The sequence below is a fragment of the Hippoglossus stenolepis genome, chromosome 1, assembly GCF_022539355.2.
Source record: "Hippoglossus stenolepis isolate QCI-W04-F060 chromosome 1, HSTE1.2, whole genome shotgun sequence".
In the NCBI taxonomy this organism is placed as follows: domain Eukaryota; kingdom Metazoa; phylum Chordata; class Actinopteri; order Pleuronectiformes; family Pleuronectidae; genus Hippoglossus; species Hippoglossus stenolepis.
In genome coordinates, this window is record NC_061483.1 from 21,614,113 (window position 1) to 21,686,028 (window position 71,916).

General features: G+C 42.0%; 1 protein-coding gene across 3 annotated transcripts; it reads left to right on the forward strand.

Moving 5' to 3' along the window:
* The first annotated feature begins 7,277 nt into the window (after nt 1-7,277).
* Nucleotides 7,278-55,553, forward strand: insyn1 (inhibitory synaptic factor 1). Of its 3 annotated transcripts, XM_035163879.2 has the most exons (4): nt 7,278-7,948; nt 8,439-9,147; nt 9,675-10,050; nt 53,653-55,553. In XM_035163879.2, exons 3-4 carry the CDS (start codon nt 9,907-9,909, stop codon nt 54,475-54,477), a joined length of 969 nt encoding a protein of 322 aa, XP_035019770.1. In that variant the 5' UTR covers nt 7,278-7,948; nt 8,439-9,147; nt 9,675-9,906; the 3' UTR covers nt 54,478-55,553. The 3 variants fall into 3 exon arrangements, with proteins under 3 accessions (XP_035019770.1, XP_035019761.1, XP_035019769.1); XM_035163870.2 differs by having other exon boundaries at nt 8,439-10,050; XM_035163878.2 differs by lacking the exon at nt 7,278-7,948 and adding an exon at nt 7,972-8,249 and having other exon boundaries at nt 8,439-10,050.
* The last annotated feature ends 16,363 nt before the right edge of the window (nt 55,554-71,916 follow it).

The window sequence follows — 71,916 nt, forward strand, 5'->3', positions numbered from 1 at the left end:
AACGTCGTACGTCACAAAATTTGGTTTAGCGGAATACATCGAGAGACCTCGTCTCTAAAGTAAACAATGGTCCGTTCGTTCTGATGTTCGATGAAAGCATGAACCAGATGACCAAAACCAAGCAGCTGGACCTGCATGTACGTTTCTGGGACGTCTATGGCCGTGAAATAGGTCTTAAATTATATTCAAAGTCGTCTTAGAAAGGTCTTAAAAAGTCTTAAATTTAACTTGTTGAAACCTGCAGGAACCCTGTAAGAAGAGACTCAATATTCATCATTTATGCAGGCAACCGGGTCATATTCTGAAATTAACCCTGTAAAATAACACATAGCCTACAATTACGACTTTATTCTTAGAATATTACATATTATATTATATTTAATACAACTTTATTCTCATAAAATCTTTCTGACTTTTCTGAGATGTTGGGAATAAAGTCGTAATATTGCCAGAATAAAGCTTTATTCTTGAAACCTCTTTCTTCAACATGGCCCTAATACAGACCGCAGATGCAAATAATTTTTGCATGTTAATGTCTAGTGAGTGGCAGCTTTTACACTGACCCTTAGCAAAGTCCATTAGCTGCTGCTCGTAACTGACATTTACATCATGCACTCTGTACAGTCGCTCTGTAAAAGTTAAAACAGCCAGACTTCATCTTAAGACTAATCAATAAAAAAATCATGACATGCAGGAGACATACTGTCCATGTCATTTCATTTCAGCTTGCTTGATGTTGTCAACACTGAGACAACAGTTTGTTTGTCAGCAGTGCATTGCTGTTCTGAAGTGAACATACTAAACTCCAAGAGGAAAAACAAATCAAACTGATTTTGACACAAGTAAGATGGCAGCAGCTCTGAAAAACCTTGCTTTTAAATTGCTTTTATACAAAATATCCCTCTTTAGAGTGCTGCTGTAATTAAGCTCTGGCTTGTCCAGGTGACAAACACATTAGTGATGATTTCCCTCTGCTTTTTAGTGAGGCAGTCTTGCAGGAAGGAGAAAAAAGTATCTACTCAAGTCTTGAAGACAGTTGAAACAAATAGTACTTGTCAAACAGGCAAACAGATGCAAAATAAAGTATGTTGAGAAAAAGGGGGATAAGGAGGGGCAATGGGGGAGATGTAGAGGCGGCAGAGATGACCCACATTGGTGCGACTCGCTATGAATTTGCAATGATGCTGCCGGGGTTGTTAGCACACGGCTGGGGAGCCAGGGGTGATGGGAGATGCACAATTGGCTATCTCAGCTAACCCCTCTGCAATTCTATTACACTTGTTTATAGCTCTTGGCAAACAGCACACCAAAGATACTTTAGCTTCAGAGAGAAGGGCAGGGTTAAAGGGGGACGGCTACTTAGCATTTCACAAGGAGACGGAGAGGGCACCCTGAGCAACATGGACATACGAGGGAAGTGCGGACAGAACAGATGCAGATAAAACCGGGCGCTGACTGTTAAAGCCCTGTTATATGGTAATGCGACTAAAAAACACTATGGGATTAAAATGCTGTTGTGGATTAGCTTTCTTTTCTAATCTTTCTGTGAATTTGAACCTTTATGTCCGATCCCTCGCACAATTTGAGAGGATTTGTAAAAATCTCCCGAGTCCGCGCGAATACTGATGAGTGACAGCCCGTCATCATGTTTCAAACGCTGCGCCAGTTTGAGAGACGCCAACTGTCACAGCTCGTGTACAAGTAAGAGTGGGTTACTCTGCTTTTTTGCTCAGCGGCGTGCGGGATGAAAGTTGCACCTGATAATTAACAACTCGTCTCAAACAAACACACACAAACAGCGTTTATCCTTGTGTGTATGCGTGTGAGAGAAAGAGACGCTGATGATGATGTAACCCGAGCTGCTCAGCACTCTTACATGATTGGTTTTGGTGTTTTAAAATGACAGGACCCATTCAGCTCCCCCCCCCCCCCTTGCCCGCACATTGTCACTGACCTACATGTGTGTTTAAAGGTTTTCTTACAATATGAATGAACAAATAAACACATTGTTATTTCTGTAAATACTGTAACCTGCGAATCTGCAATGGAGAAAAATGAAACTAAGCATGTTGCTCACCGCGAAGCAACAACAAAGCTCGCACGGTCTAATGTTTCATTCAGCTGCTGAATTATTTACACAAATATAGGTTGCGTAACCTTGTGTTGAGGATATTTTGTTTGACCCAGAGCTTTGAATTCCTCTGCTATAGCCTCATCCCTTTATCTGCCTGATCAAAGCCTGGGTTACGCTTTGACATGATGTACATTTGATGATGTACATTTTTCTTCCAACTTCTTTCACGCCGCAAGATCAAGCCATTTTCCACCGCCGCTATGAATCCCACATTTCCTCGCAGCTCATGCGGAACTGTAATCAGGGCAAATGCGCTATCAAACCTAATCCTCTAGCCCCCCTATGGTTGACAGTTTCTATCACGGTAAGGAGAGGTGTCTGTTTCCTAAATTGTTGTTTTAACATGACTGACAAGAAGCCAGCGCAAAATGCACGAGCGCGATCTGCATCACAGAAACAGTGATTAATAAATTAACAGGTAATACATCAACCGGTGGCTGTTATTGATGGAATAACGTTTATGCATTCAGGGTTCTCACTCCACATGGAGTTCTATCCTTAAGGCAGTGAAAAGGCATACATAATGGAAGCTGCATCATGTCTTGGCTGGGCTCATTTCTATGGAAGCCACATCCTCACAGCAGGAGATAACCACACTGACCCACAATAAACAGGGTCAAACCACGACGGGCCACATCCTCAACTGTGCTGTGTCAACATCATGTTTACTTTGACGTGTGTGCTCAAGCTGTTAGCGCTGACTTAGTCATTGAGGTTATTAGCACACTCCTGACTCATTGTTTAATTAACGTCTACTCTACATTTTCTATACTTCTTTCACTGTCGGAGAAGTTTTAAATGTTCTGGGCAGGAGATGCAGCAAACACACTTCTCACAATCTGCAATGGAGCAGTAGCCGACCGACATTAACCTGTAGCCCTGATCAGACCTGGTATTAAAAACAAGTCCTGAGGGATCAGATCCCAAAGTGGTCTGGGTTAAGTTTGTGTGTTCACAATGTGTCCTGCATGCGTCTCCTGTGACAACTTGTGATCGTATTTCACTTCGGGCTGTATACAAATAAACACGTACTTCCTTTGTTTGTGTGTGTGTGTGTGTGTGTGTGTATTCGCACAAGCGAGCAAGTTGAATCAGGAGGGACTGAATGAATAATTAAATGATATGAAGACATGCAGATATGAAGGATTTTTACCAGTTTAAGAAAAACCATTAGTCGTTATGTGTTGACCAGTGTTGATATTGATCGGGGTTGATATTGAGTAGTAGTGATTCAATTGTAGCATTAACTCTTGACACACACACACTGCCTCTCTCTCCCTCTCTCTGCTCTCCCATCACGTCACACTCTAAAATCCCGAGGTTTTGCATTGATCCCAAATAAGCAGACAGAGGACTGACTGTTGAGAAATTTCAGCCGAAACCATGTTCTAAATATGATACAGGGCCACTCTTCAGAATGAGGCCACCGGCCCTCTCTCACTCAGCGGGGCCCTGGCACAGTGCACGGTGCATATTTCCACCACTGGTGAGGAAAGTAAATGAGAAATCAATCAAACACTTGAGCGTCATTTCATTGTGTAAGAGCACTGATCCATCACAGAGTGTTATGGTCTGAGACAGCCTCTGCTCTTCTGCATGCTGCACGACTGCTGGAAAAAAAAATAATAAACACACACACACACACACAGGGCACAGACTGAAATATCAAAAGGTCAGTCGACAGGCAGGAGGAGAGACTGGTGTTGCTGTAAGACAGACTGTGGTCTCTGAGGTCTCTGTCCCTTGCTGTTTGTCTGTGCGTGAAATCAAGGGCACAACTGGAAATCGTAAACACGGCACAGTGTCTGGCCGTGCATGTTTGTCGATGCCAGATGTGCCCTCAGATTCCTCAGGTTCACAAATCGTCATTCACTCTCAGTCGTCATGAAACCAATAATTCAGCTACAGGAATATGAAGCCAGGGTTTATATGAGGAAAACAAAATTAACGCCTCTTTGTGAGTGTTTATTTTATCAGTGGAAATAATTTGACTATACTTACTTTTAAATAAATGATGCCCGACACGAACCGACTGCCAAGTATCTCCTATTATTTATTCATGGATATGTGTTGAGTGTGCATTAAAAAGTGCAATTAATCCCCCTTTGATGCTGCACCATGTTACCATGTGATTTCTTCACACAGTAGCCTTCCCTTGTAACACTAAATATTTCAGTGTCTCAGTCAAACAGCAGCACCGTGTAACTTTTCTCCGTCTGTCCATCCACCATTTTAAATCTGAGGCAGAGCAGAGAAACAAGCAATATGTCACAACTACACCACAGTGCCACACAATGGCCAGGAGAGGAAGAGCATAATGGATGCAGATTAACTAAAGGCTTAATACCACAAATGAAGGCTTATCTGTCTGTTTAATTGAGAAATATCTCAAAATATTACAAAGAAATTAGTTTGACATTTGAAGAAAGTAAACATCTTGAAACAAGACATTGTGGAAATTCAACCATTATATTGTATTGGCTGCCTGCATAACTTGAGGTGCAACTCTTACACTACAGCGAAAGAGGCATTTGGATTGTTGGTCAGCTGATGGACATGGTTTTGTTTTAAGCATGAAAGAACCAAAGTAGAAGACAGGATATTTCTGTGTATGTGTGTGTGTGTGATTACAGCTGCTGAGAGAATTATTCAAATGGTCAAAGAGCTTTTTTTTATGGCTAAACAGAATTTGAGATGTTTTGTGCACAGTAGCTGCACTCACAATCTTTCCCTGAATCATAGTTACTCTTTTCTATCGTTCTATCTCTCTCATTTTAGGAATTTTGGAGATTATGAGAAAATATTAATTTATATACACATGCAACAGAACGGTATCAATCTTATCATCCAACTATTGTCAAGACTCAATTTTAACCTCATTTCCCCAAATGCCTGACTTTTCTTTTAAGCTAACTGTTTTAAGCATTTAAATGTTAAATGTTGTTTTGGGACCCCCTTGAAAATGAGATACATCTCAATGGGTTTATTTTTAAGAAATGATATTACAAAAATAAGTTTACCAAGACATTGTAGATTGATTTCAATCAATTCTATAAGTTTGGCAACTCCGGTCATGTAAGAAAGAACTTCACCTTTATAAATGTCTAAAAAAACCAATATAGGTGATCTCCCTGTTGGATATAAGAGATAATGTATTTTATATCTATTATATCATATACTTTGATATATTGTTACTAACTACAGCTCAGGCTTTTCTATTATTCTTTAAATTGGCACATGAGTGAGCCAGCTCATAAATAAGCCAACATGCTCTGCAGCTCAGCACTGATGTAATCATATATACTGTATGGATGCTGTATGGACACGGGGAGAACACAGAGCCTGCGTATTGATCGCTGTTGCTCTCCTCTCTTCACTTTATTATAAAAAATAAATCCTGAGTACATCCTGTATGAACCCAGAAACTATGGGGAACGTAGCCAAAAAAGAACAATAATAAAAAGAGACTCCTGATCCTCGCTGTATCAGATAAGTGGGAGTATGATAGCTTATTGGGAGGTAAACCATGCAAGCCGAATGAAACCTCTCCCAGGCTTTATTCTTATGGTACCAAATTACCGATATATTTTCCTCTGGATCGAAATGCCCTGCCTGCTGTTTATGCATGTGTACTTGTTGTGTCTTTTGTGTGTGTGTGTGTGTGTGTGCATTTGTGCATTTGTGTGTTTATGCATCTATGGGCTTGTTTGTGAGCCTGTGCCCAACTAGGGGGGAAAAAAAACATTACGTTCTATAAAATGTCTCCATAAATGGCATGGCACAATAAATCCAAGGCAGAAATATTAAGTGGAACCAATATTTTGCTGGACCCACTCCAGACGCCTAGTAAAACTCACGAGTCGAGATGACCTTAGCGTTAAAAAAATATATTTTACAGGGGAAAATAATCCAATTCCCTACCAATGAAGGCATCACTGACATGGAGCTATCTATGCGGAGCACCTGGGCCTTTTTCTCTGAGAGGTCATTTAGTATACCTTCTCTCTTTTAGGGACAGCTCTATTAAATGTGCCATGAATATCCAAGCGAAAAAGGGTATTTTTTGCAATGTCAAGAAAAAATAGAAAATGATAGGAGGGTGGGGGGGGTGCTGCAAACTGTTGCTGTGTTCTAACATGGGAGAGAGAGACTGCACAGAGACTGAAGGAAAGTGAAGCTACAAAGGAAACATGCTCAAGGACACCTGTTTCTTGCAGCGAGCAGTGTGTGAGAGGCAACTTGTCGGTGTAGTGCTGCAGCAGCCGTGTGGAAACGCACGGAATAGGCACAGGATCCCATTGCAGTTGTCAACCTCCATAAAGAGCCACAGAGTACTTCAGGATGTGACACATCAAGAAATTGATGCAGCGCTAAGATAACTCAGTGTGACTGTGTACTTAGAGAAGGATAACATGGAATATGAAGCGTCTCTTTATTATTTTTTCTTTTTAAGAAGCCAAACTCGTTCATTTATTAATCAAAGAAAACATGCAAAAGAGAATTTATTATACAGCAGAATATTCCCCCAATTAGCCTTACAGCATCAGCATAACATCTGTGATCCTGGTAGCAGAAACCACAGAGGACCCCAGAACCAATTCAAATTGCCTAACTGGAATGCACTCTGCATTTTTTCTTTACAATTATGCTAAGGAATGCATGGAGCCTTTGGCTGCTCACTACACTTATCAGCCAAAAACCCTCTGGAAACTGGAGTACATCGCTCAAGAAGTTGTCATTATGAATTTGCTTAACTGTTACATTATCTCCTTCAGAAAACTTATTTGATATGAGGGTAATCGCCTCTGATGGTGGGCTTCTGCAGGGCTGTTTCTTGTAGTGAAAAAAAAAAAAATAAAACCTGATGAAGAGGACGGAGGAGAGAAAAAGTCATGCTGGCCCTCCCTCCCTATTTCTGTCTCTCAGTCAGATGAGGTCATCAAGCACCAACCTGCTTTGTATATTAATGATGTAACAGCCGAGGAAATTTTGGACACCTCGTCCCGAGAGACCGCTTGCCTGGCGGCAGAGGAAGACTTCATCCTGATTTAAGAGAGAGATAACACCCTCGATAGAACTGTGACAAAGGCGAGATAGGCAGTGTGAGGGGAGATAGTGAGGGAGTGTAGGCGCCGGCAGAGAGGAGACGGGGAGAGGAGCGAGGCAGAGGAGGGACTGTGCGTTTCACTGTGCCTTTAAAGCGCCAAGCCCCTCCTCCGCAGAGCTGAGCAGAGCAGTCGAGTGGTGCTGGCAGGAACCTGAGCCCCACGATAAACTCTGGCATCAGCTTCCCTTCATCCGGCAGTCAGCGAGGACACAGCGAGGGCGCAGGGGCAGGGAGACAGGGACGGAGGAAGAGAGAAACAGAGAGAGTGACAGAGAAGGGGGGGTAGAGAGAGAGAGAGACAAAAAGAGGCAGATAGGCAGAGAGAGAGAGGCTGTCATTGGAATCACACAGCTCCTTCCTCACAGCAGCAACAGCAGCTCTGTCTGTTGCCTCCTGATGCAGGCGACCGCTGACTGGGATGACGGGTGGCTCGTTTTCGGCAGCACAGTGATCTGAGTGATGGTAGCGGCCGCGTCGGCATCACAGTCCGAGGCAGGAGCTCTCCTCACCGCTCTGGCTCTTAGTCATCCTCAGCCTCCTCTCTGCCTTCTCAGAGTGCCATCAGGGCCATTCATCGCTCCCATCTCATGCCTCCTGCCTTCTCCTCTTCCTCCTCCTCCTCCTCCTAATTCTACTCCTCCTCTGATGAGCCACAGCCTCAGAGTGAAATCACCCTGCTGATAGAAGCTTCTCCCTCTGTCAAGACAGTAAGTAGGGGAGGGACAGACAGAAGCTTGTGTGTGAGTGTGTGGGTGACAGTGAGAGAAAGGAAGAGTGAGAGTGTGTGTGTGTGTGTGTGTATGTGTCAAAGAGAGAAACTGTGAGAGAGAGATAGAGACAAGAGAGAAAGAGAGGACAGCAAGGTGGTGAGAAGCGAAGATGTCAGTGTGTGTGTGTGTGTGTGAGGGACTGCTAAAGAACCAGCAGGTTGTGTGTAGCATGGATGATCCCGCTGTGCGTGGACAGTGAGCTCTGGGCATAGCAACAGCCAAATGATGCACAGGAAAGGTGAGTAGGTGTGTGCAAGTGTGAATCTGTGTGTGTGGATGTGTCAACGCAGTTCATTGCTGTCCATCTCCGAGTCTCCCTCACTCTTTTCATGCAGCTATGAAGTAGAGAAAGAGGGAGGAATGAGCAAAAAGAGAGGAGGATGAGACATGACAGAATAAGTGATTGCTTTCCTTCCCATCTGTCCAGGTGCCATGTGTGATTGGCCAGCGCGCCCCGTGGCAGTGGCATCGCCCTGGATTTGGCGAGAAGATCTCCCCCCCGCTTGTTCTCTGGGGCTCCTCTGGGAAGCTTTCATGGGATTTATTTGGTCCTGCTGGATGGCACGGAGCTCGCTGCCTCTCTGAAAAGAGTCCAGGGAGAAAACACACACTACACGGATAAGAAGTAAAATAATTATCCAATCACAGCACAAGGAGGCAGAGCGGGTTCCCTTAGCAACAACTGAAGGAGAGAAGAGAATCCCTTTTTCCCCTCTTTCTGCTCCCTTGGCTTTTGGGCACACCCCTGTGGACTGCTGGGGGTCAGTGTTTTTGCGAGAGGACTTGGCACGTGCTGTTGCATAAGACGAGCTGCCACCCAAATTCCAGAGGAAGGTGCTTGTTCGCCTTCCAGCCCCCCTTTTTGTAACTGTGTCTCTTCGACACCATGATTGTTTTGTTATCCCTCCACAAATTCTCATCACAAGTCACGTTCCGCTGGCTTAGAAATCAATTCATTCTGATCCCACGCCACCTGGAATAAGCCCTGCTTTGGGGAGATATTGGACGCTCAGTGCAACAAAAAAAAAAAAGTCCACACCTACCTTTCTCGCTTTCATGGGCGAGGAAATGAAGGACAAAATGATTAAGTCGTAATTTGCAAAGAAAAATGGATGTGAAGCAAAGTTTATTTTGAAGTGAGTTTCTACTGAGAATCATTTTTAAATTTTTCCCGAGGAGGAAACGTCAACCTGCACAGAGGAATATCTCCTTTTTCCCAAAAAAAGGATCTGTCCTTTCTCTCTTTAAAGACAGTAGCCCTCACTGAGGGACTATATTAAGACGGCAAATCGTGTCCCCGCTGGCCACCAATAATGTAGAACAGGATAATTTGGAAAATTGAGCCACTGCTGGGAGTTCTATTTTTTCTATCTATGCTGGATAGCTTGTTAGCCTGCCATTATGTTACTGCGTTTCATGAGTAAAAAAGATTGTGCAGGACAAGTGGCAGAGGGAAGAAGTCTCCTCTCTGTATAGACGTTTTTAAATAGCTCCTCCTCGAGAACAATTTCAAACGTACACAATGACACATGAGATGAGTTGGCTCAATGTGATTATGTAAGAGTTTCATACCAGCTTTAGCCCATGTATTTTGCCTCTTCCTTTTCCATGGATTTACAGCGTTGGACTTTTCCCATGCTTTTTTTCTCCTCTTTTCTGGAAGCGTCGACCAGAGGGCATGGATGTCAGTGCGTGACCCTGCGCCGAGTGTGCGGGCGAGGCAAGGTGCTTTGGCTGCCCAGGTGCTTTTAAGATGTTGAGGTCTCCCTGCGCGTCCGGGGCCCCTGTTCGGATCAGTAGCACTGAGGCTCCCCGTAGCCAAAGACATGGACCCCGACTCGGCTCCCCCACGCCCTCAGCCTGTTGGCCACTGGCCCCACGTCGCCCTGTAAAGGATGTCCCTCAGCAGAGCTCCGGCCCGGGACACCTCTGAGACCCCCAGCCCGAGAGAACGCATCCGCAGCCACATGAAGATGGTGATCGACCAGCTGGACGGCATTCTCAAAGAGCTCAAGGATGTGGCCAAGGAACTCCGGGAGGTGAGGTTCAAAAATCTGCTCACACAGATCAGGCTTACGGGGGAGATTTAGCGAGGAACAGGGGGAGAAGGAGGGAGACAGTGTGGGTGCCAGGTGGGTGTGCTTCTCAAGTAGGCTGCATTTAACTAGGTGTGAAATTCTTTTTCGCAGCATGGAGATTCTGATTAAGATTTGAAAGTTATGAGATCTCAATATTTCAGTTTTTTGGGTAACAGGAGGATATTGTTGCTTACAACCGCAGTGAGGCCGTCCACCTTTTTCTGAGAAAACCTTTGCTGATCGGCAATTACAAATGTCCTTCATGTGTTCAGTGGGGTCTTGTGGGAGGTACAGTAGATTTGAAGAGCAGCTCAAAAGCAGCAAAGCCGGGTTGAAAGGAAACAGAGGCATGCTTAGATAAGATACAAGACTTAGTGCTGCGGTAGTTATATAACCATTTTGTTAAGGATCAGCTGGATTCCTACTGGATTTTTTGTAACTGCCATGGTTACACTGTGTGTGTATGCGTGTGTGTGTGTGTGTGTGTGTGTGTGTGTGTATATACAGTTTGAACAATGATCAGCAAAGACAGATATTGCATGTGTGCATGGGCTCTTACATGCATCTGCAAGTATATGGACAAATTAATTATGAGTGTGATGGCTGACATTCAGAGCACATCTGTTCACGTGTGTGTGTGTGTGTGTGTGTGTTAACACAAAATGGCCTTCATCATCTCTCACTGAGATCCTCCCTCTGCAGCGTCTTCAAAGCCGTGAGCTCCTCTTGCAAAGCTCCTCCAAAGAAAGAGCCGATAGGGCGACAGAGACAAATGAAACCTGAGCAAACAGGTGTGTCCGACCCATCCCACATCTTCCAAGCGCATCACATTATTAGCCTCCCACCTGCCTCCGATCAGGGATGCAGAGGGAGTGTGCGAATATGTGAGTGTTTCCGAATGTGTTGAGGAAGTGAAAAACACCGATGCTGGTGCATGTAAAGACTGGAAGCAAGAGGGAGGGTTTCGAATGGCCACGGCGAAGCTGCCATAACTCCCTCCATCACTGCACAGGGACCTTTCCCTCATCCTCTCGTCTCCCCGAATCCCAGCTCAGTCCCAGTCACCCTGCTCTACTTTATGTACTTGCACAGTTGGAGGTGCAAGGCCACAGCTAACGGCGCACCTTCCCTCTGGTGAGCAGGAAAAGTCGGCCTGCGCGCGGGAGTGATTGATGATTATGGGACAACTGCAAGTGGAATAATGTTGGCTGGGGCTATTTATAAACAAAAGCACGGCCGGTGCCTCTGCCAGCTGCACAGTGGCTCAAATGTCGTTTTTTTTTTTTATTGGGAAAGCACAATCCCACATATTGAAATGGCCAAGGAATCACATTAGCTGCAGTGGCAGCAATAATGCTGGTATCAATATCCTGCAATTAAGTGACCTGTGGGATTGCAGACTGTATCAAGGGGGGATGAAGAAACAGAATCAGTGTTGCGCCATCAGATGCATGGGAGCCTAATGTTCCATAAAATCTCTCATTCTTGGCCACATGAAAGGAGCATCGTAATAGATAACAACTGTCACATAAATAAATGATGAATTGCCATGTGCATGTGGTGAAATAAATATCTCAGTTGTGGAGCAGTAATGACTGATTATCACCCACAAGGTCTTGGGGGAGCTGGAGACGCTGCAGTGCTCTGAGGTGTTAAAGCTGACACCACGGAGCACGTAGCTGGCCAGAAATTAAGACGTTGCCGGTGTGTTACTATTCTTACTTCACAGTGCTGCTCTCACAGCTCAAGATCACACACACCTACAGTGTCCTTGTTCAGCACTTGCACACTGAGCCAGTTGAGTCGAAAGCTGGATCCAAAGAGAGAATCAAACCCCACATGGCATCAAACGTGCGTACACCGCAGTGTTCATTTGGACTAATTGATTCCTCCGCATGAGTTAAAATGTGACGTTTCAGGAGGTTTTCTAATCAAATTTTAGCTGTGTGATCTTCGCTGTGTTGTGCAGCAGCCATTAAAAAAAAAAGCATGTTCTCCAGATTTTTTTTTCAGGCCATTAGTGCAAGGGCTGATGCCTTTATATTTTCAATGAGGATTCACAAAGTAGTTTTTTTTTACCATTTCTTCAGAAGTAAATATTAAACAAGTCCAAATTGGACTTCTTGTTTCTTCAGCACAATGTTATACTTGATAATTGATATCAACAAGCACTTCTACACAAATGATAAACATGGAGAATAAAATGTGGGTTTAAAATGTGAACATATCCTTTTAAAAAGACCTTCACCTCTACTGATTCCACCCTTATCCTCATAAAGGCATTGTCTCAGAAAAAAAAGAAAAGCAAAGGGTCATCCATGTCTCTTACTTTCTTGCCTGCCAGAATTCATCATCCTCATTGCTAAATATTCCTTCCCTAGAGGACCGCCTCAACTCACTGTTAAATAATGGCAAAAAAAATAGGTTCACCCTTTTCACCAGAGAGTTTGAATCACTGCAAGCAACACTAAGTGCAGTTAATCCAACACTGCGGTGAACCTACCATTAAACTTTAACCACATGTAAATGGAAAACGTTTCCTGGTAGGTCGGCACATTAAACGTTAAAGACATTGACTCACATTTGCAACAACGTTAAATTTAAAAATCTCCTGCTTTTAAGTGTACTTCTATTGAAATTTTAGCAAATGCAAACTATACAGTCCGCCATTTCGAGGCCAACTGAGAAAGAAGCAGTAATAAATGTTGAATTATAAAGTAAACTTGCACTTAAGGATGTTACGCCTGTGCAAACACACTGCAGTTTTAATCCTTCAAATCCTCTGGTCCCTGAGTTTTATAATGTCAGTTTTGGATTTTACCTGAGACAAAGGTAACAGAAAACCTCACTGGCCAATCACATAATGTAGTGGTCCCCAGTTTGGGAGCCATGATCATGCGGGACAATATAAGTTATTACTATTTAGTTTAAGGTGAGTTGATGTCTATCATCAGCTGTTTCTGCATTTGCGCTCAGTACAGACTTGGCAACTTGTGTCAAGTGGGCACCTACGTCCAAGCTGCCACATAAAACGTCTTAATCTTTCATAAAACAGGATTTGTGGAGATCATTAAAGTGAATCATGCACTGTAACCGTGTTTTCAGCCCATGTTGTGGCGCAGTCGTAAAGCATTAAATGTCTTTTACATGTCAAAGAAAAATGTCACAGAGAACACATGTAGATCGTTCCCTTTCAAAATCCCATTACAGTCAAACGCAGCCTGTCTTACTTGCGAATCCCATTACGGGCGTCACGGCAGGTAAAATGAAAAGGATCTCAAGGAAGGACATCGGAAGGTAATATTCTGATAAACTACTTCCATTTGTAATAATAACACTGGCAGGAGTGGCAACTCTAGAGGAAATAATTCATTTTGGTATCATGTCAACCTTGGACTTTGGAGGATAAGCAGAGGGAGACAAAAATGACACCGCAATAAGAATAACAAGACATTTTCTGATGCAGAGTTTTTCCTTTTACTTAAACTGAATTACACTGGAAAACAAGGGCAACTAAGGAAATGAAAGTGTGGGAGTGCACCCATGTTGAATATTAGAGACATACAGACTGGTAAATTGAAAGAATTTAATGAAGTGCCGAAGATAAAAAATGAGACGGGGGAGAAGAGGCAGAAACATGGGCTTGGGGGGGGAATGGGCTTGGCAGTGAGCTGCACATCCTTATATGGAACCAAACAGGAATGATGGACTGTTATTATGTGAATGTAGTTATTATGCAGAATCATACAATGAGCAGAGAATGCCGTGTGTCTGCACTCGCCTCAGGACAAATGAACACAGGGAGGCAATCAGGACTTGTAGACTTAAACCTCCAAATGAGAGGAGTGAATATAAGCTGGACAAAGAGCAATTATCAATAACGGAGTGCAGCTCGTCCAGGACCTCGGCCTCTATCAGTCAGCCTTGTCACAGTTGTCTGCACATCCTCGTGCATATGCTGGAGACTTGCTTACTGTTTTCTACTCAGCCCGAGGCCAGGAGAAGAGAGGCAGCAGGAAAACACTGGTGTCAGGTGAAAAATGCATCCTCCACATGTCAGCTTTTTAGGAATGAAGTACTGAGTAATAGCTTTATTAATGACACTGGCCACCGTGCAGTTTTAGTATTATATAATAGGTTTTTGAAAGTGCGTCATGAATGCTTTTGATCTACGGAAAATCGCAGTCATCGTGTTTTCACCTGTGAGTAGGAGCAGCACAACTACTGTATCATCTCTCACCCTCGAGCTCTGCTTGTTTATTGGAAAGAGTCCGATGTGGCCCAACTGGGTGGTCTATTCAGGATCTATTCATCTCCCAGTAATGCGGCCACATTATTCCATTGGCCTGGCTCTCAAATCAAGGCATTTGTGCTAAAATGGAGTCTGTCAAAGAAAAACTGTGATGTTAATGATCTGATCAGAAATGCCATCACGCGCTGTTCTTTCATATCTGAGGCTCTCTTCAGTACTGCATTGTTAAAGCCTGGTGTGTAAGGTGACGTGTCCAAAACTCTTGCCCCATATCAGCCAGTAATCCAGCCAGTGGTGTCTCATGATCGAGGCTGAAATCAGTTGTGACAAATCCACATAGAACGGGGGTTGGGGACCACGGTCGGCTCTCGACTGAAGCTACCCAGCTCAGCACTGAACCAAATCTGTTCCAAACCCAGAGGCAGCCCATGGGAGAGCGAAACCAAAATCAAAAGGCTATTTTTCTCCTGCAGGGGCCACATCCTCTCCTCACTCCGTTCTCCCTGCTGCTGCTGCTGACCAGGACAGGAGAAGTGCCAAGCAAGAATGGGTGCTATCGCAATCACTTTCTCTCAGGAAGCAGGAAAATATGAAGGACACTGATAAACACATGCAATAGTTGATCCTATTAATATGGTAAATTAGAAGTATGTGAGTGTTTAAGTGCATTACAATAATATTTGGAAATTTGCTGATTCCGGTAAGGAAAATGGGTCAGTGCAGAGGCACGTCACAATATTTAAGTAATTTCAAACTTTAGAATATATCCCAATTCATGATATGGATCAAATTTTCATCACACATTCAAAGTTTGGAGAAATATGTGGACACCATTGACAAAAAAAGGTAGTAATGCATTCATAAATTAAAATCCATTTCAATCTTACTATTTGTGGTACTTTCTGTTTGTCCAAATCAGCAGCGACAATTTCAGTAACAAAGCTGATCCTGGTGGATAATTTCCCACAAAGCAACCACTTTGGGGGCAGGTGTGGTGTGTTCACTGCCCAGCTGACCACAGCCCAGTCATCTCAACTGGAGCATTCACTTTCTTCAGATTAAGGCAAGCCTCCGACCACGTGATCATGAAAACCTGCTGTCCTTGCAGGGCAGCAAAGCCTCAGTGGGCAAAGCTGAAGCCAAGTACCCTTCAAACCTGACATACCTGGGCCAAAGGGTTTCTTCTCATTAAAAGTCATTTGGAGGAAACGACGAAGTACCCGCCTACTTTGTCTGTCAATTTGCTCCTCCTTGCCTGACCTCTTTTGTGTGTGGAAATTAAATTCCTAAATTAAACTTGGTGACGTGCCCCTAGCAGAGCTCTCTTTGCTCAGGAAAACAACCCGAACAAGGCACCTGAAGCCTTATCTATTCCTCACTGAATACCAAACAGCCGGCCATCTCCACACCTGTGCTGCTGCCTTGAGCTGAGCTCCGCGTAAACGTGTCTGTTCTCGGAACGAATCAGGGTCTCACTTTCTCTCGGGGCTGATGAGACACTGCTGCGAGATTTGAAGCACAATGTCACAACATCTTCAGCTTGAACTGATTTTAAATGGACCCAGCTACAGCCAAGCTCATGTTTGAGATACAAAATCCATCATAGTGACCCCACTGACTAGATAACACAACAGATACCCTGATACAAATGGCACTGCTTTAATGAAGGGTGGGGATATCAAACACCCTGTTCATCGCCTGACCAGACTACCTTGCAACTGCAGTTAGAATCTATAATTCCTCAATGCCCACGTGAAAGAGAAAGCAGAATTGAGGACGGACTGAAAGGAGAGCAGAATCGAGGATGGAGGGAGTTGTGGTACACAACGGGTTAAGAGTTGGCTGCATCTAACCTTGAGAGCTGTGCAGAGAATAAAACTGCACCATGGAAAGCATTCCCCTGAGTCTCTTTTACCTAGCTCTGCTGTGGAGCTCCAGCTTCTTTAAGATGCAGGCCCAGCATATTGACTAGCCCATCATGCCTGTAAGACCCACTGGATTAGCTGGCCCTTTGAGCTGCGCCTCCCTCTGCGAACCCTGCACTCAGCATAGACTGTAATGAGGGCTTTAGGTTAGACCTCTGCTGAGGTAAACACTCCAAAAATTGCGCTCGTCATGCTCATTGATTTTTATCAACTAATACTCCTACTGTGGGCTAGTTACAGATAAAGCAGGGATTTTTTTTCTTCCACAATGCATGTTTGTACTTTGTGATTCAGCCACGAACCCTTTTGCGTGTCCCTCGGCAATGATAGAGCTGAATAGGATGAAAAAGGGTCTTAAAGGCAGAGCAAAGAAAGACAGAGACTGTATGCTAGAGAGACACAGGCAGAGACTGAGAGAAAGAGAGAGATGAAAGGTGGATGGAGATAATGGTTTCTTCTGGTGCACAGAATTGCGACGGACTGGGTGGAACAGCTTAGATCAATTGTTGCAATTGTGCTGGTTCGTGGGCGTGTTTAGGATTGTTTTGGCCTATCTGTGTGCTGTGAATAAAACCAGTAGGCTGTAGTTAATGGTGTGAAAAAATGGCATCCATGGAAGTGCACCAAGCTGCCTCCAAGAATAGCTACATCATCTCATTGTGTCAAAGCATACTGTACGCAGAGGGACAGCTTGCTCTCCATTAGGCCGTCAGGCCGACTGTCTCCTTTACAGTGTGTGGACACTACTTCTTTTGCGAAGCGTGCAGATGCATGTATGGCATACCGAAAAAATACCTGCTGATGAAGTCAACAGAATCTGAAGAGATGCTATATTTTTGTAGCGTGTGAAAGTTGTCAGAGCAGCATGGGCCAACCCACTTAGCAGCGTAGCAGCTTAACCCGGCTACATCGCAGGAACTGTGTTATACTGAGGGATCATCACAAGCCTTTTTTTTGTCCCTCCTTTTATTTTTAGCAGGAGTCTGTGATGCATCATAAATCAACCCAGTTTCCAATGTGATTGTTCAGTCTTAACCAGCAGAAACCGCTCAACTGCAATAACTGCAGCCGAAACACTGCACACGTCACACGTCGCATGTCCATCCTTACATGTAACAAGAAGAAGGTGAGATAGCACACGAGCACCAGCAAGTGGTTTCTTGAGCATCTGTGATATTTGAACCGTGGAAAAATGATGATGCATCTGGTTGTTTGTTCTGTGCGAGTGTGACAAGTACATTTATAACAGTGTGACTCACTTCTCCGGGTCTAATAAAGGCATGGCATCTGTGATGTTGAATATCGCAGGGGAACGTAGAAAAGAGACGAGACAAAAGAAGCCTAATTAAAAATGAGTTGAATGTCAAAACAAGTATAGATTATGTATAAAGTTGTATTGTCAGCTCAGTTTCATGCTCTCACTTGATTTTATCATGTTAATGAATAATAGACTGAGGTTTGGCTTCTTGGCTCAGTAGCTCATATTAGGACCTGAAAGGATATCAAAACCAGTTTGTGGTATTTCGTATAGTGGAAATGCGTATTCTAAGTTCTTTATTGTAAAATGCACTGTGTGTCACTGGCCACTTTAATGACTATGACTACATGGAAACCAATATTCAAACTATTGACCCTATTCAGAGACAAGACACCATTTTGAGTAGATGTTTGAGTTGCTAATAGAATATTTCATTCATAACGGAGCAAAGCCTGATTATGACTACAACTCCTTTATAGTTTTTCATTTTTCAGGGCATTTAGCAGATGCTGTGTAGGTGGAAAAATGGTGCGAAAACTCCAATAGGATGTTACAATGCCATTTGGACGTATACTAGTCTACATACTGCGGAATACTCAACATGTCTTAATTCCATTATTACTTATTCATAGTATGATCTTAATCAGGAAAGGCTGTTTACATGGGATATTCAGACTTATTGGCTAAATGTTGGTGTCCATTGAAACACAGTCATTGTTGCAGTCCAATGAACTGTAATAAAGAAGATGCCAAAATATGTCATAAACTATCATGGGAGAAAGGTGCTTATAGACGCTTTGAGTAACATTCAGCCTGACAACTTGCAGAATTAATTGGCGCTTGCAGTTTGACACATTTAAAGTCTGTATCATTCATTGAGATCCTAGTGTTAAATTCATGGGAGGGGACATGTTGAATGACGCCTCCTGTTCCAAAGCGCGGTTGTATTATCTCAAAACATAAGGTCCAACGATTCTATAAGGGATGTTGTTAGATCTTAACATTAGCATAGATTGTGGTCATTTATCACCAAGTACATTTCTCTAGGCATCATTTGTTTGTGTGGTGGCAAAACAACAAGCACAGAGGACAGATTAAGGACACGGCACTCAACGGAAAACTCATTTCTTAGGTTCTATAATATTTGGTTGCTTTATTGATTTATCTTCAGAGTGCAGAGTGCAAAACTGCAAATTAAAAATCTCCACATGGCAAAGCCTTTTCTAAAGATCTCAGCTTTGTGTTTAAGCAATGTACAATCAGACACGTCAACGGTGTGTCTTTGGAGATTTGGGGTGTATTTATTGATAGAGTTAGGATTTGGATAATTACATTTTCATATTTTTGACAACCTTTCTTGGCAATGAACAGAGTTTGACTTTCACAAAATTATTTCTAACATGCTCTGACAGTTGAGCACAAAGAAAGCTATGTCACTTTGTTTTGTATGGCTGAATTTGACCCAGGAAAACTGTTCTGCCAAGGCAACAGTACATTGCCGTTCTTGAGGGATATTTTGTCCTGAATTAAGCTTGTGCTTACTCTCGGATTGTGCAGAGGATCCCACAAAGCTCATGAATAAAATGGTTGGTTTAGACTTTGGTTTGTGTAATGGTAAAAATGGTTTGATGTAACCTAGACTAACTTTTTGGGGTTGTAATGCACAGCCTGGGAGCGTGCATGGCCAAGAACCATGACCCATATGTATTAAATGATCCGCATGTAAGTTGGTAAAATGGTTGGGTTTGAAGTTTAACTTGTGTGGCTGAGGATCATAACAGCATTTCTGAATGAAACTGTAAATGACATTTGAAAGTTTTGAAAGAATAGACACATCTGCCAAAAATATTGCATATATTCCATTAATATATCTCGCAGGTAACGGGCTAATACAGAGGTAATACACCTCGGCATTTGAGCAACAGAGTGCCAAAAATGCCAAAACATAAGATTCTCTTACTGGGATTTGTTTCTAATCCGCCTAATTAATGCCAACGAGACAGAGATCCATTTAACATTTAAATGTCATTAATTACTTCACTTTGTGAGGAGCCTGTCTGTCTGAATATCTAAGCAGGGTGTCTGAGCTTGGCCCAGGGTGTCATAATTAATCCGCATTGTCGACCTGAGTGGGACCTGTCTTAATAGATGAGTCAGATTTTATTCTTTTTTTTTTGGTTGTTGTCACTTATCGCACAAATTACCATTTGAATTTCATAATGGGTGAGACGAGAATAAATCTAGCAACATTAAGCCATTTAGATTGTTTGGGTATGGGTATCATCGCAGTAATGTGACTCAAATGTGTATTGTAGAACTAGTGCTGGAGACAGTATTAACCATAAAAAAAAGACAAAGAAAATAGATTTTTACAGATTAGTATCAGACAACTGCACTAAATTGATGAATCAGAAAAGCCTCCTGTTCACTTCGCCTCTGTGCATGCTGTGAGTTGGGTGACTAAACAACAACGAGGAGACTTTGTAGGTTCCAATATTTCTGTGGTTTTCTTTTTTGTTCCATCACTTTGGCTCAGTGGATATAGGCTTTTTCTTTTAAACTGGACTAATGGTGTTAAATTTCGTTGGGGATGGTTTCCAAGGAAAAGGTCTCGTGGATAAGGTGTGTGACTGCATGTGCTGGTGGAGCAGGTACTGGGGCTGCATGTGAATAAGTTGGCCATGATTATAACGAGTTATATTTCAAGTATGAATTCAGCTCATTTCTGAAAGAAGAATCCCTTTTGTTCCGCTTATAACAAGTGGCCTTTGTTATGATGATATGTTTATTCATCTTTCACTACAGTCTTTGTGATTTTCTGCCAAGGGCAGCACCTGTAAAATCTTGGTCGTTTTACATGTTAAACCACAGAATTAAACCGTGCTGAGTGCCTTCAAAGACGGCCCTCCATGAATCTGGAATCTCTCTCTCTCTCTCTTTTCTGTCGTCGCCTCGCACTGGCAGCTCACACTGGCAGCTCGCACTCTGCCAGTGGCACGGCATGGATGGCTGCCGCCACTATCACTGTCAATAACGTGACAACGCAGCATCTAACGCAGGGGCAAGGCAAGATGAAAGAGGCACAGCGGAGAGAAGGGGTAATTATTCGCACAGCTAAGAGCAGACGGGGACAGAACATGTCAACAAACTGCTTAAGTGATTAATATTTTTCCTCATCAGCGCAGTCACCTGTGCAGTTGCCAGTTCATGGGCAAGAAGATGAAGCCTGAGGTCGGGACACTTATGCAAAGTAGACGACACAGAGAGTTCTATGAGGGTGAAAAATATAATTAGACTTTTTGGTCTTCTGTTATTCTCAAGGATATTAAGTCGGGATGGGACTGCAGGTTGATGTGGGCTGCGGCCGGTTGTGTGCTGCAGGTGCAGATTAGAGAGGAAAATCCTGATTATGATTATGCAAAAAGCAGTTTGGGAAAAAAAAGAATTAATTTACTGATGAATTCACTGATGAACATGCATTAGCAAACTCCCAAGGTTAATAACCTTCTGGAATGTCTTCTCTGTTTCCAACATTGTGCTGCACCAAGCATATCCGTATAAACAGTGCACATTCACATTTTAAGATAATATTTCCAGTTTTAATATCCCCCTGCCATCGGGAGCAGGGTGCACATGATATTACTTTCATCTTGTCTTAAATATTAGATACTTTTTTTATAGGCTGCTGTTTGTAGTGTCACGCAGACACACTAACTCATGGCTGCTTAGTTTGTTGAGCTCCAGTGAGCACAATTGTCAGGGATCACAGGTGTCAGGCCCGTGAGAGGCTGTTTCCGCCGTCACATGGGGGAATGATCATTGAAAGAATGAGCTGATCGAGGGTCTCAAAATTCTGACAGGCCCAGGAAGTATCATTAGCATCTTTAGCTACTTTATATAACCATATTCTGTACGATGTTGCAGCTGTTTGATAAGAGAAACCTAAATCCACATGATCACAAAAAGATGTGATGGTTTAGAAGTGTCAACAGGACATCTGATCTATAGACATCTGATTAGATCATCTGCATTCAAGGGATTTTAACAAAAAAAACAAGGTATATATTGAGACTACTTAATATAAAGTAAATGCACAAAACATTTACTTTATAGGAATTAATAAATACAAGCGGGGCCTTATAAAGAAAAGCATAATAATATAAGTTAATATCTGAATTTTATTCAATCACAGTGGCAACAGATTATTGGTTTGTCAATCAACTGAAATGATGTTAATGATCAGTTAACAGTTTAAATTGTTTATCCAAGCAAAAGTGCCAAAAATGTAATGGGTCCAATTTATTATTTCTTGTCTTACGATATAATTAACTGATGTTTGACTGATGTTTCCGAAACTGATTGTGGTGATGTGGTGTTTTATTTGAAAACGGTATCGTCCACAAAATAACAACAAGCCACCGATGAATCTTTAAATAAATCACCAGCGCTAAAAAACGAAAGGACTTATGGTTTAAATCAGAAATAACGGAACAAAGGGTAATCAAAGGGGCAATAATTCAACCTTTAATTATAACAATACTACGACGTCAACTGCTTGATTAATTTGATTAATTTGAAGATAAAGATCAACACAAAAAAAGCTATTTCAGTGACAGATCCCATTGATTTTAGCAGTGGACACCTCGACCCTGTCCACTGAAGCTTGCCGCTCTGTGTGGTCATGCATTAAGGTTGACTGGAGTTAATGTCGTTTGATTGACTGACTTAATGTAAGTTGTGCTTCCATTACGCTACTTGGCTCGCATACAAAAATACACTATGCAGTATATTCAATACACTCCGCATTCCTAAATCGCCAACCATGGTCGTTTCTGCGGAATCCATTACACAAGACGTCCTCGTGTTTGTCCATACTGACTCACATTTACTGCAGCAAATATTACACATGCAAACAGTTTATGTACATGCTGTGTGTGGTAAGAAAAGAATGAACAAGATAAAGAGTCAGAGAAGTGAAGCCTCTCTTCTGTCCTCAATTCAACTATGACTCACAGTTTTGTGTCTCACAGTGAGTGAGCACAGCTTGTTCAGTGGAAATGAGATTGTTGGTAGAGATACTAACAATGATTTTTTATTTGTGAAGGGATAAGAAATGGACAGATTTTTTAATCAGTTACTAAAACAAGCTATGATGAACAACGTTTACATCTCATAAAAAAAATGTTTAATTATCTGTGTATGATAATATTTATGGTTTTAAAGGTCAATGAATACAGTGTGGTGAGTAACACAATGTGTTTTGCACTGTGAAGAAATAAGTGATCCAATTTATGTGTGACGAAGACCATGAGGTAAACTGTGACTGCAACGACTCCCAACAAGCTAAACTCTCTGGCACAACCACATCAATCATAGCAGCCAAGTCTGCAGCTCGAGGTTTATCACCATTACTAACTATTTAACTAATTGACCCAATGTTTAGAGTGTGTCCTTGTTGGGCTTTACAGCCACTGACATTGATTTAGACGAAGGTGGGGACGAGAGTTGAAGCAGCGCGCGGCTGCGATTATGACGACCTCCACACCGCCGATATCAAGGTCATAGCTGGAATTATAACTCCTTGTATCAGCTGTTCGTGTTGGCAAAGAGGGCAGCGTGATGGAGTGGGTTGCCCGTGCACACTCAGGACTTTCAGTCAGGTGAGGGTGAAGACACACAGGTCATCCATTGTTGGGTTTTGAGTGGGGAGATTATTGTCAGCACAAAACAAGTAGGACAAGGGTATAAGCACAGGAGGGCATCTGATGCCCGTCGCAGTCTGTGTAGGTGTCTGCGCGTGTGTGGGGGAAATATTTCGAGGCTGGGAATCAAGAGATGATGGAGAGAAAGAGAAGATGGAGGCATTGTGAGAAAGCCAGAGAAAGAGAGAGAAGGGCTTATCTCTTGGCCTGCAGACAACAGTTCTTTTTCAGAGCTGGAGCAGCGTGCCCAGGGCCGGGAGGGGGAGGGTTGTTCCTCTTCGCGGTGCATGAGCCAGAGGGTCAACAGTTCACCCCATAATTCTACGAATGAAAGTCAGTTGGAGATTCACAACAATGAAAAAGAAACACAAAACGGATCCAGCTATTCAAACCCCGTCAATCCTGCGTCTGTACTGGGAGCTGACGAGAGCGATTGTTAGCTGAAGCATATTTGAAAGGGAAAGATTTCATCCATCTGTGCCCTTATGTTGTTTGTTTTTTTTCTTTCTCAGAACTGATTTAGTTTTAAGTGATGTTGGAATTTCACGTCCTTTGCTCTGAACAAACATCAGCTCCTTTGTTTTGCAGTCATTTGTGACAACCAAACACGGCTTTGGTCTCCATTTAGTCAACGACAAGTGCTATAATCTAAATGTAGGTGATAATAAATCGGCTGCGAGAAGCTAAATTTGTCGTGGCGCACACCTTTTTAAAAAGGAGTGTATGTTTTTAGTGCAGCTTCAATTCTAAATTATAAAAGACAGGCAAGAAAAACAAGTGCAAAGCATAGAACAAAAAACAGAAAATGCCTTTAAAGTCAGAAACACCAAAAGCCTCCTGCTTCCTTCAGATGATATCATGTATTTTCAGTTTATAGAGAATATTATATAACGAAGCATACTGTGGCGAAATCATTCAGAAATGTAATCTAATGTAACATCAGTTCGGAGGAGAAAAAGATTTTTATGTGATGGAGGGCTAAAGGTGCAGCACAGGATGAGGACACGATTTTCCAGAAAGTAAAAGAACTAAATTAGTATTCAAATTGGATTTTGATTTAAAACTACAAGACTATTTTTAAAGGGCACATTTTGGGAGGTGGGGCATTTAATCCAATGTTAATGTTTTTACATGGGGAAAAAAAATCATTTTTCCAGGACTGCTGAATTAAGAACATCCACAGAAAAACACACATAGTTGCTGTTGTGTTTTCATTCTTTTTGTGTATATATAAAAATAAAAAGAAAGGATAGACTTTGAATCAGATCATGTTCTGTCTGTCTGTTTTGTGACAAAAATATCATAATATTTGTCAGTGTCTAAACATAACTAAGTACCTATTAACGCACAATAACTCATTGTGTATGTTGTTGAATCCATAGCATGTTAGAAAGTAACACAGTAAGAGTAAATCATAGCAATGACATAAACCAACTGAAAAGGTCTTTTATTACAAGGGTTGGAATTACATTAACAAACTTAATTTTCTAATTTGACAACTTATCAGTATTTAGATCTATTTTACAATATTATCACTGACAGATTTTTTTTAAGTCGAATTCCTTAATAATGAAAACATACCTTTAAAATAACTTAATTAAAGAAAAATGGATTCAGAATTAGATCATTACAGGACAACATGAACATGTAGCAGTCCAGGTGATTAAAGGGAACGTTTGTCATTTTTGTGAGTAAAAGATAAATTTCTCCTCAATTTTCTATGTTAATGAAAACCTCATCTTTGTACTTATCACACGTCTTTCCTCAGATCAGTATTGTTTCTTTCAACTTTTTCTTTCAACTTTCAGCTTCGTTTCTTAGTCAATGCTGCTCCTATTGACTTTTCTTTTATAAGTTCAGACAATGTGTTGAATAGAAACTCAATAAGTAAAGATAAAACTCTTTTCACACCTAGTGCTACTTTTTAGCCATTGAAGCCCAGGAAAATAGTGTCCTCATCAGTTTGTGCATCTCAAAAGGAATGGAAATAAATGAGCTACAGAGCTGTGCAAAGAATTCTAGTTTGAAAACCTTTTCTTAGTCCTCTACTTTGACACAGGGCGCTGACGTCGTGACCTTTGCACAAAATAGAGCAAATGTAAATCTCACACAAAGCTCTCAAACTCCTGCCTGTAGCAACACAACAAGGGGCTTTGACGCATACATGTGAAGACTCACACATGTAAACATCCGTCTCTGGTGAGCTGATCTCCAGTTCAAAGCTATAGCTGTAGATAAGCACAGGTGTGAACGCACCCGAGAGGCTCTCAGGAGTCTTTGACAGGCGATCAGTCTGACCATATTCGGGGGTGGTCGGGGACACATGTGGTCTCATAGACTAGCTGTGAACACAAATGTGTCCTGGCCCATATACAGTATATGAACCAACACCTACTCAGTTGACATTCTCTGATCTGCAACAGAAAATATGTTTACACTATTACCTATATAATGATTAATAAGTGGGCACCACCACAATATGACCATTGAACGTATTGATTTACTATTTATTTATATTTCACTATAAAATAATAAATTATTTCATAGTACAACTACACACAACACATCAAATCTTTCAGCCCCTCCTGTTCCTCCATACTCTGTTTCTCACAGACACACACACACTCAAACACAATGGACTGATCTGTATAGTCGGACTGACATGAACAAATGAACAGATACGACGTACAGTACTGTGTGTTTGCATAGGGAGCAGGGAATTGAGATCCAATCACAAGTGGTCACCGGAGACACAATATATTGCCAGGTGTGAACAGACGTACTTGGAGCTGTCCACCTTTGATCGGATCACCCATGACAGACGGTGATGTCAGGTCTGAGCAGGGCCTCTGACTACACCCTCTCCTCAGCTTGACCAGATGCAGCCCATCTGGACACCCGGAGGAGAGTGACATCATGTGCCCTATTTTACACCTAGCCTGACACAAGTGCCTCTGCTACTTTCAGACCTGAATGCACCTGCACCCATTTGAGTGCCCGTGGGCGTGTTGGTCTTAAGATGAGGAGTGGTCAGGCGCATTGTGCAGAGTGAAAATATCTCCTCAGCAGAAAAGTGTTCTGTATCTTTCTTGGAAAATCCACCCTTTGCAAAACACCAAAGTGCAATCAGCACAGAGTGAATTGGAGGTGGCACTCTGATTAGTTGATGGCATGTGATGCCCAAACCACACCCATGATTAATTAAAGGCAGGGTTGGTAAGTTGCTTCTGAAACACTTTTTGTCTTATTTCTTCAAATTCTCTTCGCGTCCAGAAAGTCATCAATATATAAAGATGTCTGGGAAAAAAAGCGACCGGGTCCCTCGCAGGACTGTAATAGACCAAATGAAATGATTGGCTGACGCAACTCTCTGTCACCAGCCGACCTGCCAGCTCAATCCCTGCCCATGCTCCCGCTGCGCATGACCAGAGTCTCCACAAGCCGTAGAGGCAGGGAGACATAGACCGCTGAAGCAGAGACAATAGCCAGAAGATAGCGAGTGACAGTTCACGTCTTCAGCCCCTCCCATCACGGCTGAGCGGAGGTGGTGGGATGCTCTGGTTGGTTATTGTGGCCTGCTCTTGCAATTTTTTTCCTGAATTACCAACCCTAGCTTTAAAAGACTGTATATTTCTTTAGAACTGTTGCTGTTTAACTGGCAAAAATGGAATTGGACACACCTGAGATGCACTAGCACCATGTGCTTATTGATCATTAAGCAGGGCCCCATTACACTCCCCTAGTTAATTACATAGACATAACATGGGCAGTTATGTAACTGTCCATAAGCCAAATTCTGCAGAGAGGTGGCGGGGGCTTGATGCCCTGAATTTCATTTGGACAGTCCCTGCCTGATTGACGGATTGATAAAAGTTGACTGTGGCCCCTGCTCGCCGCACGGGGCTCAGAGGAGGTTAGGAAGCGGTGAGAACAGCTCAGGAAACATTTAGTTGCTGGATTTGGATCTGGCTTTAACTGTCGGTGGTCAGGCAATTAGATAAACACAGTGCAAAGACACAGCCTCATGCTGTTCTCAACCTACTCCTGCCTGTCTGCCTCAGCACTATATGTATGAGCATAAGCCCAGGAAGACAGCAGCAGGAGCAAACCACACATAAGCTATGACTACATTTATTTTTAAATGCAGTTTGTCTTCATGGATTCACCTGGTGTTTCACATCACCGATGTGTTTTATTACTATATTGTATCATATCAATAGTTATTATTGGAAGTTTTTTGTCCCTATGGTTGAATTACCTGCTTCTCTTTCTATTTGTTTGCACAAACAAACCTTTAGATCCTAAGGCCAATAGGTTGCAGTCTAAATAATGAATGAATCTAAATGACTTTCAATGCACTTAAACACAGAAAAAGGGGGGTAACAATGATCAATAAATATTACTTCACTTCACAAATATGTTTATTTTGTTTTTACAGCATTGAGCCTAGTGAAGGCAGAGGATTATTGATCTCTGACTTGAGGACACCAGTGAATATCCTTGAGGAATAACAAACTTTGTTGCAGTTTGTTGCAACTTTGGTGAACATGTAGTGTATGAAAAACACTGTTGTATCTCTGGCTTTGCACAACGAGATCTGATGCAACCAAGCCTTAAATCCTAGAACAAACAAAAAAAAAGAAATAAATAATGCTTGAGCGCTGCTATGTCAACAGTTTAGCATTACAATGAGGTGTGCAGAGCTTACCAGCACATTATTTCAGAAAGACTGGCTTCAAATGCCCCCGATACTAAAACCTCTGATCCATGAAGATGCTTCATTTGGATTTTATTTTCTACTCGTGTACATCTCTCAATATGCACGTCCTTTATCTGGGAGTGGCGAGTCAAACAATGTCAGATCATTTCAGCCTGATCATAAAAAAAAAAAAAGGGACAGACAGAAAACAAACAATTGTAGGTTGCCTCGGGTATCATTTCTTTGAGGGGCACTGAGCCATTAAAGGCGAACACAAGCAACAAGGAAGGCAGGAAAATGCCGGCACAACACCGTCACTCAGCACACCAACTCACTTCTTATCCTCCTTTCACAACACAGTGTCAGAATAACTGTCACAAGTGTGTCATGCCTCTGAACTGCTGGAGAATGGACTTGTGGGAGGTGCTGCATGCTCACAATATTGAAGACAATAAAGAAAAAAAGCAATCTGTCATAGCAGTTTAATGTATTTGATGAAAGGTGAACCACAGCAAGCTCTTAACTGTTAAACTTCATTTTAGAGCAGCGGAGAATTCTGACGACAAACCCGCAGTAAACTTTTCTGACAGCCAGTGGCTGTATTTTCCTTCCATTTTATACTTTATTGGATTTACTTCCTTTATCTGCTATTGCAGTATTTAGTGTTGATGATTTCCAATGAGAGGGGGAAAAAAATAGGCCATCGGATTCTCTTAATTCACTGCACACACTCTGCCCCTGTCATTTCATTAATAGATGCGCACTCTTTCTTTTTTCCCTCTCTCCTGCTCCCCACAAAGCTATCCATTTATTGCCACTTTCATTACTCGGAGCAGAACGGTGAGTTTTTGACATCAGTGCCGGGTATCTGGCGGCTAATGAATTGGGTGGACCGCACTGATTGCCTGTGCATCAGCCTTCGCTATCTGAGGACCCTGATGTGCTATGTTCAGAGTGACGAAAGAGATACAAAGGACTAAAAGCCACTGCCACATTTACATATTACATACAGGCCACATTAGTCTTTTTTCTTCCCCATTTATTCCTTCATTACCGGCCAACTGTTTATTGGAGAGCTACAGATGGAGCCCTCAAAGTTTCAACTCTATATATGAGCTCTCTTGAAGATCATGCTTGTTAACATATTTATTCTTAACACTGATTAAAGGCAATATGGATTTTAGGGACCGATGCAGATATAAGGAAGAAATAGATTTTGGATAGAGATATATCAGCTGAAATATGTATTTAAAAAAAACGGCAATGATTCCCTTCGGACAAAGAAATGTAATCGAGGCTTAACATTTTACAGTTAAACCATGAGCTTCTTAAATAAAAAGAAAAGACAACTAAAACCAAATATCCATCCATTATCTACACTGCTGATGCTTTGACGGTCAGCTGACACTGACATGGAGCTGGAGCCAATCCCAGCTGACACTGGGCGAGAGACGGAGTACACCCCTGGACAGGTCACCAGCGTATCACAGAGACAAACAACCATTCACATCAATTTAGAGTCACAGGCAGATGATGCAAGTAAGGCTCTGGCAGAAACAGAATCCGAACCAAGAACCTTCTCGCTTTGAGGCAACAGAGCAAACCACTGCACAGACGCTAACAATATGTCTGAAAAGCTCATTTTAACCCATTTTTAATGACCAACTAGTAAATGCATCAGGCTCTTACACTGATTATTGTCCCTCCATTTTCATGTGATGCAACTTAAGAGAATAAGTATTTATTGTATCTCTGAGGTGGATCCCAGCATTCCAGTGGCAGGGCAGTGCTGGTGTAAGTGTGTGCCTAAAGCACCCTGTCAGCAGCACAGAGGCCTGTCATTAGAAGCACCCAATCAAGGCCAAAAGCACGTGTGTTACTCAGGTGATAGAATTGTGGCCAGAGGCAAGAAAAGAAAAGAAAACCCACACGAACATCGGCCCTCCAGCAGGAAACCGGAGCAGTTCAGGTCTGGTCAGGTGTGTTCTCTCTGAGCTGGAGGGGTGAGTCCAGTTCCTTCTTTTTTGGGTTAAATTTAGAACAGTGTCCTAAGCTGCAGATAGAATACTAATCAGGCCAGTGCGAAAGACGGAGCTGCAAGAGACTCCACTTCTGTATCCCTCCTCTGTTTCTACTGCATTAAAGCTTTCAGGCTTTGAGGACACCTTACTCCTGAAGTAAGCCCAATGATGAGACTGTAGCCCAGAGATATACCTCTCCCACTGTTATATGAAACACTCAATGCATTACAGGAACACATTGAAGTCACTTAGCGCTTATTTTCACCGCTGGACCATCCAAATAAAGTGTGATCCATTAAATGAATATTTCATATGCAGTTTGATGGGAGCTGCCAGAGACGCCGCAAATATGACCTGTTATTTATTGCCCCTGCTCACATCCTCTGATCCATCCTCCATTTTGCATTAGAGAGAATGAATACTTTTTGTCATTTGTTTGACGGTATAAATTATTGAGTAGGTACAGTATATATTCGCATACATAATTTAGGAGTTTGAGTTGTAGAAGGGAAAATCAGCGTTTTATGTTTCTCAATCGATCATATTTCAGATGAAAGGTTGTGCTACGGCAACACTGCTGATGTACACAATTTCACTACATTATGAAACAAACTTTACTTGTGGTCTAATGGTTGCCGTGGCATTAAAGCAACTTGTCAGTCAAATATTACATGTTGCAATATTTTATTTTTAATAACGTACATTTGCACATGGATAATTCATGCGACTTCAAGTGCTGGCACAGGAAGCTTTCCTGGCTATTTACGAGGCAACGTGTCCGTGGGACTTTTACTGCTCGTTTCTGACCAACATTTGTGGCTGCAACCAACCACCACCTTGCTCACTCTCTCTCTCTCTCCTTCTCGCTCTTTTTCTTCTCTAGAAATGAGAGCAGGTGCCAAATGAAACCACTAAGCAGAGCAGCACTGAAATAAGAAATAGCTGTAACCAGGACACACTGGGTGAATATTTAGAGCAATATACATATTTTAGCATGCCATTTAATGTCATTCCAGGTCAAAGCGGATCACGTCTGCCGCTGCACTGATTTCACTGCTGGTTGGAGGGCACGCTAATGTAAAAGTACAGTAGTGGAGTGCCAAGTAAGCACTCGTGATGATGTGTGTTGTTTCTCAGAGACGGGGAATGAGCTCCCTGCATCTTCCTTTCTCTTTATCATGCTCTCTCCTTGAACTCCCCTGAGTGAATAGAGACACTCCACTCTGGGGATCTAAAGTCAGGGGGCCGGGGAGACGGTACCCACGTGTCAGCAGTAGACTCGCTTTGGCCTTGCGTGTGTGAGAGAGAGAGAGAGAGAGAGAGAGAGAGAGAGAGAGAGAGAGAGAGAGAGAGAGAGAGAGAGGGGTTGTGAAGGTTAGAATTAGGGCGAGGCGAGGGAGCTAAAGACGGAGATTCAGGGTGCTTCATCATCTCCACTGACAACTGCACACAGAGGGAAGCGGAGTACATGTCCACTTACAATCTGCAGCTTTATCCAGCCGGCTGCCAGCTCGCGGTCACCTCGCAGACGTCTGGCCAAGACCATCTATTAACCCAGAACAGCTGGCCACTTTCCAGCTTGAACGACTGTGCTTTTAATTGCGTCCTGGGGGTGGGGTGCGTTTTTTTTCCTCTGCATATACATTTTGATCATTACAGCCCTGCCTCTCGGGATCATTGTTTTAAAGTATGACGGCCACCGCTCGGCTTAAACCTGCTGTCGTCAGGATGTCAGACAAAACATAAACGGATTTTTAAAACGAATACACGTATAAAAATTGCTTTTTTTTTTACTTTAATATCCTTGCCTCGTCTCAAACACACCTACACACAAAATGCACCAGCATCTCCACATTAATACAACAAAACTAATTTACCTGTCTCCTGCTGTACTTGACTCCTGAGAAGATGAAATTGCTGTTGTCCTGAACACAGCATAATCATCTAGGATTTATGCTTCAAGCTTGTATCAGAATTAATTGCACGTGGAGTGAGGAGGGTCGGGAGAGCAGCTCATAGAATTGGATTTCACCATGTCATCATGCAATTGCATTAAAGGAAAAATGCATTCCTTGTACTCTTCTCCTTCATCCCAGCAAACTCCACACAGCAGCTGCTTTACCATGCAGAGATACAGCGCGGCGTCACGTATTAGCTGGTCCGTCAGCATGGCGTGCAGAGCGGAGCATTTGTATGGCATTTACGTTGAAATAGCTGCGCGAGCCAACATATGATGAGACTAACGCCGAAGGATTATCCCGAGGCTTTGAAGTTCTCTGTTCGCACAGTGGTTACTTGTGCCTAAACACTTAAGTCACAAGGTGAAACTTGACAGGAATTAAAAGTGGAGGTCTAACATTTTTAATGGATTGTGAAAAGTGAATACTCCACATTCTCACAAACAGAATCAAGGTGAAAGCTCTATGAAAAATGTGGATATGGTGTCTGTGATGTTACTCGTGTAGGTTTCAGAGGAGGTGTTACAAAGCTTTTTGTGATGAATGCCAGTGTTGTCATTCACCATACACTTAGGCCAGAAAATAAGCTAGTCCTCAATGCCATCTCATATGTTTCTATAGCATAAAGAACTTCCACCCTGGATTCATCATTCTACTATGACACTGACCCCTTAAACAAATTATTTTTGAAATACTCCTCAGTGTCTCAGTGTGAATAATTATTATCACCCTATTTTGATAAATTGCCTAATTCTTTTAGTTACCCTCATTTAGTGTCATATAATTAAAGCCTCATGTCTTCAATGAAAGACTAAGGTCCAGTGTGATGGAGCCAGCAGAGATTTAGTGCATCTCCGGGGCACGATTACGGTACTAAAGCTAACAATGAACTATGTCTTAACACAGTTTATAAGACAATAACTTATTGCTTTGAAATAATCACAGCTTTGTAACCTTAGTGGGAAGATGTGAATTTGTCATAAGCATGTGTGGTATTCACATATTAGCAGCTGTGTGCAGTATAATGTGTCAGTATGTCTTGTTGGCCAGTGGTGACTTTGAGGACCTTAGTGAGATGTCAAACAAGCAGTTTTAGAAGAATGAAGATGTCCACCATGTTGCACTGCACTTCTGGTGTTAAAGCTTGAGGTAGCAGAACCTCTAGATTGCTGTCAACCATGCCAGTCCTCCAAACATGATGACAAACTCATCACCCGCCAGAACAACACATACCAGTGTTTTCTGATTTGATGCCCCTGTTGACCGGATGACATCATTTGTATCTCCTCTCCAAAACAAATAAATAGATTTGTGATCGGACAAGGCCATGTTTTAGGTTTGGTCTGGCTTAGGCACTTAAGGATTTGGGTAGGGTTAAGGAAAGCCACGGGCTTAGGTTGAAAAAAGCATTTTGTGCTGGTTATTAAATCCTGTTAGTATGAGTTCACTTCCATCAGCGATTCAGCCCCTTGGCGGCAACGGCCAATAATAATAGTAATAATATGTAGACAGCGGGCAAAGAATCTGTCTTCCGTTCACCACACACTGTTTATAATCTGACTTGTTTCTTTTATATTATGTACTTTTTACCTGTGGGCAACAAAAACCTGCTCAAGCCATATTCAGGAAACATCAGTTGTCCCTCCCCCACCAACCTTGATCTGGACCCTATGAAGACTTTGACGTCAATAACATTGTCGCCTGACTTCCTCCTTTGCTATATTACTATAGTTGCTAGTGTGCTTGAACGTAAACATATTTCATTATGTGACACTTGCGTAACTGAAACCAAGTCGTCTTTCTTGGGAGGGCAGTCTCGTGCTATAATATGCTCTCCGTCATACTCTTTCTACTGGAACAGCAGTGTGGGTTAAAGGTTCAAACAATACAGCTTTTCTTTGAAACGGTTGTGACCTCTTCATAAACTTGCGGTACGCACTTGCAGTATAGAAGACCAACTGTATGTGTACAGGTCAAGACATATGTTTACATCACCTGTGAAAGACATTCGTAAAATTGAGCTAGTGCCACAACAGCAGGGTGCCATTATGCAAGGAGAGGTCAAGTCATTATATAGGGGACGGAGAGGGTGAAAATAAAACAGTGGCGCTGGAAGACTGTGCCACATTCATAAGCTCAGAAAAAGGGAGGGGTTGACAGTAAACCCTGTAAATCCATTTGGTTTTTCAGACATGGAAGGAGAATGGAACTGACAATAGCTTGAGGGGCCAGTGCTCCATGGAGTGAATACCAGAGCGGAGGAGAGGAAAAATAAATAAAGAATGTGTCACCTAGTGGGAGGAGGCACCAAGGCAGGATCTGTCAGAACTCTGCTGCTGTCTGCAGATTAGATCTGGGGCTATTTAAAGAGGGAGAGCACGCCAAAGCCCCCGACGCCAGTGTCCACACTGCACCCGCCACCACACTCGCATCATTGGCAGCCATCACCTCGTGACAAAAAAATATGAAGCATTAATTGATGGCACACAAAGAGGGTGGGGAGACGGGGGGGCTTTTCATCCTCTGCCGTGACTGACTCGATCACGTTGCACGTTCTCTGCATCTGTGCAGATTCGTCCCGTAAAAGCCAAGGTCACCCAGGAGGGAATTTGCCTGATGATGTCACAGATGCAGTCAGAGCTGCGGTACACATCTTAAAGGGTTATTGTCGGCCTATAAATTAAACTCCACAAGCTGCCATCACAATAATCACGTTTCCCATTTGGATCAAAGTAGCATGAGCCAGCCCGGGAGTCAGGCTGATTTTGCATGTGGCGTATTCGTATCACTTGAGTGTGTGTGTATGGGAGTCTGTTTTTTTATTCGAGAGGGGGAAAAAAGAGCTAGTGATTGATGCATGTGTTTGCGTGGGTGTATGAGTATCTGCCAGAAGGAATGAGATTGGCTGTGTGCATGGGAGTGTGTGTGCACATACTGTAGTTTTGGGGTACCTATTCTGGATGTGTGTTCTTGCTAGACTCAAGTGAGTTTTCTGTCCTCCCACAGTAGATTGATGAGATGGAAAGCTGTTGGCAAGGCCCTGCTATGTGTTGAGTCACATCACTCCGACTGTCAGCGATGCTTCTCCTCTTAAATAAAGTAACATTTACCTAATCATGTTTGCCTCCCAAACAAGAGCCATGGATGATGAAGCAGTGTGCGCTACCGAACTGCGAGGCCTAAATTACCCCTGTGATAGGTTCTCCCTTCCCCACTCCCTCTCACTCTCTTCCTCCAGCCTGCAGCAGACGGACTCTCTGCTACAGAAGTGAGTCACTCTCAACCAGCCAGTTATCTCTCCATCCAGCCCTCAGATTTCACCACTCCTATTGGTGTCATCAGTCAAAGCTCGGGTGCCACAGAGACAGAGAGGGAGAAACCCTGAAAGTTGTCAAAACAGTGGCCAAATGAGGACTTGCAATTGTAGAATGGTGCGGCATTTACGCATGGATTCCATGGTATATTAATAGACCCCTTTTTCAAATGTTTCCAGGAACCTTGTAGACGGTGTGTGAAAAGCAAGGAGTTTGCACCAGAAGGTGCCTCGGCAAACCCACTGGTTATTGCATCATGCAGACTTGCAAACAGGCGCTATAGTAGGCTTGGAGGAGGCGAGTTCGCTGGCGGGCTCAGCATATAGAGGCGAGGGTCACAGAGAAACGCAGAGGGAAGACAAAGAAGCGAGGGAAGACCGGTTGCAGGATTCTCACTAATGTTCCCCACAGATGGCTCGATGGAGCGTCTGCACTATACCACTACCTGCTAATTACACACCGCGCCTGACTTCACACTTTCTCTTTCCGACCGATGCCAAATTTATTGAAAAGATGAATATGCCTTACGTGGAACAATACATCTCCATTCTTCACGCCTTCCAATTTGTGTCAACAGCACAGTACAATGGGCCCACTAGTTATGGACTGGCAATTTAAAAGCATGAAAGCAAGAGATGACGTGAGCAGCGAAAAGGGATGGGAAATTGCCTCTCCTGTCCTTCACCTTCACTGTACATTGCTTATTTGTCTGTGGTAATTGGCCCTTTTAATGTTCCTTGAGAATGCAGGTAGTGAACCCCAGTGCTTTATGTGTTTTTCTCTCACAAGTTAGCAGTGCAAACGTCGGCAGACGGGAGGAAACCTGATGGGTGGATGATGCATATAACGATGGATTTCTTATTAACATTAACGATACAGTATGAAAACCTCACCATCCAGATTCATCCATTCTGAAATTGGGCTAATTGTCTTTGTCATTGTGCAGACATTTGAAAATGCAAGTGACCTGAGTGAAGTGCTTAATTTTTTGAATGCACATTGAAGAGGAGACAGGAGACGGCATGCCTTCATCTCATATTCATCTGGACAGTCACAACCCCTTCTTCTACAGTGGAAGAAGAATTATCAAAAATGAGTCCAGTAAAAAGCAAGAAAATATTAATAGTGCAATAAAATACTGCCCTAGCTAAACCATTTTTTTCCCTCACTTTGGTGAGATTTGTTTACCAGCTCCTCTTGCCGGAAGGGCTTGTGTGAGTGAGCTAGTGCTTCTCCACGCACCACCATGCTTCCCTGCCAACTCTGCGACCTATAATTATCAAGAGACACTCACTCACACACACACACACACACACACACACACACACACACACACACACACACACACACACACACACACACACACACACACACACACACACACACACACACACACACACACACACACACACACACACACACACACACACACAACAACACAAATCAAGAGAATTGTTTGGGAGGAGAATATGCTGTGGTATCGCTCTGAGGGGAACATATATGTATTCTCTGCACATTCCAGGCACATAATCAATATGTTTTTGATTTTATGAGTAATATTTGAATATGTTATTAAAGGAGCTGATCCATGCACATTGGCTGATTGGTCTCACAATGAAAGGGCTGGTAAAAGCAAGATGAGAGAGAGAGAGAGAGAGAGAGAGAGAGAGAGAGAGAGAGAGAGGGTTTGTTGCAGTTTCTTAATGGAGAGCCACATGTGCGCATCTGGATTTTGATGACACTACTCTTGCATTCACTGGCTTGATTTTATATGAAAAGTATAGTCTTTATCTGAGAGGATAAAACCTTGGATTAATGCACAAATAAATAGAGGACAATTTGGGTTTGGATGCAGAGAGAACATCTATTACTGATGCCAAGTTTTGCAGTCCTTGCTTTAGTTTAATGTCATTTTACTATTGTTCTTATAGAATTAAAAAAATATAGGTTAGAACAATATGTGTGTTCCTAGAGCATTGGTTGTTATAGCTGTCAAAATATATTCACTGTGGACTTTATCAAAATTCAGCAAATGCCTCACTAGCTTGCAAGTGCACATCTGTGCTCCGTGTCGGGTCTCTCAGTATCATTCCCTCGCTGGGGAACGCTTGTTCAATAACATAATACCGATGATGGGAATTCAGCCTCCTCCCTTCAGAGATGACACACTAATTGCTTTATTGATAACTGATAGCGCACTGCTGGTTGACAACTGACATATCACATCATCACAAATTCTGCTCTATTCAACCTGGAATACAAAGATTAGATCACGGCCAGTCCTCTCACTATCTGCCCCCACCAGACGCCAGCGGGGTAAGTTTTTAACCTCACACCTAGGTGAGTCTCTCTACCTCATAGCTCATCTCACTATTTACTCGAACACAGCCGGGCTAAAAATAGGAGAAGAGTTTAGGTGATGACAAAGAAGGTCATTGTCGGCCTCGCTATCTCCGCAAGGTCTGGCAAGGAGCCGGCTGATTGTTCATTTCTATTGTTAGCAGCGGCAGACTGTTAGGAAGATGTTATCCACACATTACAGTGAAATGTGTTGACACCTGTCACCCTGATGATTGATCGCCCGAAGGCAAATCTTCAATTTGCTAGATTTTAGTTGCTGTTTTTACGAGTTGCAATGTGTGGGTGGGTGGACAGGAGAACGTCTATAAATAGAGAGGCTGGTGAGGGAGTGATGGAGGCAGGTATGTGCGGCAGCCAGATGGTGCCTCGTGGGGAATGTCTCCCAGTGATTTTGTTTGCAAATAGGTCTCTGTAAAGTCGCCGGCTCCTCTCCTCCAACTTGCCTGCTGCTGCGGAGCTTTAGGAACTGCCATATCTGATAAAGGTGCCGCAGACTCAAAGGTGTCCTGCCGCTCGGCGGAGAGAGAGTGAAAGTGACGCACTCTGACAGGTTTTGTCACTCTCTGAGGCGACCGCCCTACAGATTGTCACAGATAGAAATGGCAGAACCCTGGAAGCAATGACAAATTGTTTTGAGAGAAAGAAGCAGGAGAGCGAGTCATGCCAATATCTGTGACCTACTTCAGCGCGACGGTGGGGAAAGAGGGGAGAAAGCCATCACTCCAGATATTTGTTTTCACTTCCAATTGTCGTACGTGTGGGTGTCATGACCCTTTCGTAAATGGGGTTCTCCCTGGAGACAGATGTGACTAAACTTAACTACCTGTACAGTACATTACATATTGTAGGATGCATTTTCTGTTGCTAAATACTCACATAGAAGTGGATAATCTTCCCTCCTGATGATTCGATTATCTTAGATATTTACAGTTTTATGTACGTGCACAGGAACAATTGTACTATAAAAAAAAAAAAAGATGTCAAGACTCTCGTTATGTCATTAAGAGAACAATCCTTGATCTGCTCCGCTGAGCGAGCGCAAAAACGACACTGTGAACACAGTAACAGAAGCCAGGGTGATTTCACGGAGATATGGGCACATTTTCTGGTTCGTAACTGCTAGCACTGCACCAAATAAAGCTCATTTGGGTGTAAAAACTCAAACAAACATTTTATGAGTACACAAATTCAATCTCCAATTATCTTTTAATAGAGCAGCTAAAGGTTTTTTATCTCTTGAAGTCTTCACTACAACAGTTCTCTTGTTCGGCTTCTACCACAGCGCAAAGATATGTGGATCACACCTTATATAGTTTATATTTACTGATGAGGGGCGTCTTCGTGAGGCACTATCTTTGTTTTTTGTTGTATTTCTGGAATTGTCAAGTACGAGTTAAAAAGTCGATAACACCTCGGTATCTATTGCGTCACTGTAAATAAGACCCTATCACAGTGCATCCATTACCACGTCAAGGTAAAATAAGAGAGCTTATTTTGAAACAGCACACACCTCCAGACAGTGAGTCATCGTCACAGGCCTGAGGGTGAAAAAGCTTTGTTGAAGAGAGGTCAGAGGAAACCTGTTCGAGCTAACACAGTGGCCACAAGGAAGAGCTTAGTGCAACAACAGTGTGAAAAGAGGCTTCTAAGAATAAACACCTCATCGAGCCGTGGAAGTATAATGGTATTAGTAAATCATGCCAAGTCCAATTCCTATTACGTAACCGTATGAACAGGCACCAAACTGTTAAATAGTGGAACAACAGAGATCTCAGGGTTTGGAGACTGAAGGTCATTGTCACTTTCAGTAAATAATAAATTGAAACATTTTTCTCGGTACACACTGTATTATCTGGCTGACGAGCAGCTGAGAATTGTTTGAACACCACAAACTTTGCTGCTGAACAGATGCATCTCTTCACTGCACCAATTTCCGCGGCATAATAGAGTAATAATACACCATGTGACTAAGCGTGCATCATTTCAAGTTTATTCCAGGTGAGCAGAAAGGAGGGGGACTGACTTTATCTGTCCACACAAGTCTATTTCTGTCCATATATCAAGTCCTTGACATACAGCACATCATCCTGTACTGACGTGGTTTCTTAGCTAATGAGGAATAATGCTGCTGCAAACATTTGGCAGGCTGATAATCACCACAGAGAACCAAAGACAAAGACGACGGAGCAGAAATGAAGTATCTGTAAATGAATTCCTGAGGTTTACTGCCACCACCATAAAACAGCAGAGAAGGTGAAATAAAAAAACAGTTGCATTAATGTTTTTTTCTTCCACTGAGCCTGAATGTTTTTGCTTCATGGTAGATCCAGCTATATTTGGTGGGTAATGATATATGGGTTCACACAATAAAAGAAAATGGGAGCACACTCCCATTAAGATAAGCACTGCAGGCCAAGGAAACCTAGAAATGCCAGAGGCATATTGATTGCATGCCCTGTATTAATAGTGGGGTTAGCCTCTGCTCTCTGCGCCTGGACATTTCATCCGAATCCGTGGCCTGAGAACAATGAGCAGCGATGAAAAGTAACCCTGAGTTTAACCAAAATGAAAAATGGTACAACTGCTGTGAAGCTGAACAAGACAGTTGTAGTGCAGTGGAATGCAAAGCACAGCAAAGTCGACAGTGCAATTTTTTGTTTTAAGCTATTTCAGCCAATGTTCAAGGTCTAATGGTGTAAGTCAGTGCCTGTTTAATTCGTTAAAAAAGCTATGTTGCTATCGTTGTCTGATAAAAGAAAAACAATAATGATTGTTTCTAATAAAGAGACTGTTATATGAGGGGGGTGTTATGATATTATGAGATGATTATTTCTATGACTAAGTTCAAACTCGTGGGTAAAGATAGATGATTAATAACAGAGGTGGGGATCGTGATGTGGACGTGGATGACTCTGCATCGATGCAGAGACAGAACATAATCAATTCATGTTTTAAGCTATCTTCAGTTTTTAGCAATGTCCTGCCACTGCACAATTATAACCACCGCTGCTTCAGGACAGACGCACATTAAAAGTCAGGTCGCACTTTACCGTATTTTAGTCTCCTGTCTGAGTGTCCTCCCTCCTGCTGACCTGCGCTCACTTTACATTGAACAATAAACACAGACACTAATCAGAAATTGTTAGGACCTGAACAGTACTGAGGGTTACTTTGTGTTTGTTGATTTTCTTTAGAGTTCATGGGACATGTACAGTATTTAAACACGTGCGCACGTAGTTCAACTGCTGCACACAACACAAGACGCACACAACCATCAGGGTTAAAGTGACCAGAATGATCCGGATTCATGAACAACAGCACACTTGTAAAAACAGTAACAGTCTATAATACTTATTATTTGTAAAAGAAATTGATCATGCACAGAAATAAAATTATTTGATGTGTCGAGATGCATAATCATTTAAAAATGGAATCGTAGCCCTGAATCGGAATCCAATTAGCATCATTAACTATAAATATGCTAATATAGAAAGCAATAACAACAGAAGCCCGTTGTTACTGTCCGTTTCTAGTATAAGTCAGAACAGGAATTCTCTCTTGTTTTCGTTCATTTACATTTGAGTGCAGGATTTATTGTTTCTGTTGTTGTCACCTTGATGGCGGATATGTTTTACTTCATCAGGGTGGATGACATCTGGGTGTGAACATGTACAGATGCTGCACAGTCAGCCCAGCGTTCCTGAAGAAAAGTGTTACAGTCAGGCACAGCAGCTGACGCTTGAATGAAAAAGGGGCTATGCTCAAATAATTCATAATGCTGATGTGGTAAATAGAGCAGAGATGCAGATGTTGCTTGAATAGTTAATTATTTTGGTAAATTGTCATGGAATGTAAACTGGAGTAATAACTATAACACCGTAATCCACACTATGTATATACATATGATTTTAGAACAAAATACAAAACATAATAACAAAACACTGAAACTAAAAGCCCTAGTTGTTCAAAACACCTAAAACATCCTCAGTCTATGTTTTCCTGACAAGTGACCTTTTGAGGTTGTGTGAATGTAAAAGGTGCAAAGGTAAAAGTCGAGTTATACCATTACAAAAGGTCTAAGGAAGCAGTTTGGGGAGGATAGTTGACAAAGTATATGACTCTGATACTATGACTGTGAGATATGCAGCTCTGCTCCATATGTCATAATGCATAACATATCAGTGTTATGAATTACGCAAGCATGTCCCGCCTCAGATTCCAACGTTAGCTATGAATCCACTGTGCCACACTACCGTTGGTGCAGCCGCACTGAGCTCACTGTGTAGCAACTGTAGTTGTTCAAACACACAACAGAATATTTGTAACTTTTAGCGTCCTAAACTTTTGCCAGATTTAGCCATGAGGGTGGTAGAACAAGAAACAGTAAGATACATTTTTGGAATGGCCATATTAGTTGTTGTAGGTGCGACAGACAAATGACCTATTTCGTTGCTCAGAAATGGGGACTTGTTATGCAAAACCCAGTGCCGTTGGGGACTTTTGAGAAACTAAATTCTTAAGGAAAAGAAGATTTAACTCACTTTTACTGACTTGAGGGTTTTACTCTTGTGTTCAGAACAGCCGGAGTTTTCTTGCAGTTAACAACTTGCAGCTCAGGGGACTATGCCTTAAAGTACATCTTGCACTATATAAAGAAATTGCTGTTGCTGCTTGCTCAAGAAAAACAGTAATAGTAGTAATTATAGTGTAAAGCTGAAACTGACCTCGACTAAACTTGTGTCAATAAGGAAATCTTTAATGTTATAAACACAGAGCGAAAAACATCCTCTTCATTGGCTTTTCTTGAACTAGTGTGTCGAAAGCTGTTTTCAAATATGCACTCAGTCAATTGCCCCAGACATTTTTCTAGACGGAGCCCATGTGAGAATTAAGTAAAGTAAGAAAATTCACAGCAAGTGAGTGGACATGTTGAAGACTTTCTAACATGCAACGGTGGCAAAACTCGCAAGAAGAAAATTATAATTAAAATATCTCAGGGGAGCCACACACGTAGAAGACATTGAATAAGTGTCAATATGGAAAAATTAGTTTCGAGAGCTTTTGATGATAAGGGCCTACGCTGGTTGATATACTGTAAACAAAATCATATAATTTAGGCAGCAAATATGTCATGTCCCTCCTCCTGCATGTTCTACCCAGGCACCACCCCTTGCCTGGATGTTGTCAACCTTCTCCTGTTGATGTGAATATGTCTGATTCAAACAATCTCCTGCTGCGTTCTTCATATGTGAAGGGCGTTTGGGAAAATGTCCAGACCCAGTCTCCCCAACATTTCAAGTTCATGTTACAAAATGCTTTGAATGTTGCAGGAACTGTGACCCGTTGACTTGAGTCTACACTAATCAACAACTGAAGACAGAAGGCTGAGTTATTAACACAAAGCTAAACAGAAGGGTTGCCCAGTTTTGCACATCCATATATCAGATCCTCCACTTATAAAATGTATAATTTTCCTTTCCCAGATTTCCTTCACAACCAATAGGTGATAAACCTGTCAAGGAAACAGTGAGAGCATGTTTTCTTGTGTTAAAAAAAGGTTCGCCTTTGGGGTAGATTTGGCAACTTGCCGTGTTATTCAAGCTTTTTTGGGGGGAGTGTAAATCGATTTACACGCGCTAAATTGTGTAATACCATCCACTACTGCTGCATGAAAACTGTCATTAGGCAGCAGCATCTATCCCCAGCCCAGGAAGACAGAACGTGATAGGAGCCATAACACAAATCTGGACAGAGGGATTTTTAATTAGAAAAGGAGAGCAGGTGCATCTTCTGCATGGTAACCAGGCATGGATCGTTTCTCACACAAACCTAAATAGAATTTGTTGGCTGAAGGGGATGGCTACCGCAAAAACATTTTGTTCAGTGGGTTGTTTCCAGTTTTCATCCTTACTTATAATAATCATTGTTAGCTGTGCGTACCTGTGTATGTGTGAAAGTGTGACTTTAGACTACCGTTCATACCTGGCATTATCATACATCACAGGGGATTTGATCGCAAGTTGCCACATGGAAGTATATCAGTTCACAACAGGCATTAGGGTTTTCAAAAGACCAAAGGCATAATCCTTTTTAATTGGTGGAAGGTAGCGATGCACTTCTTGTGCCAGGTCTGCCGGAAATTAAAAGAAGAAGAAATGAAAACAATACAGACCGGGTCTATTCCTTGGTGCGTTTGACACAGTCGTATCATCTTTCTGTGGGCTTTCTGAAAAGACATCATGGACAAAGCTGACTAACACGGTTTGAATGGATAGTACTCCTATCATACCGAGGACGTCAGCTGAGCAGGCAGTTTGGCCCAGGACACATTCAGACACTGCTAAAAGGAATGTGGCCCAGACAACCTCCGAACGACGTGTTCTCAGTGATCAGATCTCAACGCGTCCTCAATGTGTCTTGGATTCATTCATACCTGTACTTATAGAGCTGTCCATTTGTTATCGGATCAGACAAGATACATCTGGTCGGATCAGGGCCATTGTTTTATTCTAGGCTATAATCTGCACAGAATATGTTCATCATTCATACAAGAGAGGGACAAAGCTGACAATGAGGCCCTATAAAGCTCTGCACAATGAATGACTGTTTTGAGAAGACTAATATGAAGACATACACGTAAATATTTTTGTGTGTGCGTCACTACAGTAACATGAGCCCACATAGAGGGTAACAGTGACCACTCTTTTTTAGAATGGCTCTGGTTCTTGAAGTACATTTCCCATGAAACTCATAATTCTAAGCCTTAAACCAGGACGACCAGAAGCGCGATGAATCATGACCATAAAATATTGGAAAACGGAAAATTGGTAAAGGTATGAGTGTGTATATGTGTGTACATAATTATTTTAAGAGTGAGGGAACCAAGGCATTCCATTGCAAACCCAAAGGCTGGGCCTCACTAACACTACACTCCAGTAAAGGGCTTGAAGGAATGAGAGAATTTAAACTGTTTAGACTATTTCTTCGTGGTTGCCCCAATCAGAGACTTTGCCATTACTGAGGATTGTGGGTAGAGTAGTGATTCTCCTCAGCATTGTGAATAAACATGTTTTTCTTGAAACGCAGTTGATATCACACAAATGTGTGGCTTCTACAGGGACATATAACATTGTTTCACAATCTCGTAGCTTGTTGTAAATCTACATTGGATAGTTACAAGACTATGGCTGATGATAATGACAGAGAATTGTACTTCTGGAAACATACTGTTGAGCTCAATTACTGCCAGTATTTGTAGCACATAGTGTTTTCACTTCAGTTCTTACCATTAACTGACTATTTGAAGTAGCACTACGATGGAGTTGGACTCTACAGGTCCAATAAAGAACCAAGGAACCAAAGGACAGGCCCCAACTTAACAACAAGAGTTGCAATTAGACATCTATTGTACAACAGTACGTATTTTTAGTCTAGCTTACCTTTTAGTTTGCCTTACTGCACGTAGCAACAGACATAAACTGGTGTGATGCCTTAGAAAATAAATTGTTACCACATTATGTTGTGATATTTTTATGTACTAACACACAGCAGTTTCTAGTATCCATTTATTTATGTGAGCCATTTTTACTGTGACAAATCTACTTTAACGACAGTAAAAACCTTAATACGTTTTTGTTTTTTTGGTGTGTGTTTGCTTTTGAAGGGCAGACTTACTGCTTATCTGTCTACTGTTTCAGCCTGTGTAGATAAACTGGCAATGTGTATGTGATGTGTCAGAGTGAGGGATTTACTGCTGGATTGGGCTGACCCAGTTCCTGTAGAGTTGTGTTCTCCCAGCCAGAGAGATTCTCTCCTATTTCCAGCACAGGTCACACACGTTTGCTGCGCTCTGACAAACTACAATCACTTTACACCTTCACTGGCCCCCTACACCAAGACATGTTGTTAATGAAAACTCTACTACTGAGTCATTAAAACCGGTCAGTGTGGCCTGGCTGCGCTCACATGCACACCTTTTTTTTCCTTGAATGTGAACAGCGTGACCTGGGAGTACTCGGGCCTAATCCCAGTGCTATCTCAGGGAAGCAGACAGACTGAGGAGCCCTGTAGCGTGGCACTACCATCTTTTTCTGCTCATTACCGGCCCTAGGCTCCTCAACACAGATAGAAGCAATGAAGGAGAACCTCAATAAATGATCAGTGTGCTCTGCCAGCACCAATGCACGCTGCATCTGCTGCCTCCCTGTTGCCGTTCCCATATTATCCCCTTTATGGTTGCACAACCAATAACCCTCTCCAGGATATTAGTATAAACCTACAGTTGGAGAATGAATCTGTCCAGTCTAATGATCTCAATTTGGCTAAAGAAGTGGTTGATTTCGTGGGCCTTAAGGACTTCAGAAGCCCACCTCGTCTAAAGCCCCAGAGGGATATACGAAGCCCATTATGTGTCGGAGTTTGAAATGATGCTTCTGATTAGTGAGTTGTCAGGGGGTATTGGCCCTCTGCACATCACAGCGTTGTTTAGCACTTTAAGACCTCCATAAAGATGACTTCTTTTTTTTTCCGAGAAAAGATGAAAAAGCAGGAGGCATGTGCCTAATGAAGTCTCGGGCTTATAGCCCCTCTCATGACAGGATAATTACACCAAATGCCTCCAGCGAACACTTCAAAAAGACACTTCATCCCTGTGCCAACACCATGCAACGCATCTCACCAATCAAGATGGCCTGACCTAAATCCAGAGTCCTCCTGGCTTGTGATAATGCCCGCCCACAGACTCACTGGACCTCTCTCTGCGGAGTCAACTGCATTAGAATACACTCAATATACCAGTGCAATGAACATACAGGAATTACTCTTGCTGACTTTGCTGCAAAAGCATATTGACAAGTTAGTCCCATAGTATGTAGCAGGATGTCACATGCAGTGTTAATGAAGAGAGAGAAAGATACAGTAGGAGTGGGAGCTCTACAAGCATGGAAACATGCAAACACATGAATACTTAACCTGCCTCATTCAAGCAGTGAATCGTTTCTGCAACACAGAATGCTAACTAGCCAGAGATGATGATCCACCATCAGTAGTGCAATAGTCCAGTGACGCAGGGTTCAGATGTACTAAGAATGTATGAAATACATTATACACGTTACAGATAACACGTATTCCGCCTAATTTTCTTTTATTTGATGCTTTGTGAGACTATATAATATGTTTTTGGTGTTGTTTATACACAACCTTCTCAAGATTGCAGGGAAACATGTGTCTGATTTTGTGCGCCTCACTCAGGGCACCAGCCTTCTGCTCCACAAATCTGCCCCGAGCTCTGACATCATATGGCCCGAGCTTTCAAGGCAACAGTGCTGTGCAGATATGGAACAGTCTGCACGATGTTCACATACAGCTGGGTTATATTATGCACATATCCAAAAATACAAAGTGTTCCCAAATTGCGTTTTCATCCCATTGTGAATAGGATCCCAGGAGGGAACTGCAGACTGGACAATTTTCTAGTGAATCCACTAATTATGTTCATTCAGAGGAAGTCGGGGATGATACATTTGCTTCTGGGGGATAAGATAAACCATATCACCACAATGTGAGTGACTTGGATGCTCCCCTCCTCACATCTCGAGGAGAATTAAGCAGAGGGGAAATAAGCATGTAAGGAGGAAGTACAAAGCTGCAGGAGCTAACTGCATTAAAACAATATTTGCGAACAGCATGCAAGGCCATTCTGATAATTGCTGAGCCTTCCTAACTGGCACACAACGCTCACAGTGCTAGAAGTGCTGCACGGGGGCAGGCTGCAAATCTATTGTGACATGTTGAGAAAGAAATAACCCTTAGATGTGTTTACATGGCTCCGCTGAACACGTTTCAGATTTTTACCATGAAAAAAAAAAAGAAGCAGAGCCATGCTAGATGCTGGATGCTGCATAATTAACAAACCCGCTCTGCAAACATCTCTCAGTCTACTCTGAAAATGACTCCTGGAAGAACGGGTGGCACAGGAACAGATGGAGAGAGGCCACTTGAACACGACTTAATGAGGCAATCCACTGAAAATTCACTCAGTGTGTATTTCAAATGAATCCAGTGAGGGTGTTATGTCTTATTTATTTTTGTTAACTAACACCTGATTTTTTTTTTATACACGTGTACAAACTGCATCTCTTCAGATGCCACGTTGCAGAGCGGTTTTCATTTTCTGATAAATAATAGAATATGTAAAACAGCGTCGACTTGGAAAACATGATACCCTTTCCATTAGGATGATTAGAAATGTCGTGTTCTAAAACATATATATGATTTATAAATCCCCATCTGTTTACTAGAGTTTACAAAATATTTTTCATACAGAGAGCAATCAATGCACATCAAAACAAGCTTTTCACATTAAACATCTGTTGAAAGATCAACACAGTGATTAGAGCATGTGGTAAATATACCCCTGCTCATCAGACGCAATTTTACACCCAGATTTTCACATTCGCCGATTTTGACCTCAATCTGCATTTTTCAACAACACATTAAACATCCGTAGTGGAATAACTTATTCCTCTACTAATGTTCCGGTACATTTTCAATTAGCATTAACAGAGGACAGGCGCTCACTTTGGGGAAAAGAAACCGGCACGGCCCCCACTCACAATAAATAAATCATGATACCAGGTGGAGCTGAATATTAGAGAGAAGGACTCTTGTAATGATAGTGGACTGTACTAAATCTATTTCCCAAATCACCACTCCGCCCGAGAAGAGGCTCTTCGGAGAGTTTTTACATTACTGACCACCACTCTGTCCTAGATTATCCTTGCCTGTCTTTTCCATCACTGTACCCTTCTGTCACAGACAAGACTCCAAGTGCCCTCTTTCACTCTGACCCTCAATTACCCAGCCCAATCATCTCAGACAGGTGTTGAGGTACAGTAATAAACCCTCGCCTGATGCCGCCCAGGCAGCCTGTCTTTTAAAGCACCTATAAGAACTCTGAAATGACTGGACCGGGGGGTTGATCAGGTGCTGTCACCTACAGTTGACTCGTGGCTGCCGGCTGATAGTGTGCAGTGAGGAAGATGAAAATGGTAATTTCATCAGTGATTGGTCTGCATGGATTACATAAATACAATCAGGTGTGTGTGTGCTCAGCAACCCTGCTTCTACAACGGATGGACCACATTTGGCGCTGCCAATGCTAATCAATGTTGTTAATATTTTAATTTTGTTCAGCTACATGTGGCATCTATTGCACTTCTGTGAGTCCTGAGAGAGGGATCCCTCACATGTGGCTCTCTGGGGTTTCTACGTTCTTCTTTCCCCTGTTAATACGTTTTTTGTTGGTAGTCTTTCCTGACTCTGGTTGGGGGTGAAGGACAGAGGATGTCGCACCTTGTTAAGCCCTATGAGACAAAATTGAAATTTGTGAATATAGGCTCTAAAAAATGATATGTGATTGATTGATTGAACTGGAAATCTTGTCCAAACTTTTTAGGATATGAAAAAATAAATGTTTTTAAAATGACTGGGCACCATAAGATGGGAAAAAAAGAAATGTATTTCCTTTCCGAAGGTGGTTATGGTTTCATCAGTGTTTGATTGTTTGTCTATTTAGCAGGATAACACAAAAACTACTGTATGGATTACCACTAAACTTGGTGGAAGGATGTGCCATTAGTCAGGGACGAACCCAATTTTTTTCACCTATGGATATAGATAAAAAAATAATCTGCAGTATTCAGGGACTGATATCCATGAGAGTGTGAAATTCGGTGCAGCTTGCTTGAATTTAAGGACTGTTGGGCTTTGGTGGAGGTTTGCGTTCTACTGAGTGCCGTTCTAGTCTTTATTTGTTAAAGCAACAGATGGAAGTAAAGTGCAAATAAGGCTGTCTGAGACAGTGTCTTCTTTTAAGTGTCAGGAAAAAACATACTGTTTTTGGAAACATTTTGGAAACTATTATTATTTCCATTCTGTATAAACTTTCTTCTGAGTTTTAACTTTCTGTTTTCTAGTTGTGCAGCACTTTGTCCTTTGTGTTGAAACATGGTCTATAAAGCTGTTCATTATTATAATTTGTATTATTATTGTTATTATCATCCTCAATGTTTCTGCCTTACAGTGACAATATTCTAAAATATTACTTTGGAAAAAAATAATGAATTTGTGTGCTGCTCATTTCATATTGATAAAGCCATCAACATAGTTTCCCGTAGCTTCCATTTGCAGTTAAGAAAATAAGTGAAGTTGTCAGCAGAGACACTGAGATAAAATTAAAGACTTGAGTCAAACTCAAATCCCCAGCACTTATATGCACACTTACACTATACATTACAGCTTAACTGGGTTGCAAATGGAGTCTTTTCAGTCACAAGGATGTGCCATCACTGCATCATAAACTTTGTAGAGTGATGGCGCCATAAAGTCCATGGGGGATACACAGCCGACTCCAGAGGTTTATCACAGCTTCAAGCTGCATATCCTGAATTTTACATTTGAGGTAATCAAAACTAAGGAGATGTCAAAATAAGGGGCTGCATATCCGACATGTAACTATGTGCTTTGTCCACCCACTCAAGTGTTTAGAATGATTCTGACTGATGCGACTTATGGGAACAGGATAACTGAGTGTTGACAGAGTAAATAAGAGGTAGTTGTTCCATAAAGCATGAGCAATAGTGTTTACTCCCAAAATGTTTGTTTATTTTAGTACTCACACATGGCACCTTCTACAGGAAAATCTCTACTAGGTCTATTTTCTTTACTGATGTACATATATGGTGGGGTTACACTGCAAAAGTCTCATAATTGCTTTTACCCTCTAATTTAGAGTCTTGCAGATTATCATAATGCGTTTTCTGTTCCAAACACATCATGCACATTGTCCTGATGTGTTCATTCATCCTTTGAGCTAAAGCAATCTGCTCCTCCAGTTCACTCCGAAGCTCCCTCATCGCACATCCTCGGACTGGAAGAAAAAGCAGAGGCTAGTGTTCATTGTTGCTTCATTGAGCATGTGCTGCATTGTGACCTAGAAAGATTCAGCAGACCCTCGGAGCCGAGACAGTTATCAAGTTAAATTAGCCCACATACTGCAGGCAGGGGTCAGACTAGCCGACGTTGGCCGCTGTTACTGTTAGCACTCAGGATTGCATCTTAAAACTGGAGAATAAGCGATGATGATGAACCGCTGCAGAGAAACAGCAATGTTTGGGTGATCAGAAAACTCTATATTTGCATTTCCTCTTACCCTTCTTTTAACATATCCCAGTTCAGCGTCTCGTGAAACACATTTAACTCGTTGGTTAAATCAAGTCCCTCGTCCCAAGTTGTGTAAACAAGTAAACAAAGCTATTCAGCCTCCTGTGGGTCTGAGAAACATCTTACATTAACAAGTCTGTGAGTAAAAAGTCTGCAAATCACAATGCAAACAGGTTAAGTAATTCCAGTATTAGAGCACTCACACGGCCCAATTCCCTCTGGGCATTCGGCCAATAGGGAGGCACGGTCCAAGTACTCACGAGGTGTACGACGCCACAACTGACAGGATCTGCAGAGAGGCTCATTGACAGATGAGCCAATGGTATGCATGCCGACGTGCAAAGCCTGATTTAAATGCAATTGTTTGTACTTAACAGCACAAAACATCACTGTTAAAAGCTGAGGACTGAGAGGCTGCATATGTTAAATGCAGTGAGAAAAAAAGAAGCAGTATCTAATCATCCTTCACACTCATTTTTAAGGTGAAGGTTTATTGTATCTTATATTTGTTGCTCCTAATATAAGACAGCGTTGTAATGTTTTATTCAAGGAGTTAGCGAGCAAATTTACGTTAGATTCAGACCATAATCTTGGGATATTTGCATAAGATCATTGAGCTCATGAATGTCAGCTGCCACGTTTGCATTGCAGATCACTGGAGCTTTTCAGCGAGCGCAGCGGCGTACCCCCTCCTCCTCTATCAGCGGGTTTGGAGTTTCACCCTCTTCAGACTCATAATTTCTCTTTTTTAAAGTAGGACAAAGAAATGAAAAAAATGTAATTCTACATGCAGGGATAAGACATTGTGTTGTTTATACAACCGCGCTCATTTGTACTCATAAAAGGCAGAAACAAGCCAGCGCTGCATATAATTATAGAGACAGACAAAGAAAACTACAGATCATCTTCTAAGAATCTCAGGGTAAAACCACAGTTTCTCTGCTATTCAGCTGCAATTATGTTGCAGACCCATATATATATATATATATACACATATATATATATATACATACATATACATACATATATACATACATAACAACTTTTGGGGAGTTCGAACCCACTTGGCTTATTTGTTGAATGGTTTGGGGGAAAAGCTACAGGCTAAAAGCTACAGTACATACGCGCTGAGTGTTTCCATTTTACAATAGCTTGTTGTTGAGAGCAGAACATGCTGATTGAAGATACAAAAATGTCAAGTATAGAGGGCATGGGCTTTAAGTGTTGTCAGCAAACCAGTGTGATTCCAGCTGAAGTGTTTTCTATTCACCAAACACTCCACACTGTAGGTTATATTTGAGGTAACAATAAATGAAGAGCGAGTGAACATTTGACTTCATTTTGTTAGATACTGACATTACAATAGCACTGGAATTAAAAAATGCATAAGCGCGGAACCATCAAGAGGCACTGCGGTTTAGTGTTTTACCATAAAGCTATATGTCTGCGTGGGCTCATCTCATTCATCCTGGTGCTGTCGCTACACAAGTCCAACATCAAGACAAAGTGAATCAGCCACTGGACTGTGTGTGCGTGCAGCTTTCACCGCTCATCTAAGAGGCTTCTTCAATTCTTCTATCGTGTCTTCTCCCCCTCTCTCTCCGAGCTGAAGAAGCCTCTTTGATGAGTTGCGACACGTCTTCAATGCTACAACCTCATTTCAGTGCAAGTTTAATTTAGTCGTTAATGCAGCATAAAGCTATTTTACAACACCTGTCCACGGGAGGCCGTGGCAGAAGCAAAAACCATTTTAAAAACACAAACAAACAATTAAAGATTTATTGTTGAAATGTAGCGTAATGACAAGCTGTAAAGGCAAACACAGATCTATTAGCTGGGAATAAATCTTTCTTTTTGTTAAACCTGCCGTTTCGGGGGGCTGGGGTTGTAATCAGTGGGATGTAAAGCATCTGGAAATTTCCTGCAATAAAGTATTGTGTAAGCTGTAAGCGATATTAATATCAAAGTGGGTTTAAATACTTTTGGTAAAGTATATTTTATAGTTTTGTCGTTGAATTAAGTCTATGCATGTCCTGTATCTGTTCAAATGAAGATCAGCACTATTATTTGTAATGTAATTATGAACCCCCTGTTAACATTATACTACATAACACAAGTAATGGAGTTGTGGTGCTAAAAGCCCTCTGATGATGTCACCACGTGAAAATAATGCATCAGAGGAGGGTATAGGAAATCCATTTAGACTTGGAGACCATCATGGGATCAGACCGGTCATGACGCCTGTCAACATGTTGACATTCTGACGATGATGAGTACTCGCCAGTCTTTACTACATACTCACAAGTACTTGTCAGATCACACATGTCTTAGAACTTGACCTTCATTTTGATCTCAACTACACACCTGTAAAATTTTGTGTCGCTTCAGGGGTTGTGATTTATTGCAGTGACAAGGTCTGTCCACAGACAGACACAGATTGACACCTGGCTACTGGTGCTGAAGACTGCCTCTGTGGTAGCTTCCATTAAAGTAGTGCAGTCACACACACACACACACACACACACACACACACACACACACCCCCATTCTGTGCCCACTCTGAAGGGTATGTGCTCAAAATGGTCACATACATACACATGTGCAAATACATACACACACATTCCCAGGCTCACAAAGACTAATAAGGTGAAAACATTACCGGCCCGACTGTCACAGTGGGTTGTAGTTGCTCAGATATTTCAGTCTGGAGAGATGCTACTAACATATGTAAAAAATATATGAATCTGAATTAAAAATATCTTTTTCTTTTTGCACTTTTTCCCAAAAATGTGCTTTTATACAATATCTGTATCTCATGAGTTCTCTCTCGTTCTCTGTCTTCTCTGTTTCAGGTGGTGGGTCAGATCGATAAACTTACGTCCGACTTTGACTTTGACCTGGAGCCAGATGACTGGACGGTGGCCACAGCCAGCAGCACGTCCAGCAGTGAGCGAGGCTTGGGAGATGCCTTCAGGCTGGACTTCCTTAATGCAGATGTGCTTTCCGATAGCTGGGAGTTTTGCAGCTACCTGGAGGCTGCTGGAGGAGCCGCACGCAGACCCGGTGAGCAACCAGGGGATCTACAACCGGAGCTGGGCCATGGGACCATCCCCACCCAGACACAGACCCCGACTCCACCCCCCACCACTGCCTCGGTGTACTCCCAGATGAATGGCGGGCTGCCCATACCCAACGGGCCCCGCATCATTACTCCGGACTCCTCCAGCGAGGAGGCCAGCAGCTCCACGCACAGCCACAAGACTTCTCGTACCTCCGGCACAAGAGAACGAGTGCGTTTCAGTGACAAAATTCTGTACCACGCCTTGTGCTGCGACGATGACGAAGAGGAGGAGGAGGAGCAAGACGGGTTAGAGGAGGACAAGAGTGGCTGTGCGACACCAGAAAGCGATACTGAGCCCGGTCCCCTGGCCAGCTCAATGGCCCCCAAACGTTCTTCCTCTGAGCACTCACTCCACCATAACTGTCTGGACCCTTCCTACGTCTCCTCACCAGTGAAGGGGATGACAGGAGCTCACACACTACCCAGGAAAGGTCTCTTAAACCCCGGCTGCCGCAAAAAACTGTTACGAAATAGCAGCACACAAACTGTCTCTGACAAGAGCACCCAAACTGTACTGCCCTATGTTCCAACCAAACAGAAAACAAAGGACCACTGAGAGAGCCCCGATTTTATCTTAAATCTCATGAAGAGGACTGTGCATTATTTATTATTAAATACATAGCTCATAGATTAATACACAAATTAATTAATTACTAAATAAATAAATGATATATGGGAAAACACTCGACTACCTAAAGTCATTCTGAGGCTCAGGGAAAACAATGAAATGAAGTTAAAGCAGATGATTTTGATGAAAGTTAATGTTGGACCAAACGTTCTAAGGTTTAAAGACTGGATTCCAGGCGGAAATTACAAAAGCAATCATAACTAATAGTTCAAAATTGGGATTGGCGTATGAAGAGGTCCGTCTCCTTCCTCATTCCAGTCACAATAAATTAGAAAAATATGCCTGTTCCCATAATGTGGAAACAAAACACTGCACATTCTGTACTCTGAATCTGTATAAATGTCTTTTTTTCCATGTTCACGTTTTTTCAAATGTCAAGGGGATCATTGCTTTCAGAAGGGAAATGTATCGAGATGCACATGTCAACCCTCTTCCTCTTTTTGATGTCGACAAACAACTTTGAGTGAAGAGCCAGAAAACAACTCTATTTACCTGCCCTTGGTTTGATAAATCATCTCAATGCGATCTCTTCTTGGTTTGCGGCAGGTGCTGGAACACACGAGTGACAGGCAGAGAAAATAGATACATGAAGTAATTTGAAGATATGCGGTACACAAAAGTGACATTTCCTATTTTCTTTCCTTCCCCTCCTCCCTCCTCCATGCCAGCCATTGATGTCATAAGGCTTAGGATCTCAGCTAAATGGCAGTCCACTAAAAAATTGTAAAAGGTTTTGTCTGTCCGTGCAATCGCCCAGCGGGGAAGTGAACTCGGTAGAGCAGCATTTTATTCACAGGGCTAAAGCCAATAGCCGTTCCTGATCAATATGTTAGAGGGAGGTTGCAGTGAGAGGTCTCTCTGCTGAGCGTGCATGCCACTCTCCTGGGATCTGCGAACAAAAACTCACAGTCAGACCTATTTACTGACACTGAGTGGAACAAAAATTAGAACTGGGCCCCTAAAGAACTGACATTTCAATAAATGTGCGTCCAGGAGCGAGAGCATATAGTGGAAAGAGTGTTTCTGTTCAAAGATTTTTCTTCTATTTTTTTTTTTTTTTTAACCAAGCAATAATGTACCCTGGGGGACAGCTTTGTGAGCCTTCTCCCCTGGTGCACTCACCCCTACTTTCCCAATGTTGTGTTTTCAGTTTGAAAAGCAAAAATGCAGTATAGTCTCAAAGAGGAAAAGTGACTCCTGTGAAGCTGACCTTTGTGCCTCTGATCACCTAATGTGGGCTTAACCTTCCGTGGTGTGGGGAACCGGTCAAAGCATCTTATTTATTCACACAGAAAGACACTCGTTTTGACTTAATTCCTCCACTTTTTGTGAAATTTGTTAGGTGAATTAGAGTTTGTAGTAATGAAGATAGTTGAACATACAGTCTAAATCATTATGTGCAGTACAGTACATTATATCTGAGAAGTCAAATTGTCATTCAAATATTTAAACCAAATTCACATATAGAAGATTACAGTCAGTATTAATGTTCTCAAATAATCTACAACAGGTCAAAGCAATACATTTTAATTCAACTATAAAGTATAAATCAAATGATCGTGCTTCTGTAAACCAGTCTGGATATTTGCTTACAGCGGAATAAAGGTACACAAATTTTAGATGATTCAAATCTCAAAGAAACACAAAATAGAGATTTTACAGATTACAAAACAAAACCGAAAATGGGGTTTGGGTCTTTTTGGTCATGCCATCACCTCCTGGAGTGAGGAACATGTAGAATGCAACATGGGTAATCAATTATAAGCGTTGCTAACAGTGTTTTTTTTCAAAGCTACAACTGCTTACATGTGTAGGAGATGAGCAATTATTTGTGCAATCTGCAACAAACAACCAAATGCTCCCTGTTTACACCTGCACGCGCATTCCCAGTGTACATGAGTGGTCACGTGATATGCGTTTTAAGATGTGTTAGTATCAACAGGGATTCAAATTGATACGGAATCAAAACGCAGTATCAAGGTAGTAGCATGGATGTAGCCTCCGTCGTGTCTTGGAATGTGCCCAGTCCTCTACAACTGTCCACTGCAACGCTTCAAATTATTAGGTGGTCCAGAGAAGCTAATCCATTAACAGCTTTTGTTTGCGTGTTCATGTATAACAGTTGCTTAGTGTACTACTTAGGGGAATTACAGCTGTGTGTTTAGGCAGCATCAAGCCTCAAGAGCCCGATATAAGGGAAGCCGAGTGAGCACTTCTCCACACCAGGCAACTTGGTAGAAGCCACACAAGCATCAATTAGCCTGGAGCTGCTGTGCAACATATGCATATACCAATATACAATATGGTGAATTTATATTTTGTTATTTCTACTGGTTTTGTGGCATTTTCCTTTGTGTTGTTCCCGGCTCGGTTAATCCCAAGTACCTGTGAAGAAAGAGCCACTGAAGAGAGATCAATGGCTCACTCCCCAAAGCATTGGCTGCCATTTCCCTGCAAGATTGGGGACCAACAGGTCATCACATCCATTAACATAAACAAACAAAGCTATGCTGCCACACAGGAAAATCATCAAGCACAGACAAACAAACTAAGCCCTTATTGTGATGCCTAGACACCCGCCAGACATTTCAATATGAGAGGTTGTTTTTCTCACTTCCTTTTCCAGTCTAAGGATTTTATGAATCACATCTGCAATGAAATCAGCTCTTCGTATATACCGCAGTTTTGCACCGGTGCAGGATACATTATCATCGGGGTCAGATTTGATGTATTTGGACAAAACATTAGCAACATCTCTTTTGCCAACAGGCTTATTATTCATCTAATAGGGCAGAGCTTTGTCCTCTGTGCTCTGTAGGACAAGGATGGGAGGCATCCAAAGGTTATGAAAACCTGAGCACACTGATGGGGGTCATCTGCCTACCGGGAAGATTGTTTTGTGAAGTCACTGCATAACAGATGTTGTGTGTCTGTTTACGTGAGCAACATACGTGTGTCTTGTCTGTATGTCCACAGCCACACTGTGCAAGGAGATCACAGATATATTCTACAAGTGTTGATTTTCATATTTCACTGTCACAGCAATTAATGAATATAAAGACGTAATTTGTCCAGACTTGTCCATAAGACAGGATTAAACCAAATTTCTCTGAGGAGGCTGCATAGTGAGTCATGCCATCTGTGTTTTGACATCAGCATTGGGCAAGTATTAGTTCACATTCCTGATCAATCCTCTAATCACTGCCAGCGGGACACTCTGCTGACTGACTGACAAATAGTGTGGAGCCAAACCACTTTAAAAGTTTGATTATGACTCTAAAACACAGACACGTATGCCCCCAGCCCCTTCCTTACCCACCTTTCATATATAATTACCGCACCTCGCTCTCGCCGCCTTCTGCCGCCATCAGTGAGCAGAGGAAAAGAAATGACAGCTCTCTGTTTTCTCTGCTGATTGGTGAGGGTCCGTGAAGGTAGAGTTCAGTGCAGTCTCACTGATTACTATGGATTGGCTAAAGGCCGTGGCTGCCCAAGGTTTATTTGTTTCATCTTTGTGCCACTTATATCCTGCAGCTACAAGAACAAACTATTTATTCTCCACCTCCCCTCCACCTTGTCCTACCTCCCAGATCTTTCCCTGTACGCACCCCTTTCCATTCAGCACACTGCTTGTAATCTACTGCACATCTTCAACTGATCCCAGCAAGAGATTGGGCAAAAATGTAGTCTCTCAATTTTAAGTTTTGAGTTGTGGAGCAGAATTGAATGGAAGCTGTACCACAGCTTGAACTCAACAAAACAAAGTAAAGCTTAGAGCTAAGATCACCTGATGGGACAAGGTCATAGACAGCAAAACAATCTGTTGAACTGCAGGTGCATTGAACAGTTGCCACAAAGTTGCATGGCACCGTGTGTCCCACGTAGAGGACATTATCGTGTTTATGCACACACAGCCACCAGTGAAAATCAGCCACCAGGATCTATTGCACATTGTGCCCTGGCCAACCAAAGAGCAGCTCCCAGCACCAGAGGTATGGCCGGACAAGGCCACGTCAACCATCAGTCACCATTTGATTGGGCCGAGGGAGTGATTAATGAAGAGTCTTGCAATGGCCGCAGATAAGATTAGACCTTCACAGGTGATGAAGGACAGGGCCTGTGGCTGCGAGTGGGGGGCTGGGCGGTTCCTGGGACAAAATGCTGCCTTCAGACGGCTTTAGCACACAGTAATTAAAGTTAATGAGAACCCTGTCACTTTCACATACACCGTGGCATTGTGATTGAACAGCGTGTCAAGCAAAACAAAGAAAGGTAATAGGAGGTAATACTTATTCCATGATAGGTCAAAGAGAAGGCGAGCAAAAGGCCTTGATCAAATAAAAGGTCCCAAATCATTTTCATGGAATTGGACCTTGGTTGGGGTAACAGTGATATTAATGCAGTTCAGCTAATGAGCATAAAAAAGTCCAAAAACTTGATGTTTGACTACTTTCCTGTGCTTGTCCAAATTTCACTGCACTGACTTGAATGCCAAGTTGACCTCTCTGTCCCCTTTGACAGGTAAAACTGGTTAAAAAATGTAACTAATTCTGTTTGGCCTGCTTGGTCATCATACACTGTCAGTCCAGCCATAAATTAAGAGTCAATGAGTAACAGAAAAAAATCATACAATACCTACATCCAATAAAAAAGACATAAGCCAACGGTTGGATATAATTTCATGACGCAGTACACTTGGGAAGAACTGATCAGCACACACCCGGGCTAAAGTTACCATATTCATCACATTACCTGACTGATAATTGCAATATCTCCCAATGTGAAATGAAAACGTGGCATGGCCGAGCAAACGCAGAGGAGTGCAGAATCACCGCCGAGGCAATTTCTGCTAGCGAGTGAAAAAGAGAGACAGAGGGGGAAATGATTGCTGCAGAAATGCTCCCGAGTCCTCAAGTTGAACCACCACAGAAATATAACCTTGTTGCAAACCGCATTAAATTGCACACAAATGATGTGTGTAATGACATGCTCAGCTGAGCGAGGAATACATCAAGAGACAATTGAATCGATCCAGAAAAATACAGAATTACAGGAAAGATCACTGACCCCGACTGCAGGAGGGGTCGAAACATGGTGCAGAGAGTAGCATGATCAGGAAATGTATATATATCACTGAGTTAGCGGTGAGTTTTGAAAAGGAAAAGAGTCAATGAGAGGAAGCTGCTATTAAACAAATTTGTATCTGAAAGGTGGACGATGGATTATAATTGCAGCTGAGTGCCGCTCAGTGTGTGTTCATCAAATTTTGCCGATACATGGGGGAAGTCAAATAATAAGGTGGCTGCAGTCTTTTCCAGACAGCTCCAGTTTGGCAGCCTGTCAGCATTTCCATGGCATTTTACAGGTAAAGGCCAAGAAGGCAGCGAACTGCTGACAGTTTAGTTAGACCAACAAATATGAGTTAAATGGTGATAAGACAGGTGCAATGTACAAGACCAGTCCCTAAGTGCCACTTATTTCACCTAACAAGGGGCTTTTCCCATCGCTCATATTTACTACTTTCTCTATACTTTCCGTCTCTCTTTCTTTTCTCTCTTTGTCTCTTTCCCTTTCTTTCTCTCTCACTCATTCACACTGTCCTCTATTCAGTCTTTTCTATACACCTGTCTCCTCTGGCTGTAATGAGCTCTCCACTCCAGCCCAGGAGGCTGTGACTGAGGTCTTCATCAAACGCACCGCAATTCGCGAGGTGCCAAGGACAGGCAAGAGTCATTCTTATGAGGCTGCACTGTGAAACAGAAGGGAGGGGAAATAATTGGAGTTTGGTAATGCCATAGCACCGGATGATTGATTGGGCCATGGACAGGTTCTCCGTCCTCAGCACTTCTTGCAGAACTCAAAGTGGACCTCGGAAACACAAAATGGCTCTGATTTCAGTAATTACAGTTGTACGTACCTTGCTCCTATTAGTAAACTTTTTTCAGTAGTTCAACCGACTCTAAAGTGGCTCACCAGACAGAGGGGGGTGCCTGAATGTTGTGCTACGTTGCTGAGCACTTCCAATAAATTATAGCAGTGATCATTCTCAAATGACTGCAATTAGTCAAATGTCAGGCTCGGTTTGTGCTCTGGCGGTGCCTTGCTGACCAAGTAGCTCAAAGGTATGTCAAAAGATTAATAGCTGTGGGATTTCATTAAGCCAGGTGCTTTAACAGCAGGAGGAATAAACACAAATTAATTAAAACCTCAGTGCTTTCCCTTAAGTTCGGTCCACAATTAGGCACAAAGGGCAGAAAATATGTTTCACAGTTCCAGACATTGATCGAGGCATGTTATAGTTTATATCCCCAGCTGAAACAGGTCATTACTACCTGTCCACATGTCAGCTGATGTCAGAGACCAATGATGGAAAACAAATCCCATCGAAAAAATGCCCACCTTGTCCTAAGCTGTAAAACTTAAGGAGCCAGATTCCTCGTAATTTAACTTTAAAAAAAGTATTCTATCCATTTGCCCGTCAGGTCAGGGCCATCACTATTTAGGACGTTAGTCATTTTTTATTCTGGGGTTATTCAGCTCTCTGACAATACATCTATTTGAATAGTGTGTAGTTGATGTCTTCAAAGGGTCAACATTTTGGAGCAGTGGAAAACCTGAACGAACCTGATGGGCGTATTATTAGAATTAATTATAAAAGAGGGAGACCTTAGCACACGCGCCGTGAATGGACCAGAGGATAATTACACAAAATCCGAAAAGCATTAGACCCAAACAGACCCTAATAAAGAGAGAACACAAACTTCAACAGAAGTAGTATGGTCTGTCAGATATTAAGCAGAAATAAAATACTATCCTTACAACTAAAATTAAAGAAACGCATTAAAAAATAAAAATAATATAAAATCCTCTTTTCACCTCCTGCACCAAATATAAACCATTGCCAATTGGATAATAAATAGACAGACAAGAGATAATACATCTATAATATTATCATCTAATAATAATTGTCATTTCATAGAATAAATAATTTATACAGGCTACTGACTTCCTAATATATTTTCTCCTGTCCCACATGAGCAGATACAGAGTACGACATGGTCCATTCACATCCATTTGTTAAGTTGAAACAGGGACTCAGGACATTAAAAGACCGAGTATAATTTTGACTTGGTCCAACTATGGTCAGTATCAAATGGACCCGTAAAGACCCATCTCCTAAAAGTACAGTTAAAGTAGTATTTTTTTACATAGACTATTTGTGTCCTGTTCCTGTTTATTCCTCTGATAGAGGTATTAAGTAGAGGTAAGTATGGCATATAGTATGTTTGGTGGGATGCCAAGTTACGTCACAAACAAACATCACTGCTTTTCGATTAAAATTGATCCTAAGGCAGCAAAAGGCCTGTAATGTAGCTCGGATAAAAAGCAATCAGGCAGCAGTTTTAAGTTATGGCCTCGTCCAAGTGGTCAATAAATGCTCTCTTTTGCTTGTGTCCTCAGTGCATCAGCATGGGCTATAAAGCCTGGAAAGCACAGCCGTTAAATGGCTGTGCGGCCCTTTTGCTGGCCTGGTGTCTGGCAATCTGGCAGGGGTTTCTGGCACCCTCGGTGTCGGACCAGGACTTTAAGAGCATGTAAAGTGTAAATCTCCCAGCTGACAGTCTGATCTCTGCTGTCTTCAAACCGGATTTACCACTTTGCACTGAGCTATAAGAATCCAGCTGTAGCAGGAAGAACAGCGCCAATTTACAATCTCCTTCTCCTATAAAATAAAGAAACTGTTCCATAATGGCAAAATAATGTAGTCCTAATTTGTTGTGCAGTTTACAGTTTGAAAATAAGCAATAATAGAGAAGAGGGCGTGTGTTTAGCTGGTAAGTCATTGTAATTTTTTTTATATAAATATATATAGTAAGTTTCGATAACTTAAGTTGAGTTTTAAGTTTGAAAGACACGTATCCAGAAATTTTATTTAGCCCATTAAGACATAAAGGGTCGAATAGAAATGCCCTTTATCTCAAAATGAGAGGCATGCAAACGTTGCAATGTCTTAATGTTAAATCGATGTTGCATCTACAATAATAATAATAATAGTTATGATAATAATAATTATAATAAGACTATATAATTTATACAATTTTAACATTGACCTTGTAGATTCAAGGGCTGGATAAAGATAAAGCCCTGTGAATATCAGCCACTCTGAGAAACACTGAAGAGGTTAAACAATGTTGAGTGCAAAAATTGTGAGCAGGCCATGGAGACAATAAGTGTCAGAATGGGCAGATGTGATTGGTCATCAACAGCACTGGGCCCCAACACACCCACAGAAGATTAATGGTAACCAAATGGTCTCATTCTCACACATGGTTCCCCTCCTCCAAAATAGTTGTAGCGTGTTTTACAGTGAAGTGATCACTAAGGACTTTATTTATTATGGCTCAATATTGCACGGCAGCAGAGCTTAGTGAATCACAGGGCACATTGGACATGGTGGCCCTACTTGTGCCTGAGAGCGGTGTAAGTGTATTAGCAGTGCAGAAAATAACAGTGAGAAACAGGTACGAGTTATCATTGGGTGTGTAAGAAGCTGGCATTCAGCTCGTCTCTGCTTTAAAAGCTGTAAGCTGCATGGTGTCCGTGTCTCGTTCTTCAAGGTCCAAAAGGGACATTTCTTCTTTCTACTACATCAATGAGGGCTGCACTCCATTTAGATGTAGCATAGTCCTGCGTGTGCATGATAGCTTTCAAACAGAGTGGAGTCAAAATTATTTGCTATTAGTTACTTAGCTACTTTTCCTACACTGGCAAGTCAAAATGTCTGAAAAGGGCCTATAAGTAAGACCCAGGCCTCAGTATATTTCTATACACAATGTCACCAATGACAATAGTGCAGGTAAATCGAATGTGTTTAACCTGAATCTACATTGAGCATTTGAACCAGAATTCAACCTGTCAACATTCCAAAGCAGAGCATGCAGGTGAGCGCATATTGTCTACCAGATCCCAACCAATATATACTAGGCCAATTAATTGGTATCAATCAAAGATCCATATCAGTCAGCCTCTACAGTCTGTGTTCATACAAACTGGATCATATGAATTACACTTTAAATGTGGACTTTGTGGCCATTTTAGTTAAATGAGCATTGAACATGGTTTGAAGATTTATTTTTCCAATTCTACAATATACCATGATTGTGACAATAATTAACTGAATACCCTGAATTTGTATACACCTGATCTATTGAGGTATTATTGTTGCACCACATTATCTTTGCCACAGTCCTTTTTGTACTGAAATTAAAAATAGACTGCTCGGGGCACTGCTAGATAATGACTGTGGTCACTGCTTAGGTCTTACTCGGCTTTAATGAGGGGCAGCAAAATTACTCACAGCATGATACCTGCACAACAACATTTTTCAACATCTTCTGATCGATGTTTTAGTGTTGCCATGGTTGCCTGATAGTGTCATACAACTGTTTTCTGCCAGTTTGGATAAATCCCAATCCTTTGGGGGGGGAAATAGGTATATCATGCATCTACAAGTTTTACATTTAGTGTATGTGTTACATCGTCATACAAGTGACATAATTAGGACAAGCTCTGGGTGCTGTGGGATGAGAACATGAAGCTTGTATGTTACTTGCATGCTTTTATGCTTGTATGCTGAAGCAAGGACTGGTGGGCAACAGGGGGTCCTGTGTGGGTTTATGGTTGAAGACCGGAGTCTGAAAATTCGGAATGCTTTGGCTGTAATGATGGAAGAAAACAAGAGGGAAGCCCATCATGCAGTAAACAGGTGGTCGCTGACAAGTAGCTATTAGATCCACCCAATTATTTCACTCAGCTAAGACCTTAAAAAAGGTCACACCTGAAATTTATGGTAAAATATTGATAACATGTCAAATGTAGGAAAAACAAGCATTTACATACTTTGACAAGTGAATCCCAATCTTCACAAATGCAATGCACTTGCATGAGAGTCACCCAGAAAGTCTGGCTTCTAACATGGCTCCACTGGATACAATCAGATCATGCTAGTAATGCTTATCAAGGGTCACCACTGGAAATCTTGTTCCACAACAGGGAAATGGCTTTGACAGGATAAATAACTATAATCATTAATTCAACTACTACAGTGACCAATATGAAAATGCCTGTTTGAAATGGGCTGTTTGCTTGGTCCTGTGGTGATGCTGGTTCCAGCTTTCTTTCAGAAACCACGGCCTGTAGTAATTGAGCCACAGCAACTAAAGACCGAGCTGCTCGACTTAGTACGCAGAACCTCGAACTGGAGAATCACTTGTTGCTGCCATTTTTCACTTTGATGATTCCAGACGCCACTGCTACAGAGAGCAGCTTGCCTGTTTGTTCAAAGTTGATTAATATTGAACATATCGCGTGACCAACTTCTACACTGCACTTGGGCCCTTAACAATACACATGCCAAGTGTGAAGGTGATAGGATGAACGGTTCTCAAGATATTCGAGCCACACACAGACAGAAAGACAGACAGACATTTGTGGAATTATTAGATAGATGATGATTAAAGTGACAATTCAGTTCATTATACGCAGAACAACAGGAGAGGTGGTGCATCTAGTGTTGTGTTTGTGAGCTAGCTTCACCTTTCTGCTGTTGTTACACTGTGTAAATGTCACTGACTGATGGAAGTGTTTGCGGAAGTGATGTAGTTAGACGGCGCTGGCATTGTCAACCACATAGATGTAACCTACCAACAAGATCATCATATCTCAGCAGCAGAATACAGAATAGACTGTTCCCAACCACAGTGCTATTTTAGTGGTTCACCACAGGTAGCGATTAATAATTACATATTCATAAAAACTATTTTAGATTTCACCTTTATATGTCATGCTTTTCCAAGAAACAGATGTGCAGTCATGAATCCATTGTCTTCCAAATTAAATTTTTTCACTCTGCCTTCCATTTTATTGAGGCAGCTGCTCATGTGCTTATACATCCATTCATCCGCCCCAAAAGAAGTAGTGAGTTATGAAAAGGAGATCTCTTTCTCAGGCCATTACAAACTTTTTCCCTGAGGTAAAAACCTCATCACAGTGTTTTTAGAGACTGTGAGAATAGGACTTGGCAGAGAAGAAGAATACATTTCTGCTTAATTAATCCCATTCCTTACTTTGGGTATTAAAAGGCAATGGTCTGTTTAACAACTTTCGGGGACACTAAACGGGTAATTAGTCACAGCCTAATCATTTTTCATACATTTTATGTGTATGTCCTGGGTCGGCTGTGCTCCCCGGAGGGTCATCCCAACTCGCCATCTCACTTAGTCCACGCCCTTTCCACAGCCACCGACCTCCACACAGGATTCAGTAATTTCCTCTTTTCTCAGCCGGTTTCTCATTAAACACGACGTGCACTGCGCTCAGATTGCAAGCAGCTCAGTCGTCCTCACCTCCAGGTCTAACAACCTGCTTCTGATCGCGCCTGGGACAAACCTGCAGTTCCTCAATGTGGGCAAGCTAGAGGCAGTGTGGTGTGATGTAGAAACCGTTTTCTCCACCATGAGGAGGGGAAAAAAATGAAATGAGCGTGGGTGCCTGGGCACGATCTATTATGGCACACTGACTGGCAGCTTGTGCCAGCTGTTGCAGGCAGCCAATCCTAAAGATGAATACAGCATTTGTGACATTTACTTAAATGTTTGGGAAATTAGAATGAAATAAATGGTGAGAGCCGCCCACTTGCCCAGGTGTAAATAAGATTTCAATAATGCTCTCTGTTCTCTATATAAGCACATCTGTTTAGACACAGCCAGGATTCAGCATTAAATGCATGGTGGTGGCCATGTCATTCTTTTCACTGATAGAATGTGGACTAAAATAGCTTAACAGAGCAGTGATAGCTTTTATCTTGTCCTGCTAATAAGCTCTAACCACTCACAGAAGCAGAGGCTAAAGATACAATCAATGAAACAAAAGTGCCAACTTCACACTCAACTCCAACATCAGTCTGAGAATTAAATTGAGCTAAGTACTCTTAATTCATGTAAAACAGCATTCACATACTTTTAATGTCTTTTTTTTTCTCACTAATTTAATGGGTTTGCCTTATCTATCCAGACAGAGTGCTATCAATAGATGCAGGTAATGAGACCCTCTATCGGTCGGCCCGACGGCTAGAAGGTCAGCTGTGCTGCTAGGAGGTCAGCAAACATTGCTCCCTTTGTTGAATTTTCATTAGGTTTTTACTGTCAGTAACCAAACTACCAAAAATCATTTCCACCAGGCAATTTCATTATGCTAACTGATGTGAAATCAATCTTAACATATCAATCACCTCTGAACAAGCCAAAGCTTCAACCTAGATCCTGGGCTATTAACCCATCAAACGCTGAGGTCATCTCTGAGCCGCTTATGCAATGCAGGCTCATGCATCAAGCAGGCTGAACGACCCCCGAGCACATGTCACTAGTGCTAATGTCACATTGCTGCATGCCATCTGGAGTGGCTGCGGCAGTTACACTAACGTTGTTCCATTCCTCACAGCTCTGTCCATTCCACACTATCTGTTATCTTCTTGTAGCAAGCATTTCAATTTGTCCGCAGCTCTTCACGACATTTGTCTACAAATCAATGACCATGACCAGCCGTGTGTAGCAGTAAAAGCCACAGGTGGTGTGACTACAGTCATCATTAACTTTGAAACACCCGGGAGACCTTTTTCTCGTGGCGGACATTCTGACCTGCGGGGAAAGCACAGGTGTAACTACTAACATTTATGATGGCATGTGAGTGAGCCATGCCAGTGAGCCACTTATTAACAATACCAGGGGCAAACGAACAGACAGGCAATATTACCTTATGTTGCCAAGTGTCAAAGCTGACGCTGTTAGACATGTCTGTTTACAACACAGGTGTCACAATTACATTCGACACTGCATATTAAACAAGTCTCTGTCTTGCAAATAGATCTTGTAAAACTATCCTTACCTGCCTGGAACAACAACCATAGAAGACTGTACCTATGCCCGAATTCAAGAGTGAGATCATTCAAATGACAGCCCATCAAGGTCAGTCAACCCGAGCTAAACCTGCACTGTCAAGCTCATAGACTGAAGATGGATGACGAGTCGCTACTTCGTCATGTTGATCAAAATGGAAACATCTCAGATGCGGGTGCTGCCATCTTGTGCTTTTGACTTAATTTGGAGCAAGAATCTGCAAAGTAGTTATTGTGGTGTCCAGCCGATACACATGCTTGACCAATCGAAAGTCAGTCTCAGCTATCAATCCCGACGTTCACTTGGTATTTATAGCATCAGATTACAAATTAAAACCAAACTCACCAGAAACACTTGGACATGAATCAGTGTGATGAAATGACAGAAACCATCTTTGGTTAACATTTACTTGACGTGTATTTTGACTTCAGTTTAGTCCATGCCCGCCCCACTAACATGGAGGTGACCTGATTTATAACCTTTACTGCAGCCAGTCACTAGGGGGCGTTCAAGATGATTTGGATTCACTTTTGGGGAGCTGTCATCTTGTTTATCTGTATGTAAAGTCTATGGTTTAGCTTCATACTGATTCAAACTAAAGGTGCCTTCAGACACGAGGCATGAGTCCAGGTTGACAGTTAATACATCAAAAACGTTCATCTGGCTGACCAAATGAAGTCCAGGCTACTAACAAGAGCAAGTAGTGTAAATGTTATGTATATCTGAATTGAAACACAGCTTGAGTGGTGAAGAGCAAAGAGACACACAGACAGAAGAGGGACGGCTTTCCGACAGTTGAGAACTACATGCTTGTTGCGTAAATGCGTACAGTGAAAGCAGCATCTACAGAGTTTAGGCTGAATCCTGCCAAAGACTGTAAAACATTTATGGATGTTTTGATGGGCAACAACGTGGGTAGAATCTCTCTTGGTGCTGCTGATGGTCAAACTGACTGAAAAACAGTCAGTATGTTTATGTAGGAGAGAAAGGGTGAATGAGCAAAGCCTCTGTCCTACTGGTCTTTTCGATGCCTTTCGATTTCAAAAACTGTGTCTCCCGCAATTTAGTTTGCGGCATTAACTATAGGATGCTCACCTGCATACACATTTACTCTATCTGTACACACAGCACACTGTCTCATAGTGATGGCGATCAGCTATGAGGGGATGGCATAATTTACAGATTATCAAGGGAGATGTATCTTAAATCATTTTGGTTTTAAGAGGATGGCACCCCCCCCCCCATCCCCCTGCAAATGGCCTATTGCGGCCACCACTGATTTTTGTCACTGTAGAATTCAAATACAGCGGCCCTATCAAGTAAAGTGAGAATGCAAGTGTTTTTGTCCTCTCATTCCATATGATTTGTCTGATCGCAGCAGGGACCATATTCATTTATTATTAATGGTTTTGGAAAAATGTCAGAGCCCCTGTCTGTTTATTGCTTTACAAGGCTCCTGTGTTGTTGTTAATCCTCTTGCCTTTAATTAACATAACAAAATTATTAATGTCTCCTTTTTATCTTTATTATCGTGTCTGAAATCCCTTTAGCAGCTGAGAAGCATGCCTAATCACAAGGAAATTGGTTGTGATGTGTGTTATTTCCGCTTGTTTTCTGACTTGAATAAACTAAATTGGGGCTCATATGTTTCCCCTGTCTGAGAAAAGGAAATTAGTCCTAACCGGCCCAAAATACTCAACGATTATATTTGTTCTTACATTTTGACTTGGACCAAAATAGTTTTAATGTTTTTTATTCTCTTTTTAAATAACTAATCACCTCTAGGATTTAGGCCAGCTTCATTGCTTGGGTATTAGATGCTTCACCTAAAATGTTATTGTTCTCTCCATATTACATTTTATGTAAAAAAAAAACAAGTAAATGCTGGCTTAAACTGTAATGTCAGCCATTGAGATTAAATGTAATTTGTGTTTGTATCAGTTTATGTCAAATATATTTTTAGCTACTGGCTTGTCAGTGAAGCTGTTTTATTTTCAGTGTGCAATCATCACATTCCCAGCATCAGTCTGAATTCAGATCAGCCTGTCAGGCTGTTGACTGCACACTGGAACCACCAAGAGACAAGACTTGTTAAAAACCTAGTATATGGCGGGACAGTGTATAAGCATGCAAAATGTTCTGCTTCTTTTTCCATTTAGACATAAATTTGGCATCTTGGTCAGAGCGCAGTTATAAAATCCTACTGGACCGTGAAGATTCTCTCCTGACGGAGTGCTGACAGAATTGTCAGCTGGTGTTAACACTGGTTGTTTCCACGTTCCTGCATGCAGTTCTCAGCAGGCAGGAAGAAGTCAGCAAACACCTGACTCTGAAGAGTATCGAAGCAGCCAACAGAAACAAGTCACTCTCCCTGATTTAACTGTGGAAACAAAATCATTTTAAAAGCACAACAACCAACAGAAAAAGTCCTGCACCAGCACTCAGCCGCCGACCAATAGTTTAACTTTGTCACTCAGTCGGTCACAGATATTACAGGACATAGTGCTGCTCTTGCTCAGTCAAGCCACAACTACAAACCATTAATATGATAAACAGCTTAAGCTCCTTCCCTTTTAGATGAACAATACATTCTTTCAAAACAGGGATGGGAACCATGTAGGGATGGGATCAGATCCCCTCTTCTTCCTCCTCCACTTGTCAGTCCCTTCAGAGTGTCACAGCCTTTTTGGGGAATGTTGAGGCCTAAAAAACCTAATTCCACAGCAGCTTTTCTTAAATAATTCAGTCCATGTTATGATGGTTTGTTTTGCAAAGAAAATGCTGGAGTAAAGCAGATGTAGCATGTTGTTTGCTTGTTTACACTTTCACACCATGTTTTGTCAAAGATTTGTGGTGGAGGCTTGTGATTTAAACTAAAACTAAACTAAAATGACCACCAATCATGCATGAATATTCTTTTTTTTTATTAATACAAATACATTTACAACATTAACCTTATTTATTCTAAAGGCTGTAGGCTTCCACATTTCTGCCATTCTCCTGGTTTTGTTCTGTGGTAGAAAAGTCTGTGTTTCTCAATATTACATGCTCTTCTAGACAATTCAACCCCCCTTGCATACTAAATGTCAGGAAATTGCCTTGCACCATCTTCAGCAGTAATTTTTGATGGTAAATGTGAAATGATTGTGCCACACGTCTACATCGTCATTACCATAAGCACGGAAGTGAGTTTGGTATAGTTTACTTGAATGATTGGTTGAATTTGCATTAGTAGATGCAACATCACAGCATCCTCAAGGGACTGGAATGTATTACATTTATATTACACAGACCATTGAAATGCTCTCACTGACACACATTTTACATTTTCAATTTGTTATGTATGTTATCAGTGTTCCTTAATGCTACCTGTTAACCTCCAAACTACATTTCTACAGCAAAAAGAGTGAAGCACAGACGCACGCCAGGTTTGTGATGTGATAGTTTGCAAGAAAATCTGTTGAAGCAAAGAGGAAGTGAAGTCACGCAGTCTTTTAGCTCTGCTGCATAATTTACTGAGATAAAAGGAGCTTTTTGGAGCTAAAAGATTGGGTGGCCACACCTCCCATTTAGTCAAACAGCCTGAATATACAAATCTAATTAGATTAAGTTCGCTATTCTTTTTATACACAGTTAACATGCACACCAGTATTCAAACCTTCTGTGAACAGAATGATCCCCTACTAACCAAATAGTGTGGACATATGAAGTGAGCACATTAATAGATATGTCATCCATACATCAACACTTTCCTTTCAATTTACTACAGGTTTCACCCCTACAGAACCAGTGCAGCGCTCTTCTTTGCACCTTTTGTATGAGTGTATCAGTGTTTAGTAGAACACATAAAGCAGTGTGAATAGCTTCCAGATTGTACACCACATTTCTACCTCCTGAACTGGAAGTGCAGCCACCCAGATAATTGCTGACCTGTACAAGAATCAGACCTGCAATTAGAGACCAATTAAGGAGGACAAGAAAAGGATGTTCGAACAGGAAACATGTCCGGTGTCACCTATGGGTCCGACCGACAGCTGTGAGGCTGGAATGTGGTTAAAATCTTAACTGCATGGCATCAATATGTCTATGACGGGCAGATAAAGACAAGATGGAGCTTTAGAGGTGAGAAAAACTATAGTGTGTGTTTGTGTGTGTGGGTGTGTCTCATTGCGGCAGAGATAGAAAAAGAGAGAGAGACAGATGTTAGCTGATGCATACCGACACTGAGAAGATTATCTGTATAATATCCTGTAGTCGGTGGTGCACTGCCAGTTTCCCACCTTGTGGTTTGAGTGTGTGCACGATTTGAGAATAGATAATCTGTGAAATTTCTCTTTCTGTTCATGGTAACACCCACGAGCAGGCAGGAAGTTAAAACTCCTCTAATCTGAGCATAGCCTTAAAAGTTTCACGT

Excerpts from the sequence above, each read along its gene's own strand:
- insyn1 (XM_035163870.2), top strand. The coding sequence starts at position 9,907 with ATGTCCCTCAGCAGAGCTCCGGCCCGGGACACCTCTGAGACCCCCAGC. Across the intron at positions 10,051-53,652 it reads TGGCCAAGGAACTCCGGGAG|GTGGTGGGTCAGATCGATAA; the intron begins GTGAGGTTCAAA and ends TCTCTGTTTCAG.